General features: G+C 42.0%; 2 protein-coding genes across 5 annotated transcripts in view; both read left to right on the plus strand.

Annotated features, from left to right (window-relative positions):
• The window catches only part of myl12.1 (myosin, light chain 12, genome duplicate 1), a 23,933-nt gene extending 16,607 nt beyond the window's left edge, over positions 1-7,326 (plus strand). For 3 of the 4 annotated variants that reach the window (XM_007900946.2, XM_042345628.1, XM_042345635.1), the window contains exons 2-4: positions 3,818-4,016; positions 5,296-5,457; positions 6,212-7,326. In XM_007900946.2, coding sequence (XP_007899137.1) covers positions 3,818-4,016; positions 5,296-5,457; positions 6,212-6,384 — 534 coding nt within the window. In that variant the 3' untranslated portion in view covers positions 6,385-7,326. 4 annotated transcript variants of the gene reach the window in all.
• A 31,841-nt stretch (positions 7,327-39,167) lies between these two features.
• tgif1 (TGFB-induced factor homeobox 1) lies at positions 39,168-60,178 on the plus strand. Its single transcript, XM_042332345.1, has 3 exons — positions 39,168-39,277; positions 43,296-43,513; positions 56,449-60,178. The coding sequence occupies exons 1-3, from the start codon at positions 39,262-39,264 to the stop codon at positions 57,004-57,006; spliced, it is 792 nt and encodes a 263-aa protein (XP_042188279.1). The 5' UTR covers positions 39,168-39,261; the 3' UTR covers positions 57,007-60,178.
• The last annotated feature ends 520 nt before the right edge of the window (positions 60,179-60,698 follow it).

Here is a 60,698-nt window from a genome sequence, read left to right on the forward strand (position 1 = left end):
ATAATAATAATAATAAATGACAGTCGATGTCAAATTCTTTGCAAAATGAATGCCATGTTCAAAATAAATGTGTACCACGTTAACATTAGCAAATTAAGGAAGTCATATTTTAAAAGGTAGCCATCTTAACTGCAGAAAGCATAAAAACACTAATAATCTTAACTCCTTAGGATGGTTTCTGGTGATCCAATCTTTCATTTTCTCAGTTTTCATTACTTAAGTAATAGTTTTACTTTTTAGGATTCACAAACTTATTTCCAAGAGATCTGTCCTTTTAAGGCAGCCTTTAAAAATAATCACATTTCAGTTGCTGGGATAAAGCACAATGCGAATACTCCCTGTTGCTCAGTAGGTAAATATCTCACATGTTTGAGTCAGTTTAGGAAGGGCAAAATAGTTCTGCACACAGAGCGGGCTAGGTAGGAATGAAGAAAAGATGCTATCTGCTTTTTCAGATGAAAGAAGAGACCAGAACTACAAATGGTGCCTGAAGAACACAAACATTCACTAGCGGATGTCTTTATGCCTATATGTCACACAAGACTAAGTGCTTGTTCATGCTTTGGGTATGAACTTTGCTAGGTACATTGTGAAATGTTTAAGCAGATGAGTACTTCATGTTTTTCTATGTTGCATTCACAAAACGGGAACTAACTGATCTGTATTTTATAGGTTGTGCCTGTGGTTTGTTTCTCTGTTCAAATTACAAGGCTTAGTGGAAATTCAGGTTACCAGCCTTAACTTGCTTAAATGAATCCTGCCAACGTTGCAGCATGTGTGGAATTTTAAGAGGGACAATTTTACTTGCCTGAACATCTACAACCTTATGTTAAGAATATATGTAAACCGTAGCTTGGCGAGAATATGAGTTATTCAGTATGGAGAACCTTCTGCAGGAGAGAACTCAGATCGCAGATCAGTTGAAGCTTCTGGAGCACGGAGCTAGGAACGTGGGTGAGAAGAGTATTGGAAAAATATTTTTTGAGATGAAGGCATTGGAGAAGGGTTTTGGTAGTTGTGGGATGGGGTGGGGCATAAGCAGGTAATGTTGTGTCGCTGAATAGAATAACAAGTTTGTGCACCATATGGGTAAACCTAAGTGAGCAGTCAGGTAGGTTGATAGCATTATAGTCAGAGCTACGCAAGTACTTTTACAAATTTGGTTGTAGTTCCTTTTTCTTCCTTATAATAATAAATAATCCTCGCATTTGATATAGTGCCTTATAGTGACTCCATTCTCGCCCGACTCCATTGGCTCCCTATCCTTCAGAGGATCCAGTTCAAGATCCTGGTCCTCACCTACAAAGCCCTCCATGGCCTCACTCCACCCTACCTCTGCGACCTCCTAATCCCCTACCAACCGCCCGATCCCTCCGCTCAGCCGGCTCTGGCCTTCTCCACGTCCCCCGACCCACCCACCCCACCATTTGCCGGAGAGCCTTCAGCCACTCTGCCCCCAACCTCTAGGATTCCATCCTCCAATCACTCCGCCTCGCCTCCTCCTTAGCCTCCTTCAAGTCCTGCCTCAAGACCCTCCTCTTCGACCATGCCATCGGCCACTCCCCCTCCCCTCCTTACCCCCCCAACCCCAGCTTCGGTCTGAAATGCTGTTCTCTGTCCAGCGCCTTGGGACATCCTCCCGACGTGAAAGGCGCTATACAAATGTAATCTTGTTGTTGTTATCACGTCTTCAAGACGTCTCAAAGCGCTTCACAGAACATACTGTAAAGTGAATTGACTGTATATTTTCTGGGCGAAACACGGCAGCCAATTGCGCACAGCAGTGTCCCACAAACAGTTGTGGAGGGAGTTCCAGAGATTAGAGGTATAGTGGCTAAAGGCTCAGCAACCAATGGTGGTGCAGAGGTGGTTGAACATGTGTAGTAAACCTAATTTATTTATTATTATTAAATGATAGATAAATGATAATAAATGATAAATAATAGTTCATCCTTCTCAAATAAATGAATCGATTTTGACCTAGTTTTGTTTCCAAAGCAATAACTGTTCAGCCTTTATTTTCTCCTGAAGACTATGATTGTAGAGTCCATGATGGTTATTCTACACTTTTGAGGTTACACAGGATTGCCAGGAACCTGGAGGGCATGAAGTTTGGAAATAGAATGCCTTATTAAAAACCGTGGTTCAAACAGAGCCAAATAACCTTTAAAAAGGGAATTAAAACAGTGTTTGAAAAGGAGAAATGTAAAAGTGGATGGGGAAAAGACATGGGAGTGGAATTAAATAGATGGCTGGTATGATGGCCTTCCTTGCTGAAACATTATAAGTTTTGTTCTAAAGGCCTAGTTCTTGAGCAGGTTTACTGGATTGGATTGTGATCTCAATTAGGAACACTTGCTGAATTTATTGCCTCTGAGCTCAGCATTACTGAAGCCAATTGTAGAACTTTATTGCTGCAACAAATTAAATGTACAGACATTTTGACATGGGCTCTTCCTTGTGGTGGATTTTTATGCCGTGCGGGGTTTGCCAACTAAGCCATTGCAGGTATTTGTCCTCGGGTATTTTCAAACATCGACAGCAATATTATTCCAGTAAATTTTTGGGGGGAGCACACATGAAAGATTCCTTGGCAGAAATGCTATGCTAACGAGTGATGGGATGAGAGTCTGCACTGCAGTACTCCTTGTGCTGAGCGCCTGACTTCTGCCATGCTTGAACAACTGCCAAGGAAGGCACTTCTGCACAAGGTTAAAAATAATAACAGTATAGGTAGGGCAGTGTTAACAGTGACATCTGGACGCTGAGATAGCATTGCTTTGTGATAACAAGTCTTTGCTTCCTCTCAGTGCACAGAAAGATATAAATGCATGCTAAGTGATCTGATGGAATTGCAGGCTCAGTGATCTGAAGCAAAGGGATTGCTAAGGATACAGATGAAACTGAGGTGGATGAAAATATCCACTAGCCATAAGTACTTTACCTATTTCTGGCTTAGGTAACTCTGAATGGGTAACTGTGGAAATATTACAGGAATAAAACTTAAAATGGTTATTTATAATGCTGGAATACCTGCTTTGGATCCTAGACTACATTTTAAAATCGATATTCCAAAATGTAAAATCTGGTCCTTTTGTCAAACGTATTTGACCAGAATAAAATCTTTATATAGCAGAGGTGCATCTTTGTGCAGCGGCTGTTTGGAGGGCTGCCCCCAGTGGCCACAGTTCTCTCCTCCATTTCATTCCAGGTCTTAAACCTATGACAATTTCAATCTTGGTGCTTTTAAAATTTTAATTTTATTATGTGTGAATGGCAAAATGCGAGTTTGAAAACTGTTTTTTTGACATCCGTGCATGGAATATACATTGATAGAAGGGAGCAAAGGAGTTGAGGCATACCTTCCTCTTAATATAGAGTCACTACAATGTATAGTAAATCCTTCATTTTACAGTAAATCCTGTGAAGCATTTCAGATGTCGACCTGGCATGAATAGTGCTATTATCAAGGATGTATAGTATTGTTAAATTTGCTGCAGAACGTTTTGGAAAACCCTTTAAGTTTATCAAATGTTATGATAATACATTGCGAGGAGATGCTGGCCTTCCTCGAGTCCAAAATCGAGGGAATCCGCTCAACTGCCTCTGCCCTCTCTACTGCCACCCACTCCTCACCTCATGCTCTGGCCCCTACCTATTCCTCCCTCCACACCTTCTCCCACTTCCTTTGTCTTTGTTGTGTGTTGCTTTTGACCTGTGGTATGTTTGTGCAGTTTTTCCATGTTAAATCTTCAGATTCAGGTTTGACCCTGGACAAGATCTTGCATTTACTTTTACCGTGCTCTTTCTTTCCTAGACACCACAGACAGCCACCATGTCAACCCGAAAGAAGATGATTAAGACCAAGAAGCGTGCTATGCGAGCAACCTCCAATGTATTTGCTATGTTTGATCAGTCGCAGATTCAGGAATTTAAGGAGGCCTTTAACATGATTGATCAAAACCGTGATGGTTTTATTGACAAAGAAGACTTGCACGACATGTTGGCTTCACTTGGTAATGTGGCATTTTAAGTTGAAATTTGGCTTTAATTTCTATGATTCTTAGAAGACGCCTGTGCTATGTTGCCTAAAATGTTAGGTGTGACTCGAATTGAATTGTTTCATATCACATCACATATGTTACAACTCCAACCCCAGGGTTGAGTAAGAGTTTACGCATAAAATGGCTGCCCCTCCTTTCCTTTTCCAGATTCAGTGTTGTACAAAATATCTTGTGGTGAAACTTTACAAAGAGTTAGACTGATACAGCCTAGAAACATTCAGCCCAACTAATCCGTGCTGGTGTTTTTACTCCACATGAGCCCCTGTCAATCCTATTCCCCTTTTCCTTTCTCCCTTAGATATGCATCATCTATTAATGCTATTTGGTTTGACCATAGCTTCCAGCAGCGTTCAACATTCCTACCACCCTTGGTGTGAAGAAGTTCCTCCTAAACTCCCTTTTAGATGTATTATTAGTTATCATTTGGAATCTTTGTGGTGTGCATTTGCTCCCAGTATTGTTAATTATGCACTTGACAGCCAAAACCCTTAGCTTTATCATGAAACTCAGCTCGAGCTAACCCTGGAGTTATCGTGGTAATTTTGCCCTCTTTACTTTTGAAACAAATTGTCAAACAATCCAGCACAATTTTACTTTAGATAATTGCTTCCTGAGTTTCATGTGGGGAAGTTTCTATAGTAACCAGCACTAAACCATAAGGTTTGGGACTGGAACTTGTATCTGATGCTAATAGCTATTTTCAGTCGGGGAGCAGTTCGGAGTGCTACAGTTTCATCCAGGACTCTCATGTCTGTTTTGGTCGAACTTGTGCATGTTGAGTCCGAATGGGATCAGCTGTGATGACCTTCACTGTAGTTTAGCCAGCTGATACCACATAGCCTAGAAAACTAGAAAAGAATCATGCTGTAGGGCATCCAGTACCTGTAACTATAATCTCTGATAGAGTCTGCTCAGGAGTGGAGGTAATTGTTCCAAAAAGCTGAACACTGCAGGGTGTTTTACTGAAGTCCATGGCTGGCACAAGTCTGCAGGTAGTGATGGTGAATCACCTTTAGCGACTTATATAGAGGTAGAGTGGAGAAAAAAAGCTTTCAGGCATCTTACTGAATCTTCAGCTGCTCGCTGCCACTTTTTTTGCCAAACTACACATCCCTTAAAAGCAAAAGCAAATCAATAGGTTGTAACACAGGTTGGGACTTTGGGGGTGGGAGTTCTGCTGTAAATTGTACATTAAGCAAGAAATTGATTGGATGTTTTAACTCTTATCTAGGAAAGAACCCAACTGATGACTATTTAGAGTCAATGATGAATGAAGCCCCAGGCCCCATCAACTTCACAATGTTCTTGACAATGTTTGGTGAAAAATTGAATGGTACAGACCCAGAGGATGTAATCAGAAATGCATTTGCTTGCTTTGATGAAGAAGGAACAGGTAAGGAGAAAAAATGCTTCAAGCACTAGGTGGGGACAGGTTGGGGATGATGGAGATGACTCTTCCTCTTGATACAGGGATCCATTAGAAGGGATGTAGCCTAAAAACCAGAGCCAAAGAAGATGGATCTGAGAGTAAACCATTTGTCACACAGAGGCTTGTTATGATGTAGAATGCTGTGTCTCAGAAAGCTGTAGAGGTGAAAATGGGATTGTTTGAAAGAAAGATGGATAGTTACTTGGGTAGTAGAGTTATAAAGCAGTATGCCACAAGGGCTGGGGCATTGGGATTAAAAGATCTACCAGAAAGTGGAGTCCTGTAGCTCAGTGGTTAGAGTATTTGCCTAGCAAGCGGGAGACCTGGGTTTGATTCCCAGCAAGGCGAAACCTTGGGCAAGTTTCCTTACTCCACATGCCTGATAATAATCCCTCAAGAAACCCCCACCCCCAAAAATAAATTGGTCACTTCAATCCAAGACTGTTTGCTGTACACAATTGGCTGCCGCATTTCACCAAAAAAATAGTGAATTTCACTTTACAGTATATTCTGTGAAGCTCTTTAAGACACCTAGAAGATGTGAAAAGCGCTATATCAAATGCAAGGATTAATATATATTACCAAGATCAAGTAAACTGGTGAAAGAGGCTCATTGAGCTGAATGGCCTCCTGTTCCAATTTTTTAATTAATATAGGATGTTGGTTTTGTTTAGTTTCTCTAAAAGCATTTGTTTTATTTGTTGATTCTCAATACCAGGCTATATCCAGGAAGACTACCTAAGAGAGCTGCTGACGACAATGGGAGACCGGTTTACCGAGGAGGAAGTGGATGAACTTTTCCGGGAAGCGCCAATTAATCAGCAGAATAATTTCGACTATAATGAGTTTACTCGTATACTCAAACATGGTGCAAGGGACAAAGATGATTAATGGAATGCCAGCTATACAAAAAAAATCCCTTTTGTTCACTCTTATTTTAAAATTTCTACCGAATAGAACATCTTTGCATGCCTCGGCTCTAAAATAACCATTGTTTTTCATTATTTATTTTTTTCTGTCATGTTGGCACATTTTGCACACATTTGAACTGTATGAAAAAGCAGTGTATAGTGTCTGGCAAGGAATGAAATAAGTATGGAAATGGATTGCTTGATAAAACGCCTTCAATTCCTTTTATAAGTAAAACAAACTTGTTTTTAAGTTAAAAGGATTGCTAGTATTATCTTACTGATGCAACTACTAATGTGGGGGGTGGGGGGAAGAGAGCACAGATTCCAGACTCCAATAATCTACTCTGAATCGGCATATCTGGTTTGGGTCCCATTTTTAAAAAAATACAAATGAAAAATTTTTAATATGCAAATTAACTTCAATTAGTGAAGGTGTGTGCTATAAAAGAAATTTTTGTGCAATGACATTTGATGATGACACTGTTAACACACAATTTGAGTCCCAAGACAAGCTAATATTTGAATTTGCTTGTCTTCATCGTTAGTTCTCTGAACTGCTCTATCCGTTTTTTTGAGTATTGGGAGTGACAGGTGATCAGAATGTGCTTTGGCAGTGTTTCTGGATGAAATTAAAGAGAGCATTTAGAATATGGATTTGAGAAGAGTAGCCAAGTTTCTTGAAGGTTCTTCAAGGATTTCAAAAACAGCTCAAAAGAACGTTCATGTTTTTAATGTTCAGATTTGATCCTGTGAGACTTGAGTTCTGTGTTTTTTTTAAAATTCTGTCTAAACTGAGCACCAAAGTGTCCCAAGTAACTTTCTGCAGACTGGTATGCAGACTTTTTCTGGCTTATTTTTGATCATGTTTCATTGTGAACACCCTTCTTATTAAAAGCTTGACTTGAAGTCGAGAATAAAAGAATGAGTCCTGGACTCAAACTCAGTTTTATTTCTTCTGCTGTGTATTTTAGACCTGACTTTGGTGGCAGCATTGCAATCATAGAAATATACAGCACAGGACGAGATCATTCAGCCCATCGTGTCTGTGCTGGCTCTTAAAACAGCTATCCAAATCAATTTCACTCCCCGTAGCCCTGCAAACTTGTCCTCCCCAAATAATTATCTACTCTCTTAAAAGTTGTTATGGAATCGGCGTCCACTACCCTTTCAGGCAATGCATTCGAGATCCAAGCAACACACTTATATAATAAAAAAGGAGGCGATTGGAACCTACTACCACCATCTCAATATTGTACTCTAAAGTTGACAGCCCTTGAAACGGCAGATAAATGTTCTGGTGAGATTCACCACCACTTTTATGTCAGGAAGCTGACATAAAAAGGTTTTGTCACAGTTTCCTTGCATGGATGGACATGAATTGAAAGTCTGCGGCCAGAAAAGTCAGGTGTGAGATTTGGAATCACTAACTAGGCTGTGTTTCATGTTCCATTGCTAAATAAAGGGAGAGAAAACAAGATCCCAGTACCAACGGCCTCAGTGTAGTTCAGAGCTAGTTCTATTTGAATTCCAGAAATAACCATTCATCAAAGTTGTACTGAGCCTACAAAATTGAAAGCTTTTGATTTCAAGCTCTTGGTATGATCTGCGAAGGAGGAAGGATAGCAGTTGCTCACAATAAGCATGTAGGTTGAGAGTGGTAGAGATTGAGGATTATTGCTGTGGACTATTTCCTTCCATTGCCACTGAAACACCTGATAATAACGACACACTAAAGGGGAAAGAGGAAGGCCATTTGGTCCATTGTGTCTTTCTTGACTCCACTAAGAAAATCCTTTCCCATTTCCTTGTCTTTTCCCCATACCCTGTAGCTAACGCTGAAGAGATTTGTCTAGTTCCCTCTTGAAGGCGAATCTGGATTTTGCCTCAACCACTGTTCTGCAGGGCATTCTGTATCCTAACAGTTGGTGGTTTTGAAAAAAAGTACACAAGTCTGGTATTGAAATATAAATACTTAAAAGGAAGGACCGGCAAGCTTGTTGAGAAAATGATAAAATAAATAAGTGGTATGGCAATAAAATTATCCCTGATGTGACCCGGTGCCAAAATACAAATGCAGAATATTACGGAAGGCAAGTCCTGGAATTGAAAGCACTCCCTCGTATTTAGACCTCTTATCATTAACAAACTGAAATCCAGCTGCAGAAATCGGTGGTCTTCAGAAATATTCTGTCAGAGAACATCAATACATTAGAATTCATTAGAATATACAGTACAAAAACAGGCTATTTGGCCTAACTGGTCTATGCCGGTGTTTATGTCCACATGAGCCTCATCCTGCCCTTCCTCAACTAAGCCTTCAAGCATAAACTTCTAAAAGGTTATCAAGTACCTATCTAAGCCAACATAACCTCATGAAGATTAAATATTTTATAGTTTTTGCATTGTGTGTGTTGCTTGATATTTAACCCTTGTAATCCAACCTAAAAGGAGCATACTGGATTTACGGATGTAAATTTTTATAAAATCTATTCTCGTTGATCAGCATTGTTCACAATTGAACATACTGTTTATCAAAAAGCAAATATAAAGAGCGTGACAATGTTGGAAGGTATTAACATCCTCCTTCACAGAATACTAGAGAAGATATAGCAAATTAGAGGTGGGAGGAGGAGGGAGAAATAATTTGTCTTGTGATAATTATATGTAACAAACAATTTTGCCACAGTGCAAATTTTAGTTCATTACATTTAATTGCCTAGCAAGTATATCACTTATACTACCCTACTCCTATAGGATATAGATGTACAATTAATGAACCTCAAGTGAGACCAAAGTAAGAATTCTTCAACCTCTTCTCTCTCTCCTCTCTTCCTCCCCCCCCCAACCCCTTCCCTCGAACAAACACAATAAAAAACTTCTGTTATTAACTCCTTCACAACAGAGTATCTGGTTACGAATTGGAGGTCATGGGTACTTGTGCTTAATATAGAGCCTGTACAAGCGCAAAGTTTCTGTTGCTGGAAGAGGGGACTTGTGGAGTGAAGAAAGCTAAAGCCTTTAACGATGTTGGAATGGATGAATATGGTGTTTTCACAAGATTGGTTTGGATAAAGAAGACTGGTTCAGCCCTACAGAATACCCACCCTACTGTTCTTCCATCTCAGCATTAACATGCTTTTTAATTTTTTATTTGATCAACTTTGGGAATCATAATTATGCAGAACTTTCCCAAAGAAATAGAAATTAGTATATCTATGGCATTGTTTTATATATATATATAATCAGAATGTCTGGCTTCTAAAGTGAATAAAATTGGGACAAAGAAAATCTGTTCCATAATCTTAACACAGTAATTGAAATGAACCAGTGTTTCTAATGGGAATGTGGGGTTTACTCTGGCAATTGTCTTTCCTATTTCCTGAAGATACTGACTCACCCATATCAAGGATTATTATAACTAACACCTCTCCAAAATTCATCTATATCAAATGCAAGGATTATTATTATTATTATTATCTATGAATGAACAAAGACTGATGGCTGGTTATTTGACTATGAGGAGCATCAAAGCTATTTCTGTCCTTGTTCTCACTGAATGTCCACATTATACACTGAAGTGCCACTGGATGTCTTATCCCTGCTATCTCAAAGGAATGAATTATAATCCAATTTGTGTCCTAACTCAGAAATAGTTTTTCACTCAAAATCCCTTTAGTGGGGAAAGAAAGCAAAATACTGCAGAAGCTTGAAATCTAAAAATGAAAACAGAATACGCTGGGAATACTCAGGTCAGGCAGCATTTATGGAGCGAGGAAAGTGAGTTAACTTTTCAAGTCGATGATCTTTTGTCAGAACATGTAGTGGAAACATCTTTGTCTTGACTGAAAGACTATTCTGTCTCCAAATGTTAGTACGATTGGGTATCATAGTCAGACTTGTGATACTTTGAACTATGACAGATAATTTAAGATTTTAGTGTGTCATGCTATGGAGTGGCTCTGCATTCCTGGAGGCAGCTAATGCAGCAGATTTCTTTTTGTATGCTATGAGGTGGAATCCACAGCACTCAAGAGGCCTCTATATGTGTGCACAAACTCATCTGGTTAAAGTTATGGCATTTCTTGTTTTCCAAGCTTGCTTCGTTTTTTAGCCATGTCTGGCAGCTGGGAGGGGAAAACCACTTCAGGACACATGCCTTTGTTGGGACCATAAACGCTACCTCATTTACATCACAAAATTGCCTTGGAGGATCACTGCAATCAAAACATGGCATTTGTACATATTTTCTTGCCCAAGATTCCACCTTGGTGTAGTATATATTACTGGGGGTTATCATGTAGTGTCCACTAGAGGGAGCTTTTCATCATGATTGGTTTCCTTTTCTGTTTATTTAATAGATAGATGGATGCAATGTTGTGACAGTTGATGCAAGGTTGCCTATACCACAGTTATTACTGCTATTTGTACGTAGAAATGTATATTAAACATTACACTGGCCTCAGATTCAATATCCTATATGGGATGGTACATGAGAGCAATGGGCTGCTCTACGAGAAAGAAAAGATGCATCTCCTACAGACTGATTATAAAGGATCTGTTTCAGGGTGTCAGCCTGGCTCAGTTAATAGTGGTCTTGCCTTGTTAGTCAGAGCGTGGGTTCCAGCCTCACAACAGACCTTTAAACTCATATAGGCTGACACTTCAGTGGAGTGCTGGGGATGCACTGCATTGTGGGTGAGCTATTCTTTGGATGAAATATTACCCAAAGTCTTGTCTGCCTGTTCAGATGGATGTTAAAGATTCCATAGCTTCTACTTGGAAAAACTAAGGTAGTTTCTCCCACTGTCCTGCCAAGAATTCTGCAGATAAAAGTGGTCATTCACTACATGGCTGTTTATGGGACATTGCTGTGCATAAATTGACTGACACATGTACTGACAAATACACAGCCACTACACTTGACAGTAAATCCTGTGAAGCGCTTTGAGATATCCTCCTGACGTGAAAGGCGCTATCTCAAATGCAAGGATTAATTTTGTATCTGAGAGCAGATCTTTTTCTTACTCTCGCCTCTTTAGCTGGGAGTAGTGTAGGCCAGGATATCAAACTCATTCAGAGCCAGATGAGCATAAAACATTGCATGTTGGTTACATTGAAATTTCTACTGCTTATGGCACCAATTCTACGGTTTACTGCAGCACTGCAAGACTAGGCCCAAATGTTACATTTGCAATAGACTATTGTTGACTAATTACTATCATAGAGCTTATGGGGGACTGAGGAGGGATTATACCACTGAAAGATGGTGAAAAATATCTTCTTGGAAGGACGTGTGCATCATGACCAGCAGTTAAAGATCTGGGATCAAATGTTGACGGCGACCAGCTTGCTTCAGTCCAAGGTATTAACTCCCTTGTCATGCCTAAATTCAACGTTTTTCAGTTAAACGCAAGCTTACACAATGAATACGCTCGCATTTTATTATAATAATAATCCTTGCATTTTGATATAGCGCTTTTCACGTCTTCTAGACGTCTCAAAGTGCTTTACAGAATATGCTGTAAAGTGAATTGACCGTATATTTGTGGGCAAAACACGGCAGCCAATTGCGCACAGCAGTGTCCCACAAACAGTCGTTAATTGAAGTGACTAATTTATTATTATTTTTTTTCTTGAGAAATTATTATCAGGCATGTGGAGTAACGAAACTTGCCCAAGGTTTCGCTCTGCTGGGAATTAAACCCAGGTCTCTCGCTTGCGAGGCAAGTCTCTAACCACTGAGCTGCAGGACTCCTGAATAGTCTTTTGGTGAAGAGCAAGTCTTTAACAGGAGCAAAGGGACCAAATAAAAGTTTTAAGAGATGCCTCACTTTTTGGAATTGTGTTTATGCTAAAGTATTCCATTCATAGGATTAAGTTGTGTTATAAAAATAAACAGCGCAGTAAATTTAGCCCATGTAATCCTCAAGTTTCAATAGCTGCAAAGTCATAACTGTGGCACCAGGTGGCTCTGTAGTGACTACACATGGTCCTGTGGTAGTCTTCTAAATGATAAACAAATAGCAGATGTGTGCACTTTTACTTGTTCTATAATTGAAACTTTGTTTTCTACCCACATAAAATTGATTTATTTTCAATATTCAACAAAGCTCAGGAGCTTTTCATTTGCTTTATAAGGAAAGGAAATTTTAATTTCCTTGATAGTGTATTCTGTGAAGCACTTTGAGACGTTTCGAAGACATGATAAGGTTCTATATCAAATGCAAGGATTATTCATACTATTATTATAATTTTAGAAGCAGATTTCCCCAATGGACTAGTGAGTAAAGACCTCCAAAGTGCAGCTCTACGCCATACAAGGTAACCCAATTTGTATAAAGCAGTGTCCCACAAACAACCATAAAGCCATTTATCTGGGGGATTGTTGTCCAGGACACAAGGAGAAACTCCCTACTCTTTGTAAATCGTGCCATGGGATCTTTATGGTTCACATTAACTGGCAGACAGTACCTAAGTTTAATAGCTCATCTAAAGGACAGTACCTCCGACAACACAGATCTCCCTCATTACTGCACTGGGGGACCTGAAGCCTTGATGAGGGAATTGAATAAACAACCTTTTGACCCAGTGGCAAGAGTTTGACCAACTAAGCTAAACTGACACCTGATCTTTATATCTGAGCTTGGATAGTGAGTGCTGACAGAACATGCAACTTCAGACAGATTCACAACTGGGTTCAATCTGCACTGTTCTTCCCACACCAACTGACCACATACATTCACTTTCCAGCAGAGATTATTAGATAATGATCAGAACTGGGAACCTTTGATGATTTTCCCTTCCTTCATCCAAATCAATGAAGCTAATTCTATGGCTTACCAGAATTCATATCAGGGACCAAACATCTGTATAATAATAATAATCCTTGAATTTGATATAGCGCTTTTCATGTCTTCTAGATGTTGCAAAGAATATACTAGAAAGTGAATTGACTGTATTTGTTTGCCCACAAAAAATTATTATTATACAAATATTTGGTCCCTGATATGAATTCTGGGAAGCCATAGCATTACTTTTATTGATTTGGTTGAAGGAACGGAAAATGGCTTTATAGTTGTTTGTGGGACACTGCTTTATACAAATTGGATTACCTTGTTTGTCTACAAATAATAATAATAATCCTTGCATTTGATATAGCGCCTTATTTTGCCCACAAAATATATAGTCAATTCACTTTAAAGTATATTCTGTGAAGTGCTTTGAGACATCTCAATGACGTGATAAGGTGCTATATCAAATGCAAGTATTATAATTTATCATGTATTCGAGACCTCTCAAAGCGCTTCACAGATTATACTGTAAAGTGAATTGACTGTATATTTTGACTGTGTGCGTTCGAAACATGGCAGCAGCCAATTGCAGTGTCCCACAAACAGTTGTGGATTGAGTGACCAATGTATTATTATTTATTTTTTGAAGGAATTATTATCCCTGGAAAAGCGATCTGACAATTGACTAACAACCGGGTTCCTACTTACTGCCATGTAAACATTCAAATGTATGATCACTTCACTTGATGGCAATTATTTGTAAATTGTTTGGGACATTTTGACATTGTGGGCACAAGATTGAATGCAAAGACTAATATTAGTATTGACCAGATTTGAATATTTTATTTTCTGGTCTGCAGAGCTAACTCTTGCATCTGATGGTTTATTCACCCATTATTAAGCTCACCTTTGGTCTAGTGAAGGTCTAAGTTCCAAAAGTAAAGGTCTTTTACCTTTAAGATAGAATTAATTCCAGGTCCAATAATTTTCTCCTCTTGATTGTGATCTAGTAATCTGCTAGAAAGTGCTTTTGTGTGTATTAATACTGGAATTGGATGTGATGCCCACATTCCATCCCCACAAAAACACACACACACACAATGAACACAAAATACAGTCACTACACTTTACAGCAGTAGTTGCCAAACTCTTTGGTTGGCTAACAAAATAAATCTTTCTTGATTGAATATTTATTGATTTGTCGCATAAATCTGCTATTTTGTTATTTCCATGATTATTTTGTTGGCCAATCAAAAATGTTGACCACCAGTGCTTTACAATTTATCATGTGAAGTGCTTTAAGATATCCTCCCAATGTGAAAGGTGCTATATATCAATTGCAAAGTTTATTGCTGTTATTGTTCATTTTACACTCACACATGTAGAATGTCTACTTAGATGTAGTAAAAGGGCTGTCAGTGTTTGTGGTACCAATCCCCACTGTGAATTTGTGTCATTACTACTCATTCATATTTCTAGACAGCAATCATGAGCAGAAAATTGCAAACCTGGAATTAATTCTGGCATAAGGGTAAACAGACCTTCACCTTTAGTTCTTAGACCTTCAATAGATGAGAAGTGAGCCTAATAATAGCCATGCCAGCATTTACCTGCCTAAGATTCAGATAATACAGATCTCTAATGAGTGAAGAAACCACCAGGGAAGGAACTGATGGAGAGGGAAAGAGGTTTTCAATTCTGCTCTAAATTATGGAAAAAATCTGAGTGAATCTTTCAACCAATTTGTTAATAGTGATCATACTCTGACAGTTTGTGATTGAACACTGTTGCAGAACTATTTACTGGGTTATTAAACAGCAGGAATCAGCAAAACACAATCGTCAAGATGATAAAGTATTCATTATGATTCCATCTGCCACTGTTTGGCTTGGAAAGTATAAGCACCAATGACTGCAATGAAAATGATAACAGGTTTTGAATCTTTCTGACACCACAGCAAATTACACTTCACAGGAGTCCAGGTCATGGGGCCTGGTGGGCGAGAGTACACGAGCGGCAGAGTTTTGGATGATCTGCAGCTTGTGAAGGGAAGAGTTGGGAAGGCCGATGAGGAAGGAGTTTCCGTAATCTAGCCTTGATGTGACAAATGCATGGATAAGGGTTACCATTGCAGATGGAGCAAGAGCCAGCCTTCATTAAAGACTCTGAGAGAAGCTCAGATTGTGTCAACCTTGCTCAGTTGATTCTCGCCTCTGAGTCAGAAGGTTGTGGGTTCAAGCTCCACATCAAGACTTTGAACTCACATAGTCCAGGCTGGCACTTCAGTGCAGTGCTGAGGATGTCTGCATTGTTGGAGGAGCTGTCCTTCGAATGAGATGTTAAACTATGTCCCGTCTGCCTGTTCAGGTGGATGCTAAAAGATTCCATGGCAAGGGGAAAAGGGGAGTCCAGCCAATAATCTCACAAATAAAATGAGTTGTTCACTTCATGGATGTTTGTGGACATTGCTGTATTCAAATTGACTGCTGCCCCCTCTCTCCTGTTTTTCAAGTCCTGCCTGAAAACCTTTCTTTTCAACTGTTCTTACGGTCACCTACAGCCCCCAACCCACCCCCGACTCGGAGTCAGACTCCACCACTGTTAAGGGCTCTGAGACTCTACCCTGTGTGGCAGCTCTATATAAGTGCATATTATTGTTGTTTCGTTTGTCTAGAAAGTAAACAGTAACTACCTGTGAAGCACTTTGAGACATCCTCCTGAGCTAAAAGGCTCTACATTAAAAGTAAGGATTTTACTATTAAGTTCCCGGATATGCACCAATTATAAATTTTCCTGCATTTTCAGCTATGGCTTTAACAGTGTCTGAAGGAATGCTCATTATGTTTGTAGATTCTAATGGGCAAACCTGAAGCGTCTGATAAACAAAGATGAGAAGAGCTGAGTTGAAGCTGGGTCACTTACGTAAGCAAAGTTCCATTTTTATTTTGTTTGAACAGTTTAAACTGTTGCAGTAATCTTTCTCCCTCAGCTTATTACAGTGTAAACAGCAAACAGAAAAGCTTTCAAAGGAAAAAAGAAAGGACTTGTATTTTTGTAGAACCTTATATCGCTAAGTGCTTCACAACAAGCGTAGTGACTGTTTTGCACATGGAGCAACTATTTTAATTGCAGAAACAATACACAAATAGTCATGAGGTGAATACCTCTATTCATCTAGTCAGCTTTTGACGAGACAACAGTCCTCAAAAATAACCTAGGATACTCTTTCCTGATTGTTACTCAGTGAACTTTTGCAAGGGTAGCCATGTTCAGACGTGAGGTGAGGACAGCACCAGACTCAGTTGTGATGGCCTTTGCAAGTCAATGGTTTGCCATGCCTCACCAATGAGTAATTGTCACTTGAACAAGATGCCAAGAAGTGTCTCGTACACATGGAACTGGATTCAGGTGAAAGGAAAATGGAGTTAGAACATCCTTGGGAGAGGAGAGGAGAAAAATTAGCAAAATATTTTTGTGGGAAGTACAACAACAACAAGATTCCATTTATAGAGCTCCTTTCACGTTGGGAGGATGTCCCAAGGCGCTGGACAGTTGGGTCAGGACCCAAGCAGGGGGGTAGATGGTCAGGGTGAGGGGAGGGAAGCGAAGGAGCGAGGAGGGGTAGAGAGTCGAGAGGAGAGCTGAAGGCACGGTCAAAGAGAAAGGTCTTGAGACCGGCCTTGAAGGAGGAAAAGGAGGAAGTACAGTGAGCATTAATATAATTAACAGTTTGCTCCCTCCAAACTGTATATCACAGGATTATGGACTGGAGACTTGAAGCTTGACCTCTGGAATAGTGTTTCCATACATTTTATACAACATGTAACAAATCTCTTAAGGGTTCAGAGATATTATAGGGTAAACGCAGACAGAAAATCTTTCAGAAGGAAAAAAGGCCATTACAATTCTACAAAAATGGACATTTTTTTTCTTTCTTTTCTAGTGGTACATTTTAGCGGAAAGAAATGATAAAACGATTCTTCTTGGCAAGCTGGTGCAGGCAGACTGCAGCTAAACCTAAATGAGAAATGGCCTCTGAATGTGCCTGATCTTTGCCAGTGAACATTCTCATTAGTTTAACCCTGGCTCCGACTGCCACCTCTCAGCCGCACTTCATTAAAACAGATTCTCCTCATCAATTGCAAATAGTTCCCCTGTGAGACACAGGTGGCAGCTCACTGTGTCTGGTTTGATTGACTGGGAGTGTAACTTTGAAATCATCAGAGTGACCTGAGCAAATCTATACAATGACTGGGATGTTATCAAAGCATTATCTTCGATCATTAAGGGAATGGTTTGCCTTCATTGAATATTGTTTGTGAAAAAAAACACCTCCCCAGCCTCAATGAGTAAAACTGAGGTCATGTCTTGTTCAGGTTAAAGATCTTGTTAACGATCTCATGATGCTATTTGAAAAGAGAAGGGAGTTTCTCTTGGTATCCTGGCCAACAGCCCTCCAAATCAAATGATCATTCACTTTGTGGGGTGTTTATGGGATTTTGTTATGTGAAAATTGGCTGTCACATTTGCTTACAAACACACAGTGACAACACTAGACAACAATTACCTTTGAAGCTCTTAAAATGTTTTAATGTTACAGGTATTGTCTTAAAAAATCAAGAATTGTCATTATTGCAAGCACCACATAGTGTGAAATTGAACCTTACAGATCAGGGAAACCTAGGTTCGAGTCCTAGTCTACGTTGAAGTAGTTGATAGTCGAAACAACAGAGCACAATGAGGATTCATCACCCTGGGTTACAGAGATGTAAAATCAGCCAGGATTCATACTCCTGCACCCCCACCCACTTTGGAATCCCACTGGAAAGCGTGTGTACTTTGGACAAGACCAGGATCTTGTTTGATACATCTTGCTGCGTGCTTACGATCACCTCCTCCCTCCCCCCGGCTTGTCGTTAGGCTCTGCCACTGTCAAGCATTCTGGGACGCTACCCCCCATGAAGGGTGCTATATAAATGCAAGTTGTTGTTTTGTAGAAGATGGCTGGATTTGCAGACTGATTGCTGATCTAGCAACCATTCAGAATACTAACCACAGAGATATTCATATGGGAGAAATGTGAAGAGCGTGATTTATGACATAGATTGTAAATCTATTTAATGACATGGAACGGTATTTTAAAGAGTGATGTAAATGATAATAATAACCCTTGCCTTCGACATAGTGTCTTTCATGCCAGGAGGACGCCTCAAAGTGCTTCAAAGGATTTAAAAAGTGTTTTTTTGCAACCAACTTGCACACAGCAATGTCCCACAAATAGTCATAAAGTGAATGATCTGTTTTATATGAGGGATTGTGGGCCAGAACACCAGATAAACTTGCTTTTCTTTTTGATTAGTGCCATGGAACTTTCATGTTCACCTGAACGAACATCTCATGAGATCTTAACATCTCATCTGAAGTATGGCACCTCCAACAATGCAACATTCCCCGAGCAATTGGAGTATCAGCATATGTTCAAAGTTCCAACGCGGGGCTTGAACCCACAACCTTCTGACTCAGACGGCTACCAATGTGCCAATATTACACAATGCAGATGAGAGAGGATAATATCTCTGTTGTGTACTGTGTTAATGTTCATTAAAAGTTAGCACTTCAACAGGTGAAAGCAACACAATCCAATAGAATTTATACGTATATAACGCCTTTTATGTCAGGAGTCATCAGGAGGATGTCTGAAAGCAAAAATCCTGTTAAAAGATTAATGTTTGGCTTAGATCAAACATTCTACAAATCAAATTTGTGCCTGAGAATACACAAAATAGGCTCATTCTTGTTGACAGAAATCCTGCAGTCTGTTAGCACTAGCATTGAAATGAGGATGCCGGCTCAGGAATAGATCCAAATTCAGTTAGATTAGAATTGGTTATAGCGAATGCACCAAGGGGTCAGTCAGGACACGAGTCTCTTTTGCAAGACACCTACAGACTGCGCTTAAAGGGAAGGAGAGAGAAGATGTTTGTTTGTTTTCGTATCAAAGAAATATGTAATTTTTTAAAAAACTCTTACAGTTGCTCCTTCGCTGATTGCCAGTGGGTAAAATCAGTGGGAAAAGATATCACAAATTCAGCACCTAGCCTGACAGACACTAAGGCTGGTAACAAAACCAGAAGTCATTGGGAACACTCAGCAGGTCAGGCAGCATCTATGGAGAAAGGAAAGTGAGTCAACGTTTTGGGTCCACGGCCCTTCGTCAGAACCAGAATAAGGCTGATCTTACTCTTTGTTGCATTAGCTGATCTCAGTTGGACCAATATTTGGGACACTACAATTGGCAACATTTCACAAAGCGTCTGTGAAGTGTGACTATGTATTTATAATAGGCAATTAATGGGCTTTCAACCATTCTACTCCAATCTCTGGAACTCTATATCAGAGTGCCTCCACCTTTCCCCTCCCTCCCAACCCCACCTTGAGACCTATTTATTGACTGTGCCAAACTCTCCTCAGATTCCCCCTCCCCAGCTGAGCTCTCCGACAGCTGTATGAAGCACTTTGAGATGTCCTCCCGAATATGAAAAGCACTGTATATATGTAAATTTGTTTACATTCCCCATCACACCAGTTCTAACCAGGTTTCACTGGCTCCTTATTGTGAACAGATCAATTTCAATATCCTCACGTTTGTCTTCAAATCCCTTCATCCCTACCTCTCCGACATGCTTACCCCCCAACCCCCAACCCGCTGCCTCTGCTCGACTGGCTCCGGCCTTTTGTATGTCGCCCCTGCCCTCCATTCCACCATTGGTAGCCGTGCTTTCAGCCACTAGGCCACAAAACTCTGGAACATTTCTTCCTCTATCCCTCCACCTTGTCCTTTCCTTCCCCATCTTCAGGTCGTGCATGAAGACCTTCCAATTCAACCGTGCCTACGGTCACCTCCCCCTCCTCCCAGCTTGGCGTTGCAGTCCGCCACTGTCAAGCTCTCTGGGATGCTGCCCTGCATGAAGTGTGCTATATAAATGCAAATTGTTCATAGAATCATAGAATTGTACAGCACAAAAAGAGGCCATTCGGCCCATCGAAATTGTGCCGGCTCTTTGAATACAGCAATTAATGTCAATCCCACTCCCCAGCCCTTTCCCCATAACCGTGCAAAACCGTCCTCCTCAAATATCCGTCCACTGCGTTTTCAAAAGTAGTTATAGAATCGGCCTCGACCACCCTTTCAGGCAATGCATTCCAGATTTGAACAACAACAACAAGAAGATTGCATTTATAGAGCGCCTTTCACGTCGGGAGGACATCCCAAGGCGCTGGACAGTTGGGTCGGGACCCAAGCAGGGGGGAAATGGTCAGGGTGAGGGGAGGGAAGGGAGGAAGGGAGCGAGGAAGGGGTAAAGAATTGAGAGGGGAGGTGAAGGCACGGTTGAAGAGAAAGGACTTGAGACCGGCCTTGAAGGAGGAAAGGGAGGAGGCGGCGAAGGCTCTGGGGGGGATGGAGTTCCAGAGCCTAGGGGCTGAGAGGCTGAAGGCCCAGCCACCGATGGAAGGGTGGTTAGAGCGGGGGTATGGAGCAGACGGAGCCAGAGGAACAGAGGGTATGGGGAGGTAAGTAGGGGCATAGTAGGTCGGAGAGGTAGGAGGGAGCAAGGCCGGGAATGGCCTTGTAGGTGACGATGAGGATCTTGAATTCGATCCTCTGGGGGATGGGGAGCCAGTGGAGGCGAGCGAGGGTGGGAGTGATGTGGTCACAAAGCCTGGTGTGGGACAGTACACGAGCTGCAGAATTCTGAATGACCTGCAGCTTGTGGAGGAAGACCGACGAGAAGAGAGTGCCCGTAGTCCAGTCTTGAGGTGATAAAGGCGTGTACCAGTGTTGCAGCAGCGTGAGGGGCGATGTTCCAGGTGCAGATGTGGGGAAGAAAGGACAGTTCAGGGTCGAACAGAACACCGAGGTTCCTGACTGGCTTTGAGAGGTGGAGAGTGCGGCCTTGGATGCTGATGCTGTCAGCGCCTGAGGTGCGGAGGCACTGACGCGAGCCAATCAGGAGGGCCTCAGTTTTGCGCACGTTGAGCTGAAGAAAGTTGTCTCTCGTCCAGGACTCAATGTCAGACAGGCAGGCTGTCAGGACATCGGTGGTCATGGAGTTGAGGGTAGAGGAGGAAAGGTAGAGTTGGGTATCATCCGCATACATGTGGAAGTTAACCCCATGTCTGCGGATGATGTCACCAAGAGGGAGCATATAGAGGGTGAAGAGGAGGGGACCGAGGACAAAGCCCTGAGGGACACCGCACGAGACAGTGCGGGGGCTGGAGGAGAAGCCGTTAGTGGAAGTAAAATGAAGAAGGTGGGAGAGGTAGGACCTAAACCATTCAAGGACAGGGCCTTGAAGGTTGAGGTGGGAGGACAAGCGGTAGAGGAGGATAGAGTGGTCGACCGTGTTGAATGCGGCCGATAGGTGAAGGAGGACGAGGAGGCAGAGGGAGCCCTGGTCGCAGATGGTCAAGATGTCATTTGTGACCTTGACCAGGGCGGTTTTTGTGCTGTGGGCAGCACGGAAACCCGACTGGAGGGGTTCAAATAGAACAACTCGCTGCGTGAAAAAATTTCTTCTCACCTCCCCTCTGCTTCTTTTAGACCTCGAGTCACCGACACACCCACCAGTGGAAACAGTTTTTCCCTTTCTAACCTATCAAATCCCCTCATGATTTTGAAGACCTCTATTAGGTCTCCTCGTAACCTTCTCTGCTCCAGTGAGAATAATCCTAGCCTCTCTAGTCTTTCCTCATAATCAACTTTTTTTCATCCTCTAAAGAACAGCATCCACACACGATGTGAAAAGTGTTAGAAACCTTGGGCCGTGTTCAGCAGATACCCAGTAGTGTGATCACAATTTGTTTTCCCAATGTTGTTGTGCACTTGGCAGCAAGTGGCAAACTGAAATCACTATGAGAGAGCACTTTCCGCCTTGTGAATACCCTGGTTTCAATCCCAAGATAATTGCTAAAATGGAAATCTTTTCATTACCTTGAGATTAAGTATTCCTCTTGTTAGCAATTGCATTAGATACCACCATGCCTGCACCATCTTCTCTACCATAAATAATAATCCCTCCAAAACAAAACAATAATGAATTAGACATTTTCAATCCACGACTGTTTCATAAATCCACAAATATACGGTCAATTCACTTTACAGCCTATTCTGTGAAGCGCTTTGAGACTTCGAGAAGACATGTAAAGCGCTATATAAAATGCAAGGATTATATTATATATCATATTATATATATTATATATTATATTATAAATAAAAGGAAAATGGAAAACTGTGAATGCTGGCAATCTGAAATAAATTTCTAGTAATACTGTGATAATGTTTGTATTTGATAAAGCACCTATAAGTCACAATATCTCAATAAAAATTCACAACATAAGTAATTACTCTCACGTGTACTAGGCTACTAATATTAGTAGGGAGGGTCAATGGATAGAAATAGGTTCTGATAAAGTCAAATCCGAAACATCAGCCTGTATCTTTGTGTTGTGCTCTTTGAGTTGATATAGACTTTCATCAAAGACTGTAGGCAAATACTATAATATAAAACAAAGAACAGTGTAAATTAAAATAATGATCCTTATATTTGACAAGGCGCCTTTTACATCAGACAAATGTCTCAAAGAGCGTCTCAAAGTACTGTGAAGTGGAGTAACTGTATGTTTTGTGGATGAACACACTATTGTTCTACTCACAGAACACTGGCTCATTTTTTAAAATTAAGGTACAAGAAGTGAGTTCATAAACCCCTGTCAATCACCTGAATTAAAGGTAGACAAATCTAGCTCTCGTTCCAAGGATAATTACACATTAAATCCAATAAGGCTTCAGTACCACTAAGTGCACTTAGTTTCCACTGTGTAAACACTATAAACTCCATGAAATCCATCGCCTCTCTATCACCCTGTAGCCTCTGACCTTCCAAAACCTGTAGGTCTATATCGCTGTCATATTATGGAGCTGTTTTATGTACCAATGGTTCTGTAAATATTATGTTGAATCATGGAATTTGCTCCATTTATTATAGGGTAGATTCTGCAACACTGGAAGGGACAAGCATTCAAATAGGAACGGATGCAAATGTGTCTATCATTTGAGAATTATTTCAAACTTGTTTTGTGATCTTATTTCCTGGCTGCCATGTCTTATGTGATGCCTTTGGTAATTTTTTCCTTTTTTCTGGATTGTTTTTTCTGCTTAGTTCCTCTGAAGGTGCTGAGTCTTGGTGGGGTATACCTTATAGGGTACAGGTGCCTTAAAGAGCAGGAATTCTGGCCAAGAATCCATCTGTCAGAAGGGGCATCACAACTAAGCCTGATCCTGTTTTGTAGAGGGATTCCTCTGATGATTCTATTCACCACCCGGTGTAGCACAAAGCCATATAGACCAGGACAGCAGGTTTGAATCCCAGTCTGTGATACTATCCTGCATGAAGGCTACTATATAAATGCAAGTTGTTGTTATGGAGAGGGGGAAGTCAGCCAGGGTTCCTGATCTTGATTGCGAACCAGTGACCCTAGCTGGAAATTATATTTGTATTAATGTGGTATGAGGACAGGATTAGGGTTGGCTGAAATATCTACCCCCATTGACTGACCCTTGCCATCTAGGGTCACATATTATGGTCACTCAGAGGGAGATTTGAACCCACTCTTCAAAGTCTCATAAATTCAAACCTCTTTCACTGTGTTTTTGGTCAACATCTTTAAATCTCTTATTCCCTGCCTAGTTTCCACCACAACATTTGTCAAGCTCTTCAATATCACATTTACTACTTGTGTATCTCTCAGAGGTCATTTTACAGCGCACAATAGATAATTTTCCCAACTGCAGATCTGATGACACCCTTTTGCCCCTTTTCTCCCCACAAAGGATGTGTGATTTGATAGAGCAAAGACAGAGCTTGAGAGTGAACATCCCAATGACATCCCGAGCCTTCGCAAACATCATGACATTATTGCTAATGATGTCAGAATGTTGTGCTACACCATATGTTTATCTGTGATCTTCACTTGGTTAGCAAAACAGTACGTTCCCAAAATAGACAGGAGCAAAATCACCTGCTTTTTTCTGTTTTGGGCCAATCTCTCAGCCCTCCACTCCCTGTATTTGAGCAGTGAATATAATCCAAAAATATCAACTGATGGTTCGCGCATGTGTGAATATTTCAATTTCATTGTGAGATTTTTCTTTCCATGTCAAGAATATTTGAATATTTATCGCAGTTGCCTTCTCAAGTTTCAGAGGCTGAATAAAAGCCTGCATACCTACCAGTATTCAGAACTACAGAGACACCAAGGAGCACAATATAAAGCCTGGTTCAGTTGGTAGCTCTCTCGCCTCTGAGTCAGAAGGTTTTGGGTTCAAGACCCAGGTGGGGGTTTGGAACACACATCGTGTATGATGTAATGTGGGCATGCTGCATTGGCAGAGGTGCCGTCCTTAGGATGAGATGTTAAACCAAAGTCCCATCTGCCATTATTCTGTTAGTGACTTTAAAGATCCTATTTTACTATTTGAATAAAGAAGGGAGTTTCTCCTGATGTCCTGGCCAACAACTCCCCAAATAAAATTGGCCACTTCATGGCTGTTTGTGGGACATTTCTGTGTACAAATTAGGTGCCATGTTCAACCACAAAATATATACAATAATACATTACAGTTTATATATGCTTTGAGATGTTTGACGAAGAAATAAGGTACTATATCAAATGCAAGGATTATTATTATTGCAAGTTTTTTTGCATTAGACATATTCTATAATTGAAGGTTCTTCTCGAGCTCCAAACTTACTGAGTGTTCATTGGTTCAAATTCTGTTAGTGTGGAGTCCTGTAGCTCAGTGGTTAGAGCACGTGCCTGGCAAGCGAGAGACCTGGGTTGGATTCCCGGCAACAACAATAAAAAGATTACATTTGTATAGTGGCTTTCACGTCGGGAGGATGTCCCAAGGCGCTGGACAGTGTACAGCATTTCAGATCCGAGCTGGGGTCAGGGGGGAGAAAGGAGGGTAGGGGAAGGGGGGTGGCCGATGGCATGGTCAAAGAGGAGGGTCTTGAGGCAGGACTTGAAGGAGGCTCCCTCCCTTCCCTCCCCTCACCCTGACCATTTCCCCCCTCCTCGCTCCCTCCCTTCCCTCCCCTCACCCTGACCATTTCCCCCCTGCTCGGGTCATGACCCAACTGTGCAGCGCCTTGGGACGTCCTCCTGACGTGAAAGGCGCTTTATAAATGGAATCTTGTTGTTGTTGTTGTTGTTGTTGTAAGGAGGGGTGAGGCGGAGTGATTGGGGGATGGAATTCCAGAGGTTGGGGGCAGAGTGGCTGAAGGATCACCCGCCAATAGTGGGGCGAGTGGGGCAGGGGACGTAGAACAGGCCGGAGCCGGCTGAGCGGAGGGAGCGGGCAGGTTGGTAGAGGGTTAGGAGGTTGCAGAGGTAGGGTGGGGCGAGGCCATGGAGAGCTTCGTAGGTGAGGACCAGGATCTTGAATTGGATCCTCTGAAGGGTGAAACCTTAGGCAACTTTCCTTACTCCACACACCTGATAATAATCCCTCAAGAAAAAAAACAATAAACTGGTCATTTCAATCTATGATTGTTTGTGGGACACTGCTGTGCGCAATTGGCTGTCGCGTTTCGCCCACAAATATACAGTCAATTCATTTTACAGTGTATTCTATGAAGCGCTTTGAGACGTAGAAGACATGAAAAGCGCTATATCAAATTCAAGGATTATTATTATTAGTTCAAACTAATGTGTCTGCGCTGTGTTTGCTGGTTTCAGCCAGGTCTGGTTGGATGGTTACATTGGCTCAGGCCTTCCAAGGGTTATGGAGTTGAAAAAACATCCACAGTTTTTGTTTCTGGTCCCTCTTCAGCACCCTCTCCTGGTAGTGTGAGTGTGTGACAACCAGGTAATGTCAGGCGAGGTTGTGACACCCTCCACAGCCAAGTGACTCATCGTTCATTGCAAAGGCTCACAGGTGGGTACAGGGGGTACCAGCATCTGTGTAACCGCAAACCAGCAAGAGGAAGCCTGAGCAGGAACAGAGGGGCATGTGGCATTGGGGTGAAAAATAGGAAAATAAGTGGACACAATATTAATTAACAACAACAATCCCACCTTTGTTTTGCATCATTAATACCTCTTTAACCCATCATCCCCTGTCCTCTATCGAATTTTCTCCCGTGTCTTCCTTGCCCTGATTTGTATTGGTTACTGGCTTCATAAGAGAAAATGTTTTAAAAATGGGGGAAAAAATAATGTGCTCACTTATCTCCATTGGAAGTGGCTATTTCGCTACTTCGGTATAAACAGTAGAGTACTGTATCAGTAAACTAGTAATTGTTTTTATTCTTCACAGCCAGAATTTCACTCAACAATTTCACTCAACTTTACTTTTGTTTAGAGCAGGACAGCAGCAGGTGTTAATGTGTTGCCAATATCTAGCCTTTGCCTGTGAATAGCCACTAATCACACCATTCACACCCCTAAACAATTTGGAAACTGGAGCTAATCCACAGAAGGTTCAGCAGACTCCAGTGACAGATCTGGTGTCTCAGCCAGTATCGTCGAATATTTTGAGACATCTTTCCGACATGAAAGGAACTGTATAAATATAAATTGTATTGTATCTCATGTAGTGATTGTTTTTGTAGGCAAATGTAGCATTCATTTTAGCAGATCCCACAAACAACCATAAAGTGAATGATCAATTTTATCTGGAGGAATTTTAGCCAGGATACCAGGAGAAACTCCTTTTTTTGAATAGGAACATCCACCAGAACAGTCAGATACAATACCACATAATACAATTTACTTTTACATTTATAGCCTTTCACATCAGAAAAAAGTTCCAAAACGCCTGACCCTGCTGACTGGATACCCAAGCTAGGGGTGGGAGGCGAGGGGATGGGGAGGACATTGATGACATGGTCAAAGGGTATGTTTTGATATGTTGGAATGGCCAACATTTAAAGTTGAACTTAGACGGTAGTATTTACAGAACTAGTCATGAAATGCTGGGATCCATAATCCATGGATTTGTCTGTGACTGCTTGATGAGAGGCTGGTTTCCTGCTATATGTTTTATGTACAAGAGTTGATTGTGTCTGTTTGAATGCCAATTGAACCATTTTATGACAACTTCCAACTCTTCTACTGCGTGCATACCAAGTTTCAGTGACAGTTCTGAAAACATTAATTATCTCAACTTTTGTTTCACTCACGACTGCTACAGACATGTTTGGGAACAACCATTTGAACAAAGTCTGCGGGGAATTTTGAAGTGAAGGCAGTCATCAACTAGAATTACCAGGATGAAATATTCCATAATATGATAATTATTTTTACAGAGCCAGTGCAGAACCCCAGTGTCCTGTTCAACTCTCAACTGTCCTTCGAACTCTACATCCATTCTCTGACTTGTTCAGCTTCCCCTACCTCCACATCATTTCACCTCCACCATTAGCTCTCTCGTTGGGCTGCCGAAACCCTTACCTATGCATTCATCATGTCCCCAATTCTCTGCTCACAAGACCTTAACTCTTCGCTCCATAAGCTACAGACCATCCAGTACTCTGCACCTCATCTCCTCTCCTGACTAGGCTCTGCCCCCATCCTCATCCAGCTCCACTGGGTCCCCATCCTCCAGGAATTGAGTTCAAGATCCTCATCCTTACTTTTAAATCCCTCCACGGTCTTGCCCCACCCTATCTCTGCAACTTTCTTAAACCTTAGTAACTTGATTATAAAATCTGTCTTACGAATAAATGTTTTGCTACACTGTATCACAAACAATTATTATCTGTGACCTTGTGGTTAGACACCATCAAAGAGCAAAGCATTGTATCTCAACCGACAAAACTGTGACTGTAATAAGCAATTGATCTTGTGACTCTTTTTGCTTTACTGTGTTAGTACTCATGGTTTTTATGGCCAATTTTGCAAGTTAAAGGAGAAAGACTAATACAATATTTGGTCATGATTTCTTCTCCTGTCTCAGCTTAATTTGATCCGCTTTGTCGGCAGAGGAAGACTGAGTGCTACACTGGAGGAGCCTACACCTCTGTGCTGTTTAAAAAAGGAGACTGGATTTGCATGTAAATCTGAATCAATGTAACAATGCAGCAAATAAAATAAGTGAATCAAGTAGTTGTGGAGTCCTGTAACTCAGTGGTTAAAGCACTCGCCTCACAAGCGAGAGACTTGGATTCGATTCCCGACAGGGCGAAATACTGGGCAAGTTTCCTTACTCCACACCCCCTGTTTACCTAGCAGCAAGTAGGAACCTGGTTGTTAGTCGATTGATGGGATCGCTTTTCTGGAGTAATAATTCCTTCAAAAAAAGTTAATAATAAATTGGTCACTTGAATCCAACGCTGTTTGTGGAATACTGCTGCGTGCAATTGGCTGCCATGTTTCGTCCACAAAATATACAATTAATTCAATTTACAATATATTCTGTGAAGCGCTTTGAGACGTTTCGATGATATGATAAGCGCTATATCAAATGCAAGGATTATTATTATTATTATTGCTTCTTTATGCCCAGATAAAAGTTGTCATTCACTTCAAGGCTGTTAATGAGACATTGCTGTGTGCAAATTGGCTGCCACATTTGCCTACAAAATGCGCCAAGAATCTGGTAGAACATTGAAATTCCACCTAGTCTTAGCCCATTTGTTCTTAAAATTTAGGACAGCGAAGAATTGAAGAAAATTCTTAAATCTTGTTTTGTTGGGAAACCAGTTTCTTCATATAAACTGTGGAAATCCAGGTTCTAAATTAAACTGAATTTCCACAATTCGACATAATCTTAAATTTAAGGCCAAATAGTCTGACAGGCTGACAAAGTTACAAGCCTCAGTTCTGCATAGAGAGAACAGTTGCAGATCATCCAGTAACTGTTCCCAATGACTCATCAGGGAAGCTGAGGTCTAATGATTTATACAGGTGCCCATTTACCTTGCTAGACTTCTGCTGATGGCATTCCTCCCCCAAAGCTAGGGAAGGTATGAGCAGGTCAGCATGAGTTTGGGAGCAGAGCACCAGCTTTGACTCTCTACTGGGGAACAAGGTAAGAAATTGGGACCAGACTGCAGGCCCTCCCTGTACGTGTTTGTGTGTGGTGGTTGGTGGCGGGGAATCATGTTATGTGATCATCTTTACCTGAGAAAGTTACATATTATCAGGATCAAGCCTTTTCCCCAGCCAGGAAATGATGAAAGAAAATAGGATCAGATGCATCACTTACCATCCGAGGGGCAGGCATTGCATGTTGTAGAGAATGCAATTTCAAAATGAGACAAAACAAAGTAAAGTAAATGAGAGAATTAATAAGCTTTGCATTTGATATAATGCATGTAGAGAAGACATCTCAACCTCACATGATTTTATTGTAAAGTGCAGTGACTGCGTGTGTTTTCGTAGGTGAATACATCAACCAATTTGCACACAGTGATGTTCCTCAAACATACAAGATGTAAATAATCCATTTTATCTGGAGGATTATCTTAAAATAAATCTATGGGAAAAAAGTTATGTTCCGTAAGTCATCTAAATTCATATTTGTGTTGGTAGTTGTGATCAACTTTAACATGCCTGAACTATGCAGCATGAGTGATATCATTGCATAGTTTACATAGTTAAAGCTTTGTCTAACTGATAGCGTCCATCCTCCTACACATGGGAAAGTGTGTGGAAATACCGCTGCTGGGTGGAAGCAGACTGGTTGAGGGAGGCAGGAGAGAGAAATGTTTTTCAAACACTCTGTTTGCAGCACAGCAGTTTCCATGACAGGACTTCCAAAATTCAACCCAATACAGGTCACAATCCGCCAGTTACATTGTTCATGAGAATTAGCTGGCAGCCTGGCTCAGTTGGTCACACTCTTGCCTCTGAGTCAGAAGGTTGTGGTTTCCAGATGGGATGTTAAACTGATGTCCCATCTGCCTGTTCAGGTGGACATTAAAGATCCCATGGCACTCTTCCAAACAAGAAAGGAGTTCCTCCCAATATCCTGTCCAGCAATCCCCCAGATAAAAGTCACTTACTTCATAGTTGTTTGTGAGATATTGTTGTGCACAAATTGGCTGCTTTGATCACCTTTTCATATTTCACTATCAAGCTGTTTCTAAAATAAGTCCAGCATCCTGTGCTCTACCACCCTTCATTGTAACCTGTTCCTGGTATCTTCTATTACCCTCTATGTAAAGAAATACTTGCTGGTATCTGTTCTAAAATTGCCCTTCTCCATCTTCCTTCCTTTCCTAGGGCTGCTCATGTCTCCTACGCTTACTCCCATATACTCTCCACTTATATTATTTCCTACTCCTCTATTTCACCTTTCATGCACTGACTTTCCACAACTACTCACGTCTGACCCTCATTCATATCTTAACACTATCCTTTTCAACTTAGTGCAGAGCATGGATGCCAAGCCAGAAATGTTACCCTACTTGAGATTTAACCCCTGCTGAGATGAAAGATGCTATATGAATGTAAATTTGCATTGTTTCTTATCCTCCTGTTTACCAATACTCTCTCGTGATACACCCTGCAGGGTTACTGATAAGAAAGTAGACTTTGCATTTTATAATGCCTTATCATGTCATAATGTCTCAAAGGAAGTTATTGTCAAGAGCGGTGACAATTTTGTTGATAAAGGCGGCAGTCACTTTGTGCACAGCTTTGAAGTGAATGACCAATTAATCTGGAGGGTTACACCAGACAAAAAACTTTTCTTTTGAACTTTGCCATGGGCTCTTTAATGTCCACTCAAAGAACTGTCAGACAGGATCTCAATCCAATGTCTTATTGTAAACACCTCTGACAATGTAGCACTCCCACAGTATTATAAATAACAATAATCCTTGCATTTGATATAGCACCTTATCACGTCTTCGGGACGTTGCCAAGCATTTCACAGAATATACTGTAAAGTGAATTGACTGTATATTTTGTAGGTGAAGCAGTATCAACCAAGACTATGAGTTCATGCCCGAGGTGGGACTTGAACCTGGACACCCACGTCCTAACAAGTAGGGTAGTGCTAGCTAAACAAGCAGAGTGAAGATTGACAGATTGTGTTTGCAGTGGCAAGCTATGTAGTTTTAGCTGCTTTAACTCCAGCAGTGCCCCAAAGTACACTCTGGGATCCCAAAACTTTGGCTCCTGCCAAAATGCTCCTAATAATGTCTTGAATTAGCTAAGCAGGGAGTGTCCCTCCCAGGTGAGAATACACGCTTCATTCCAAACAAATGGGAAATTTCTATATGTAGGTGGTAGGCATATGGTGAGCAGTATGGTTTGGATATTCTTAAACATGGTGATAGAGTTCCACATGTGTCAGATAAAAACTTACAGCAGTAGCCTCATTATTTCGAAGGTTTGAATTTTGGACCCAGCAAATCCAAAGTTCAGATTTATCCAAACACATATCCACTTTGATCTATTGTTGACACAACCGAAGCTCAGTGCTGCTGTGGTGTCATTTTACAGCTGCATTGTCTCATGGCCAACGGCAATGGAGAAGGGAGGAGCCTGCAGGGGATTTTATGCTTACAGGGCTCTGCACCAACTTTCTGAGGCTACGACTAACAGGGAATTTTTCTCAATGTTATCTTCTACTTGTATACAAAAAATGTAATGGATGTTTGGCACGGTCATCGTGTCCCATTGCATGCTTTCCAACGAAAAAAGAAGTGACATACATATAAATTAAGGCTAAACATTCTGCATGTTCAGATACATGAATCAATCACCTAAGTGTTCATATCGATATCAACTGAGAAGACATTGTGTCTCCAGGTTGTGGGGGTGAGGGGAATGTCACTTTTTTCTCCCCATTTCTCCCCCCTCCCACTTTCTTTCAGTCACTGGTTCTTTGCTGGGTTACAGGTCAGGGTACAACCTCTGCTTATTCGCGATATGTGGGCTAAGGCAGTAAGAGACGTCGGTGCATTTGATGCAGGGGATCACAGCCAAAACCAAGCCTGTTCTTATGACACACAATATCCACATACAAAAAATTCCAGAAGCCTATTGATAAGAGCAGGAAGTTTGGCTGATTTTTCTATTTTTCTGATCATCTCGGGACAATGATATAGTCTCTTTTTCCCTGGTTCTTAAAAATAATTAAGGTTAGTCAGACTGGATAAAGTGACACACTTGAGACTCTGTGAGGATTTGCTTCTAATCTGGGCCAGTAAATTTTGCGCTGAGTTCATACCTAATGCTGATCCCCTCAAGATGTTACATTTTCTGTCTGTTTGCATGGTTTGATAATGATCTTTTGATGTTAATCTGACGTGTAGATAGTAGCCCTGGTATAATAACCAATACTACCACCAAGGAAACAGGGCCTGACATAAACAGAATGTGGAGAACCTATGACTATGCTTAAGAGTATCCAAACCAGACTGAACGTTTCATATACATAGAAATTCTTTAGTCTTGAATGAAATGAACATTCTCTTCCCATGAATGATGCACTCTGCTTAGCTAATCCTGGAGAGTACTAGTACCATGTTATACTTTTCAAAAGTTCAGCCAATTTTAGCCAAGTAACTACGAACATCCCAATGTTGCAAGGGTGTTGATTGAAAGTCGCAAAAATAAGTTATTTTTACAAAATAAAAACAATTCCTCCCTCTTTTTAAAAAAACTTGGAAAACAAGTGTAATGATTATATTTATTTATTTTTAAAAATATTGTATGCATAGACTAACAGCTGGCAACCAGTAAATAGAAAATTTGTTTAACGTATGACCAGGTCATTATAGTCCACACGCCTAGTTACATGTGAATTATGGCATGAGGTCACTCTTTCACGAATTCGGTTGCCAGATTCTTGGTGCCAAAAACGTAACTCACAAGAATAGAATTCATTTTGGAGTGAGTGTGCACTGCTTTACACATTTCCAGTTTCCCGATTTAACATTATGCAGAGAATTGTGCAAATATGGAATGCATAAACTGATTCCTTTAAAGCGAAATGTATTGTAAATGAAATACGGAAAAGGCAGCGATCAAAAATCTGCCCTAATCTAGAAAACTAGAGGAACATGTTAGATGAGCTGATTGGCCTCCCCCTGTTCCTATATTCCTAATCCACAACCACTGTAGCCCAGAGTATTGGCGAGCTACTTGCAGTACATGTAATATAAATGCATTGGCTTTTAATGCTATCGCCCAGATGTGAGTTTGAATCCAGACCCAACTAATTGAGACACAAATCTCATCATGGATCCTGGTTAAAATGATTTGGGATATACGTGACCCAATTCCAATAGTTTAAAACTGCTCTCAAGTTAATAATAATCCTTGCATTTGATATAGCGCCTCATCATATCTTCTAGATGTTTCAAAGCACTTTACAGAATATAATAGCTAATTGCACACAGCAATGTCCCACAACAGTCATGGATTGAAACAACCGATTTATTAATTTTTTTGAAGGAATTATTATCCCCGGAAAAGCGATCTGCATGGTGAATAACTGCAAGGGGAGTAAAGATAAAGAGACTGAAAATAACTTGCCTGAAAGAACGATTTATTTCACAATTGCCTCTCTCCCCCAAGACATTGATTCTTTGCTGTGACACAGTTACAACAGGTACAGGACTCCCATTTCTTCACAAAGCCTGGATTAGTCCAGTGAAATTTGCACAACTCAGGGTTCACCTCATTCCCATGGGGATCATATATCTTTAATTTAAATTAAGAGCAGCAGCACAAACTCATTCCTTTAAAGCAAAATGTATTGTATTGTAAATGAATAACACAACAACAAGATTGCATTTATAGAGCGCCTTTCACGTCGGGAGGACGTCCCAAAGCACTGGAAGAGAGTAATATTAATAATCGATAATGCTTGCATGATATAGTGCCTTTCATTCCAGTGGGATGTGTCTAAGTCTTCATGGGTGTACTATGTTTTGCAGATGAACCTGGTAGACTATTTGCACACAGCAATGTCCCACAAACAGCCATGAAGTGGATGACCAATTTTACTTGGAGGCATTGTTGTCCAGGACTCTACCCACTCTTTTCAAATAGTGCCATGAGATGTTTAATGTCCACCTGAACAAGCAAACAGGGTCTCTGATTTAACAACTCATTGGAAGGATGATACCTCATTCCATACAGCATATCTCCAGCATTTTATTGACATATCAGCCTATATAGTGAATTCAAAGTTCTGAAAGGTGGCTTGATCTCACAATCTTCTGACTCTGAGGTGAACTTGTGAACAATTGAGCTAGGTTGACTTTTAAAATCTGAAATAAAACAGAAATCCACTGGAGATGGTTTATCAGCATCTGAAATTAAAAAAAAGTGAATATTGCAACAGTCTTCCTAATCTATATGCTCCCTTTTGGGGATGTCATCCGCAGACATGGGGTACACTTCCCCATGTATGCGGATGACACCCAACTCTATTTTTCCATCTCACTTTGCGACTTCCAGTCCCCTGATGTTCTGTCAGCCTGCCTGTCAGACATCAAGAGCTGGATGATCGCAAATTTCCTTCAGCTAAATGTTGATAAGACGGAAGCCATACTCTTTGGTTCTCGTCAATGTCTAAAATCACATGGTTCTCACCTCCTCCACCTACCCGACCTCCGCCTAAACTCTCCGAACCCGTACGCAAACTGGGCGTCAGGTTCGACCCCCAATTTTCCTTTCTCCCCCACATCCGGTCGCTCACCAGCACTGCTTTCTTCCACCTCCGACGCATTGCCCATCTCCGCCAATACCTCACTCCAAAAGCCTCTGAATCCCTGGTCTATGCCTTAGTCGCCTCTCGGCTGGACTATTTCAAATGCCCTCCTCACCGATCTCTCCTCCAATACCATTCATAAAATCCAGGTCATCCAAGACTCTGCCGCCTGCATTCTTACTCGCACCAAACTCCGCTCTCCGATTACCCCAGTCCTTGCCAGACTGCACTGGCTGCCTGTCCCAGAGAGGATCGACTTCAAGATCCTCACTCTTGTCTTCAAATCCCTCCACTCCTCTGCACACCCCTACCTCTCTGACCTCTCTCCTCACAACAATGCCCGTTGCCTTTGTTCCTCCGGGTCTGGCCTCCTCCTTGTCCCCCGAATTTTTCACTCCACCATCGGCGGCCGTGCCCTCAGCCACTATTCTCCAAGGCTCTGGAACTCCCTTCCTCACTCCCTTCGCCTCGCCCCCTCTCTTCCTATTTTTAAGTCTCGGCTAAAGACCTTTCTTTTTGACCGCGCCTTTGGTCACCTTCCTCCCCCTCCCCCTGGCTCGGCCCCGGGATCCGTTGCTGTGAAACTCTCTGAGATACCGTTCAGCACAGAGGGTGTTATATAAATCCAAGTTGTTGTTGTCATTGTTGTTGTCTTACAATTATACAGCACCTTTCATATCTGGAGGATATTTTGAAGCATTTTACAGAGCTAACTGGGAGTCCAAGCTGGTGGTGGGAGCTGGGGAAGGTGGGGTGGGGGAGGGAAAGGTGACCAAAAGTGCCATTAAAAAGGTCTCAAGGTTTAATAGTTGGTAGGGTGGGGGGGCGGGGTGAGATGCGGAGGGAATCTGGGAAGGTGTTGCAGGGATCGGGACAGAATATTTATTTATTTAAACATATTTTATTTTGAATATTTAATTATTTATTTTTGTCTTCCTCCAATTTTGTCCCCTCCTCTCTTGAAAACAGTGAGTTATGCTGGTGTGCACTTCCATAGACACAACAACCTCAGATAACTGATTTGTGGTCTTTTTTTTCATGCATGAGGCCACTTAGTAACAGCAGCCTATTCAATTGTGGAGAGCAAAATAGCCAACTTCTCTAAACAATCTTCACGCACATGCGCTTTCCACCATCATTCACTGTAACATGGGCAGGATGAGAAACCCTAGCTGAATATAGTAAAATGATGATAAACCTTGCATTTGATATAGAGCATTTGATATATACAGGATGAGATTTCTCATCCTGCCCATGTTACAGTGAATGTATATAAGATATAGTAAAATCTGGCTTCAACAACCACTCAGAGCCCGGGGCCAAAATGACCTTTATAAAGGTACAGCTTCTGAGTAAGGGTTTGTTAGTGTGTGTTCCTGGGTGGTTGTTAACAGGGGGTAGTTGCTGAATGGAGCTGGATGTTTGAGCAGATTTGACTGTACCGTGTTTTGAGTTCACAAAATTAGAGCCTGAGTTATTATGGGTTTGTGAAAAAAACACACAATCCCTTTTCTGGGTCATCAGGTAGCCATCGAGGTCAGTTCCTCCATCAAGTGATGTGATTGGCACTTCCTGTGCACACAGAAGAAAACTGTCTCCTGAAAAACCAAAGCATTTATTCTGAGACTTGTAAACATTTTTTTATAAAATGTAAACGTGTTCTACTTTGAATTAATCACAGCACTATATTGTATTGTAAATGAAAGTGCAAAAAGGGTAATAATAATCAATAATACTTACATGATATAGTGCCTCTCATTCCACTATGGGATAAGGGGAAAAGGCAGATAAGTGGGCCAGAAAACATTGTTCTTAAAAGAGCCAGCGCACACATGAAGGGGTGAAAGGTCTTCTGTGCCATAAATTGGTTCTCATACTTTCAAAGTCTAAGGCTTGCCCCAGGACTGTTAAATGTGTCCAATAATTTTAAGGTTCTACTTGTTTTTCTCATGTGAATTGACTGCTGAGGAGTTTTCAAACATACATAAACATTTAACAGTTTGTCAGTAAGATTGATGTGACAGTGCAGTGTTAACAGCCCCCATTCAGTTTGACAGGTGAGGCTGAAGGTGTGTCAATGGGTCAGAAGAGGCTAATTTTCACAAGACAACAGGCTCAAGCCTCTGTGAGCTGCTCCTTCTTGGTACAATACACCAACTTCCCCTCAACTCCCCAAAACCTCGTGTCCACTGCAACACAGCAGAGGGCTGTTTTTTTTTAAAAAAAGAGCTATTAGTCACAAATTGTTTATGCAAAGTGCTTCTATTTCTGTTCTCATCGGGGTGGTTTACAAGGTCAGCCAGAAACAAACTCAGAATTATTGCATTTTGCAAACTAACCTCTTAGTTTACTAAACTGACAAAAAGTCAAGTCACTTGAAACAGTTTCCCCCTCTCATTTGAAGTGTTTGTTGCTGTTGTTGTTGTTGTCCTTAACAAATATGATGGTTGTTTTTTTTGCAATTTCTTGAGAAAGTAAGTTGGTTCGAACTTTTGACGACGTAAAGAGATGTCCCATTAATGAACCTCCCACCGCTCAGCAAATACTTTAAAAAGAAGCAAAGTTGTTGATAGGATTGACCGCTTCCTTAATAAAACCCTCACGACGGCAAAGTCACGATGGTTGAGCGTAATGGGATAGAAACAAACAACAACAACAACACTACCGTGCATTGGATCAATTATTACTGACAGTGTGTACTGTGAAATAACTGATCCAGATCAGTGCACCATCCCCACCTCTCTCTCTCTCTATATATATTACATCTGCTGGTGCAATCCTGACACAAGTTTCCCAAACTTTTAGCTTTTAACTTTTAACTGTTTAGTACGTTTTATTAAAAAAAGGCAACAAAAAGCTCCCACATATATATATCCCCCTTTTGTGGGTTCTGATGCCTTTTCCCGGAAGTTTCAAAAAGTTCCCAAAGTATTTGATGAACTTGTTTCAGATGAGTTGCTGGAGCTCAGAGAACAAGAACAAGATCCAGTCAGACACACACACACACACACATAGTCAGTCAGACAGACAGACAGACATGTGCAAACCAAAGGAACAGCCTATTGAGTGCGGAAGTGAAACAAAAGAGTTGCAATCAACTTTTTTAAAAAAAACTATTATGAGAGTGAGAGAGAGGAAAACAAACACCGATATTTCTATTGAAAACTATCAGATCTGTGCTATCTATGGCAGAGGAGCTATGACTTCGAAAAGTTTAATGTTGGACTCAACTTTTGATTTATTTATAGAAATGTACACACACAAACACACACAGACACAGAGATCTGCCTTCCTTATTTCTATGGGATTGGTGGTGGGTGGGGGAGGGGGGGGGGAGGTTGGAAGATCTGCCAACAGTCATCAAAACGTCTCGCCACACCAGTTTCACCGGATATTAACCAGCACACAACACACAAAAAAAAAGCACAATGCACAACCAGTTGAATTGCTAATAACTTTAATTTACTCCTAACGAGCTCCAGCAACGTCCACAATAACATTCCCTGTTGCAGGCGTGTGAAATGTGCTGGGAGTATAAATACCTTACTTGGTCCCGACGAATAAGTTTGCATTAGTTTTTTTTTGAATGGATCTGATGTCAGAGAGAAAGAGAGAGAGAGAGAGAGAGAAAGAGGATTTTTTTTTCTCTCTCTTTCTCTCTGTTGCGTTGTTGTCGTGGTATTGAGGGCGGATCCAGGACCGAGGCAGCAGCTGTCAGAGGGGAGAGAGCTGTCAGAAGTGAGGGAGGGGGTGAGCCGAGCAGATCCGAGAGCAGCCGAGAGTGAGTGAGTGAGTGAGTGAGTGAGAGGGAGGGAGTGAGTGAGTGAGTGAGAGGGAGGAGGGCAGGTAGCACTGATGTGTTTACCTTTTGTTTAAATCGTCCCAGTGAGCAACACGTTGGAGAGAGAGAGAGAGAGAGAGAGAACAGAGGCATCTCTCACACACACTCACACACACACACACTCACTCACTCAACCACCACCACAAGTTAAAGCTGTTTTCACTCTCCAGCTCCAACCTCTCGCTTTGCTTCCTCTCCCCCACCCAGACCTCCCCATCCCCCCCCACTCCACCTCCCCCCCTCCCCCCCCACCCCCACCAGCCCCTTCCCCCCCCCCCTCTCTCAATTGGAATACACTTCAAAAAAAAAGATTTTGTTTGGTGCTGCTGTTGCTGTCGTTGCCTTTGCTTTCTCTCTCTCTCCCCCCCCCCCTCCCCACCCCTCAAACCCCTTACCCTCTTCACCACCATCAACCCCCCTCCCCATTTCGTGGACCTCCTCCTTCCCGAACTGACTGCCTGGAGACGTGCATTTTGGAGCAGGATGAAGGCTAAGAAAGGTAGGTGTGACCTGCGAGTGGTGTTGTTTTATTCTCATGCTGTTGGCACGTTGTCGGAATCATGTTTTGCACCAACTTCTCGAAACTCCTGCGCTTTCTGTCGGAAACGGTTCATAGTTTTTTTTTCCTCCCAAAAAAAATCTTTTATTTGAAATTACATTTTAATATCCATATATGTATATATGTATGTGTTGATTTTTTTTTCTTCTTCTTACCCTCCCTCTCCCCCCTCTCTCCCCACACACACACACACACACACACACACGCGCACTTTTTTTTTAAGCTCTTTATACCAAGTTTTGTTTTAAGAGGGAGAAAAGGGGTGAGTTCGAGTTCCAGCAAAATCGAGTGGTTTTATGTGAATGGAGTGAAATAAAACGTTTGGGGAGGGTCGGGGTGTGTGTGTGTGTGTGTGTGGAGTGGGGGGTTAATGGCTTTGTTTAAAGCAGCTTCTGGCTTTCACCTCGTGGAGAAGTTTCTCTTCTCTTCATCCTCCTCTCCTCCCCCTCCTCCTTCCTCCTCCCCCTCCTCCTCCCCACCATCCCACCGCTGGAATTCTGTCCCTGCATTGAAGTGTCTCAATCTCTCTCTCTTTTCTCTCAAAAAGCTTCACAAATTGTCGGCAACAAAAGTGTTGAGACGACTTGAGTTGGGGGGAAAAAAAAGTTTGGGACTGACCCCAACAACCCCCCACCCCCCAACACCCCCCCCCCCCCACCCCACCCCCAACACCCCCCCCCCCCCCCACCGGTCTGTTTTCTTGTTGAAGTTGGTGTTGAAGTGAAGTGATTGAGTTGACTGCAGTGGATCCTTCTCTGGCGCTGTGTTGTGTAGTGTGTGTGTGTGGGGTGTGAGTTGGGGAGTAACTTTAAAACCTCACGCACCGCACCGACTGCTATTTATTCCTTACTTTTGGGGGGACTTTTTTTTTAACCCCCCCCACCCCCACCCACCCAAAAAAAACCACAAAAGGAAAGCTGTTCGGAACCCCCCACAAAGCAAACTCGGGAGAGCAAAAAAAAAAGCCCCTTATAAGGTTTGCGTGGGCGGAATGCGAGGAATGATTTACAGAGGGGGACGGTCATCTCGTGGGTTTTGTGGAACCGCCACTTGCAATAAAACATTAAAGGCTCAGCCGTGCGGAACGTCCTGTAAATGTTTCCAGGTTCAGTTGCTGTGTTAAGGTGCAGTGGCTTCGTTTGCAAAGAGCCCCAAGAGTCGGGCAGGGATGTGAACCACAGGACCTGCCATTTTGTCGGGCCCTGTGCGATCCTGTGGGATCACTTTTTAGTCTCTTTCACACAGGAAACTGGATGCTGCTTTTTTTTCTCTCTCTCTCTCTCTCTTTCTCTCCAGGCATTGGGTGTGTGGGAATGCAACGCGCACAAGAGAGAGAAAAAAAAACTCCCTCCTTTTTTTTTGACAAGAGGATGTTTATGACAGCTCTCCCATGTGCGCGCCGCTGTCCCTTGCTGACTGCGAAACTATTCCTTTTCTCTTCCTTCACCCCTCTTCTCGGGTTTACTTGGATATCGAGCGCGTCTCGGTCTCGGTTCCGGGGGTAACGTGCACATGTTTACGTTCGGGCTCGTGGAAATTACAGTCTTGATGTCATTCCCAACTCTTTCACTGGAACCAACTGCTCTCGTTCTATAATTCTCTGTTCCCTCCCCGTCGTTTTTCTAATTTTGTCAGATTGTTGGCCAATTCCCTTTTAAATGTTAGATTTGCATAATTTAACAGGTAGTTGTGTCAAAACATTCTATGTTGCAGTCACTTTCCACTTGAAAATGTTTCTTCCAACTACCCCTAAAATACCAGTGACAATTCTGACCCTGTACCACCACCACCAACAACAACCAGTGGAGTCGGGCGAGGATGGGGCCCACTAGTCGCGCTATTATTAAACCTTTAATTAATTTATAGATTTCCTCATAAGTTTTGTGTTCTAGTGAAACCTGCCTAAAACTTCCAAGCCACCTTCACCTCTTTGCTATAAACCTTTTTTGTGGCCTTGATGTCCTTTCTGTATAAGGACAGCCGGAGCTGTATACTTTCAATTGTGGCCTTTGGGATGTTGTGTGAATTTAGAATCACTTCCATTTGTATTCAGTGCGCCTATAAGTAAAACATGCATATAGGGGCACCAAATACAAATACCCTTTTACTGCCTCTTCTATCTGTACTATCTATCTCCATTGTAAAGTATATTTCCTTCCTTTGTTCTTTTATCACTTAACGTTAAATAGCACCTGTCACTTATTTGTCCTCTCTTGTAAATTCCCTGCAGTTTCTCCATTCTTCCCCACTATTTAAGAAATCTCTAATTTTGAATCATCAGCACCCTTTGACAGTAATCCCTGCATTTGATATAGTGCCTTATCATATCGCTTAGATGTCTCAAATCGCTTCACAGGATTTTACTGGGAAGTATAGTGACTGTATATTTGGAGGCAAACCAGCAACTTAATTTGCTACAGCAAAATCCTACAAATAGCCATGAAGCAAATGAACCAATTATATTTTGGGGGGGTTATTGGCCAGGGCACTGGGAGAAACTCCCTCCTACATAAATAGATTTTCTGCATTGTTTTCATGTTTTTTCAGAAAGTGTTTTATAAAATGAAGTTTGATACTCGAAGACTATCCATTTTCGGATAGATGAAAGGATGACTTAAGTTTATACAATTTTGATTTCTTCAAAAAAAAGACAAGTCAGTCAAATGTGGATTCCTCTTTACAAATGCATGTCGGCTCTGTCGGATAATCCTTGCGTTTCTATGGAGTTGAATCACGTTTTATAAAGTTACTGTCACCCCCTCTCCCTATAATGACACATTTTGTTCTCATTATCTGTAATGTTAAAAAAAAGTACCCCAGTTCCTTTGGAAGTCTTTTAAACCATTGTTTGTTGCCCTTGATCCCAGGGTGGGGAGAGATGAGAGTTTAGGCCTTTGTTTTTATTAAATGTTACTGTTTTTTGTTCAATGAACTGAAAGTAAAGAGCACGTGTTTAGTGTGGGAATAATATTTGATTCAACAACCCATAACAAATGCAGCAAAAAACGACTGCATCTTTTATTTCGCCATAATCTCTTTGCAAATGATGTGCTAACTTTTTGTTTGGGAAACTGAATGCCTGGGAGTCGTAAGGGGGTGGGGGGAGAGAGAGAGAGAAGGGGGAAAAACACTAGGTTCATTTAGGGCGATTTGTGTTCTTTTGTTCTGGGTCAAACAGATAATGGCTGCTGGGAATGGTGGAGGAGAGCAGGTATCACTTTACAAATGGACTGGCAGGAAGGCAGTCTAATCGGGTTGACAAATTCAAACTTAGCCAACCAGAGATTGCCTTTTTTTTTCCCCCCCACACAGCGCCAGGGTTGATATTTAACGGATTTGCCCTGAAAGCAGCCCAGCCCGCTGGGGCTTGTCGATCAGTAAATAACATCACAGAGAGTTTATGTACTGAGGAGATGAGAGGGAGAGGGGGAGCTGGCGCTTTGTAAACTATCTTAATTAAAACCTTGTGGATTTTTTTTGTGTGTAGAGGAAACTTACTTATTTTAAAATACTTTCTTCAAATTGGGTGGCCTGTGCTGATTTAATAACTTCAGGAATGATCTTCGAGTTATGTTTATAGACCTCAGGGAAGAGGCACCAAAATGCATGGCTTGTCAATCCCAGGTCTCCTCCTTACACATCGTAAGAGGTCAGATCAGAGGGAAGTACATGAGCAAAAATGATCACTGTGAGACGATTACATTTTCCTCCCCGTGTGTGTGGGAGAGAAAATACTCTTGATTCCCCTCTACAGAGCATGGCTTTGTAGAATGCAGCATTAAGTTCTCACTCACAAAGTGACCCAGGGTGTTTGCAGCCCAGACCAGGAGCCGGCTGACAGCTTGGGAGGGAATGGGTTAAGGGTGTACGTGTTGGTTGGTGCAGGGGTTGGAGGCTGCTCCCTGGCTGAGCTCTCTATCCGGAGCTGTTGTTTCAAGTTGTGTCGTTTGATTCACAGCCATGGGACCAGCGTGCAGCAGCGACAGTGAGGAGGACGACAGCCTGGAGATCCCCCTCGATCTCTCTCATTCCGGGAAGCGTCGCCGCCGGGGGAACTTGCCCAAGGAGTCGGTGCGGATTCTGAGGGACTGGCTGTACGAGCATCGTTATAAGGCATATCCGTCCGAACAGGAGAAAACACAACTGTCCTGGCAGGCGCAAATGTCTGTGTTGCAGGTGAGTGAGTCTTAAAGGAAACACTGCGATGTTAAGCTGACAAATTCAGTTGCAGAACCCACATTGATCAATGTTGACAAGACTCGACTTGATGCCTTTTAAAGACTTGCTTGCACGATGCTCGTGATCTGGAGAACAATTGGCCCAGGAAACACTAGATGTCATTCATCCAGTACTCCTGTCCTTCCACTCTACAGTGATTGATCACACCTGGAGCTAGAGCAGTCCGAGGGATTTCAGAGTTGCAGCAGTGCCAGAATGTGTGTCTTGCGTGTGTTTGTCCCAGTTCTTCTGAATAGGACTCTGTAGGGGTGCAGTTATAATAATAATTTTTGCATTAGATAAAGCATCTTTTACGTCCGGAGGGCATCTTAAAATGCTTCACAGGAGTTCGCTGCAAACTGTAGTGACTGGACTCAGTAGGTTCTGGGTTGCCCTCCAGTGCACCACCCGGGTGGATTGCGGCCCACATCTGTTGTCGCCCGATGTCCCGACAGTTAAAACGTAGGTCACTATTTACTTACTAACTGAGGCTGGAAACACTGGACTTCTCTGCCTTAACCCAGGTGCACAAAGACATTGCTCTCACTGGAGTTCCCTCCACTCCTATTGTAGCTGAGATGAGCCACAGTTAGCGGTGAACTATGAGGGCAACTTTCAAGGCTGAATGACCTGTTTCTGTGCTGTATGCATCATTTTTATATTTGAGACCTTACCCTTCCCATTACAGCTTTGATGTGAAAGGATAGAACAGGTAGAATGGAGATGGGTTAAAAAGTCATAATAATTAATAATAATCCTTACATTTGATACAGTGCCTTTCACATCAGGATGACAGATCAAAGCATCTCAAAGTGTAGTGACTTTGTATTTTGCAGGCAGACATGAGCACTTTCTCATTGTGTACTTTCCAGCTGTCAGACTCGCGTGTGGTGCCCACTTCCCCATTCCATTCACTGTTTCTCATTGATAGTTCTTGAATTGCGCACATTGTCCATTTGCTTCTTTACTTGGTCAGCCGAATGTCTGACACGTGAGGAAACCCATCTTGCTTAAAAATATCCAAACCAAGCTGAAGAGTTCCATGCGTCCCACCTACATGTGGAAATACTGAAGATATTTATTGAAATGGAACGTGCATTTCTTCCTGGAGGAACACATTCTACTTACGTCATTCTGGAGAGTATTAGATTCAGGTTGGCAAGAGCCACAGCTTGGGGACCTCAGAGTGCCCATTTACTTCTGAAGAACTGAGCCTGCAGCTAAATAATGGTAGGGGATGCTGAGACCCATGTCTCATTATTTGGCTTCAGGTTTGGGTTTGCATTGGCTGCAGAAGTGAAAAGGCCCAGGTGCATCACATGCTACAGACTCTCACATAGTCTGATGAAATGGTGGTGTAACTCTGTAAATGTTGGCCATTTTGAAGCAGAGTGTTACCTCCATGTGTCCCAACAAATTTCTGTCAGCTTAGGACAGTGCTAGCACTCTCGCCTCTTGAGTCAGAAGATTGCGATTTGAACTCGTATAGTCCAGGCTGACACTCCAATACAGTGGTGGAGGATGTTGTTGTTGAAGGTGCTGTCCTTTGGATGAGACATTAAATTTCTGCCTATTCAGATGGATATTAAAGATCCCATAGCATTATTTGAAAAGAGAAGAGATTCTCCCAGTGTCCGGGCAACAATTTCGCAAATAAAATTGGTTAATCACTTCATGGATTTTTTTTTGAACATTGCTGTATGCAAATTAGCTGCTCGGTATGTCTACAAAATGGATAGTTAAAGCCATTCCTGTGAAGTAAGTTGAGACACCCTGACGACATGATAAGGCACTATATCAAATGTTGTTATCCACTGGGAAATTCACCACTGGGTGTGGTGACGTAGTGTGGTAGCACATAGAGAACCCTTTGTTTACTCATTTGAGATTGCAGTCAGTGCATGATCCAGGTATAACTTAGTGAAAAGATGGCTCTTGTAAGATTAATCCTATTGTCTTCTTATATTCATTAATTGATAACACTTACATATTGTCCCGAGTGTGACTGCTTAACCTTTTGTTTATAGCACAATGGTGCAACAATAGAAAACAACCATTCCACTTGAGACCCTTTTGTATGGTACTTAGCAATGATTTGACTTGGTTTTCATATTGATTTCAACACTTAAAAAGTGCAACGTAAAAGTCCCGATGTTCCTGCTGACCTGGAATGAGGTGTGAGGACCACTGGAGAAGGTGGATTGGGTTGTGAATTGCTGCTGTGTTAATTGCAGATACCCTCTACTTCTGCTAATATGATGTCCCAAAAGATTTGAAAGCAGGCACTGGCACCATAACATCAGGACCCAGATCTGTGCATGCAGAAGTGTGATTCCTACAAATGCACATTGAATAGTGAAAGGAGGCAGTAAATCCAGTTTACCCACTGGCATTACTCCACTACTGGATGCAATGTCTCCTTATTAATGTCGTATGAGAGGGAGGTGTTTCGTCTTTACATTTGCTCTAGGCAAACACAGTCAGACTATTGCAGTAAAGCTCCATGTGGTCTAACTGGCAATGTTTGTAAAGCACTAAATTGTTGAGACGTCCTCCCAACGTGAAAGGTGCTATATAAATGCAATTTGTTGTTTGTTGTTGATGGGATGGTTTGATCTTTAGTTTTTTTTCTTCAATAGTTATGATGTGAAATAACAAAGTGACAGAATGATGGGTGCTACTATAATAATAATAACCTTTGCATTTGATGTAGTGCCGTGTGGGCGTGGGGGGAGTCTCAATGTGCTTCACACGATTTGTGACAAATAATTCTCCAGATATAAATTGGTCATTCACTTCACGGGTGTTTGTGGGACATTGCTGTGTTTGCTTGCAAATGTAGTCGCTACATTTCACAGAAACTTCTGTGAAGCACTTAGAGATGTCTCAACAACATAAGGTGCTATATCAAATGCAAGGATTATTATCTATATTAATACAAAATAACTTGCATTTATATAGCATCCTTTATGAGGAATATTATCTGCGGGTTAACAGTAAAGTATAGGGACAAGTGAGCAGGACCTTGGTTTAACATATCATCCAAAGGACATTAACTCCAGCGACACAGCACCGGCCCCACCCTCCACCAGCTCTGCATTGAGATCGTCAGTCTAGAGGTTAAACACATCCAATATGTTTAATATTTGGCAGTGTTTAATATTTGGCAAATCTAATACTGAAAGATCAGATTCTTTATTAGAATAGAAGCAGCTTCACACCAGTAAGATGCCATGTTCTGGGATGGGGGAGGGTACTGATTAACCTTGGCAGTATATCTCCAAGTTGGCAACTGAGTTGTGCAAGTTTCATCATTAAAATATTTGCCAAACAACAATAATATGGAATGGAAGCATTATCTTAGCATTTGCAACTGTACATATCCGTTCCATGACCCGCTCTCCCTTCCCCACATCCATAATATTGCCTGACTCGCCACTACCTCACCTCTCAGGCTGCCGAAACCCTCATACATTACATCCAGGCTCGACTATGCCAATGCCCTGCTTGTCAGGCTTCCCAACTCTTACCTCCACAAGCTGCATATCATCCAGAACTCAGCAGCTTGTGTCCTCTCCCGCACCAGGCTCCGTGACCCCATCACACCCACCCTCGCCCGGCTCCACTGACTTCCCAAGCCTCAGTGGTTTGAGTTGAAAATCTTCATCCTCACCTTCAAAGCCCTCCGTGGCCTTGCTTCCTCCTACCTCTCCGACCACCATCGGCGGACGGACTTCAGCCTCTCTGCCCTCACCTTCTGGAACTCCATTCCACGTTCCCCTCGCCTCCTTCAAGGCACGCCTCAAGACCCTCCTCTTCTGCCATGCCTTTAGCCACCGTTCCCCGCCCTCCACTTCCCTGATCCTACCCCCCGCTCCTAATCCCTTCCTGTTCAACACCTTGAGACGTCGTCCTGATGTGAAAGGTGCTTTACAAATGTAATTTTGTATTGTACATTGTTAATATCAATGACCTGTTGAGTGAACACATTACTCGGAGTAGCACTAGGCTATACAGACCAAAAGATTTGAATCTAGGTCTGTGTGGAGCATCAGTTAGGAAGTTACAATCAGCCTCAGTTTTTAGACAGCCAAAAGGTTTCTGCTTTTGATTACAGTCCATTGATCTCAGCTATAAAATGCTTGTGTGGATGTTGGTTTAGAACAGGATTGTTGCCCTATCTTAATGAAAAGCTTGTTGGTAATTAATAAATACAAATAATCCTTGCAGTTCATAGTGCCTTGTGTTTTTGAAATGTTGCAAAGTGCTCACAGGATTTTTACTGTGAAGTGTAGTGACCGTGTATTTGTAGATGATGTTATTGTGTATTTGTTGCCTGAGCTTGAAAAGGTTAACTTTTTGCATTGTACTGAACAGATTTGTGAGAGAGAAGGGGCGGACAGTGGCCAAAAATTCAGTAAGATACGTATTTATGGGGATTCTCTTGATTTTTAGAAAGAAGGATCATGTGTGTATTTATAGCACCGCATCAGTTTGAGCTATCGCAAAGCATTTCACAATAATTACGGTCAATGCAGTAATTGTTTCTGTAGGTGAACAAGACAGACATTTAGCAAGGTCTCACAAGAAAGCATGAAGTAATTGACCAATTTATCTGGAAGACCAATTAAATTTATTAATATAAATGGGAAGGGGAAGAACAACAACAAGATTTCATTTATAGTGCGCATTTTATGTCGGGGGTACGTCCCAAGGCACTGGACAGTTGGATCGGTACCCGAGCAGGGGGGAAATGGTCAGGGTGAGGGAAGGGAAGGAGCGAGGAGGGGGTAGAGAGTCGAGAGGGGAGCTGTAGGCATGGTTGAAGAGAAAGGTCTTCAGACCGGCCTTGAAGGAAGAAAGGGAGGAGGCGGCGAAGGCACTGGGGGATGGAGTTCCAGAGCCTGGGGGCTGAGAGGCTGAAGGCCCGGCCACCGATGGTAGGGCAGTTGGGGCGGGGGATGAAGAGCAGACCGGAGCCAGAGGGACGGAGGGTACGGGCAGGTAAGTAGGGGCATAGTAGGTCAGAGAGGTAGGAGGGAGCAAGGCCATGAATGGCCTTGTAGGTGAGGATGAGGATCTTGAATTCGATCCTCTGGGGGATGGGGAGCCAGTGGAGGCGAGCGAGGGTGGGAGTGATGTGGTCCCGAAGCCTGGTGCGGGACAGTACACGAGCTGCAGAGTTCTGAATGACCTGCAGCTTGTGGAGGGAGGTGCCGGGAAGGCCGGCGAGGAGAGAGTTCCCATAGTCCAGCCTTGAGGTGATAAAGGCGTGGACCAGAGTTTCAGCAGCGTGAGGGGTGAGGTAGTGCCACTGTCTGGCGATGTTCCGGGGGTGGTGGAAGGTGGTGCCAGTTGTGGCGTGGATGTGGGGAAGAAAGGACAGCTCAGGGTCCAAGAACCAAGCTCCACACTCCACATGTGGAGTTCTGTAGCTCAGTGGTTAGAGCACTCGCTTTGCAAGCGAGAGACCTGAGTTCAATTCCAGGCAGGTCAGGGCGAAACCTTGGGCAAGTTTCCTTACTCCACACGCCTAATAATAATAATCCCTCCAAAATAAAAAAACAATAATAAATTGGTCATCTTCAATCTACGACTGTTTGTGGAACATTGCTGTGCGCAATTGGCTGCCGCGTTCGCCCACAAATATAGTCAATTCACTTTACAGTCTATTCTCTGAAGCGCTTTGGGACGTCTAGAAGACGTGAAAAGTGCTGTATCAAATGCAAGGATTATTATTATTATCCAAATCTTCACTGTTACAAAATAATGTACAAATCTCTATAGGATGCTGCCTGCACTATGGATGTTGGAGTAATATGTCAAGCACTGGTAAAATGAAAGTTTGTTGACAAAGTTCAGTAGAATTGAACACGTCTTCTAATAAGCACCTGCCACAGTTGGTTAAATCTGTGGCTATACCTACAGGCATTTCTAGTTAGATGTGTGTGTGTGTGTAATTGGTTGAGGTCAGGATTGGGCTTGGCTCTTTAAATCCCAACCCGCAGTTTGAAGTCTCCCGAGGCTCGCACATGACCAATGACTATGGGAGGAGTGGCTGGTACCCATGGAACAGTGCCCCAGCACAGAGTGATGGCTTCCAGGAAAAGAGGGCATGAGAGAAACAAATATAGTTTAAAAAAAAGACTAATTGACTTGATTAAACATTATAATTACTGTCAGGATGCCCACAAAGTCATGTTACCAGAATGGTTTCTTTTCTACAGTGCGCTAACAACTGAAACTTGTGGAAGAATGAATGCTGCTAATTGTATCTATATGTAATTAATTGTATTCAGTGTTTAAATGTATTTAGACATTCGGAGGATTGGTGTGACCACCATTATTTTCATGGCAGATAATGATCCGTTGCCATGTTCATTGCAACATCTTTTGTAACGGATGGAGGGATATTTTGTAACGTGGTAAGAGGACTTTGTGGACATCCTGTACATGACATAGATTTACAATAATCCTTGCATTTGATATAATACCTTTCACATCAGAAGGACATCTCAAAGCGCCTCACAGGATTTACTGTACTACTGTGTAGTACGTTTTAGGTCGGCGTTGCCAATTAATGACTCGCGGGCTGGAAGTGGCGTAAATCAAGAAAATTGATCAGTCGAGCAAGAAAATTGGCTACCATGGTGGTAGGTGACTGTGGCAGGCCAAGTTGATTACAGCAGTCTCCCAAAACATCCATGAAGTTAGCAACTCATTTTATCTGTGTGATTGTTGGCTAGGAAACCATGAGAAACTTCCTTTTTGAATAGTGCCATGGGATCTTTAATATTCCTCTGAACAGGCAAATGAGTCTTCCTTTTAAACGTCTCATCTGAAGTGGGGCATCTCCAACAAAACCACACACCCACAGCACTGCACTGGAGAGTCAGCCTGGAGTTGAAACTCCCAACACCAGGCTTGAACCCACAACCTTCTGAATGCGAGGCAAGAGTGCCTCCACACTGGAGGAGCCAGATTGATACAAGCGTATTTGTAAAAGGTTTTTAACTTTTTATCTGAACACCTCAACATAAAGGGAAGTCCTCGATGTAACAAAACAAGCTTAATTTATTTTCTGTAGAAGCTTGCTAGCAATTTTACAAAGCAATAAGCCGCATGTGCATTGTTGTCCAGGAAACTGGAGAGTATGTGAACATACCACTGAACATGTCCACATTGAGAAAGATCGGGGTAGGGCAGGGAATTGAAGCCAGTAGGAGGAAGGTACAGTGGTTCTTGTACTGACTTGAATGGAAAGATCCCTTCTCTGTTATTACTGCAGCTTATTTCTTAAATTGGCACCTCTAGTCTAAAATCTTTTTCCCCTGACTAAAGAGTTTTTAGTACAACTGTTTGCTGTTACTGTCTCTTCAGAATTGTATTTCCTTTAACCATGCGTCATGCAGTCTGAGAGCTTGTCTGCCCTGGATTCTAATGCAGTCATTCCAACACATGTCAGCGATGGTGACTTTGTGGAAATGCTGCCAAGTTGCTGTGTTTAATTTAAATTTAAACATTGCTTTGTTGAAATGGGATCCAAAGGTGTTTTTGTGTATTTTCCTATTATTTGTGACACAGATGTATGTACCCTCCCACTCAGCTCCCCTAGTGGGAGAGTACATATATTTGTGTCAACAAATAACCCAACATCAGCAGATCGATTTCAAAATCCTCATCCACTCATGCAAACCCCTCCACGGCCTCACCCCACCCTATCTCTGTGACCTCCTACAGCATTACTGGCCTACTCCATGTCCGCCGCACCACCAGTGGGTGAGCCAGAAGTCATTCTACCCTGCTCTATGGAGCTCTATCCCGGAGCCCCTCCAACTTGCTCGTTGAAAACCCACCTCAAGACTTTCGTCTTGTTGTGTTTTTGGTGGGTGTCAGTAGGTTTTAATATTTGACAAGATATTGTACAGCTGGTGATAAGGAAAGAAACATAAGTAGTAACTCGAACATAAAATCCAGGCATCTGATCCAGCCTCTGTGGAGTCTGTTCTTCAGTGTGAATGCCACAAAGGAAAGGCATGAGGAAAGGCCATTCAACCCATAATCCCCAATGCCCACACAGAGCATGTGAAAGCTGTTCCATTTCCTGGGGGCAATGCATTACATAGTCTGCAAGAACCCACAAAGGCAATGAAACAAAATTGCTTTGATGGGCTTCTGTTCGACATATTCACTCGGGACAGTTTCCACAGCACCCAGATCCTCAGGCAATACTAAAGAACTGCAGCAGAAGGCCGAAGTGCTATGTACTGTAAATATTATTTTCTTCCCTCAATTCAACCAACTTCTTGAATCGATGTACTGTACAGATTACTGTGTTTTAGGTGTCAGCATGACTCAGTTGGTAGCATCCTTGCCTCAGTCAGAAGTTTGTGGTTTAAATGCTACAAGATGTTCTCCAGATTTTTTTATTTTACAAACCTCTATGAAATGGTCTTTTCTTCCATAAAGATACACTGCGGGAATGCTTGGGTGTGTATAGTTAGCATCTGGTTAATATTGGGACAATTTGTAGTAGTAATAATAATCCTTGCATTTGATATAGCACTTTCTGTGCTTGGTCTAAACTAATAATCTATTCCTAAGTGCCTGATCAGTTAAACATCAAGTGAAGTGTGGAATTCTCGCATCTGAAAACTTAATTTCTAAATAGTTTTGTTCTGTATCAGAATTGATAACTAGTTGCTTACTGCTCCTGATGTGCATCAGTTATAAACACACTTTGTTTGGGTACACACAGTTTATGGTGGGTGGTGACTGGCTTCCTTTGTGAGGGTTGTGACTTGTTTCCCTCGTGGACGGGGGTAATGGGTTGCTGTTTGTATCGTAGTAATAATGATGATAATGATGAGCTGCATAGGATTTTTAACATCCACTTGAGGACAGGCAGTTTAATGGCTCACAATGTTTAATAATAACCCACAATGGAACTTTTCTATTCCAGGTATGGGATCATTTCCATATATAGGTGGTATAGATATATGGAACTCTGTCTAGTTTGGTTACTCTTAAGCATGTATCAGACACCTGTCTTAAAGAAAAATCTGAACAATAACACTTTTGGCAATGCAGCCCTTGTATTACATTGGAATGTAAGCTTAAATGTGCCGTGATGTGGAATTTGAACCCACACCTTTTTTTAAAAAAAAGTTGACACCTGATTCAGCCTCACAGGTATCTCTGACATATGTGGTGCAATAGGAAGGAGATGGTGGATGAAGCAATTGGATAAAAGTACTAGAGAGGTTAAAAAGATTCTGGGTTATTAGATGTTGCAATTCATGTGTTGAGGGAATCTTTTAGGATGTTGCCTGAGTAGATGAGATGGATCAATGGTCCACTTGTGTATGAAACATATATATCTTATATGTATGTCCTGAAGCTCATGGTGTGGATTTCACCCTGTGTTACGGTGTAGAGCAAAACTCCGCAATATAATATGTACTTATTTCAAAGTAATGCATTTTCCTGCATATCTTCCCCACTGCCTGTACAGGTCTAACCAGACAGTGCTGGGACTTTACAGAGCAGAGTGCTCAGCCTGCCTGTAACTGGGAGAAAGTGGTGTCTAAAAGCAGGACCTCTTTATCCTATGCTGTGATGGGACTCATCTTGGGCCACGGCAGTCATAACGCTGAATCATTTATATATTGCAGTGCATGATGTCCATGCCTGTTAATCTGCGTGTTTGGTATGTTTCGCCACAAAATATACAGTCAATTCACTTTACAGTATATTCTGTGAAGCGTTTTGAGACTTCTCGAAGACGTGATAAGACACTATATCAAACGCAAGAATTATTATTATTATTATTTTGTGTCTGAATTGGAGACAGAGTAAAAGTATTCCCTGAGATGGGTTTTGGTAGCAGTGTCGTTGATTCCGTTGGCCTCTGCTGCATGCTGGAGCTCAGATTGCAGTTTGTTTGGGAAATTCCATTCCAACTTCAAACATGTCTAACAAGAGTAATTGTGTTAGATACTTTTGTGTGCCTCATCCTTGAGTTGAGCCAGCTCCACCAGTTAATTCTATTGTAACTGTTTTTCAAACCAAATTGGATGAGTGAGTGTGGTGGGGGAGGCAGGGCGGTGTATTGTTTCCAAATCCCAGGTGCATTCAGATGTATTTTGGTACTGAGATGAAGCAGCAACAAATGCTCACAGTGGGAAGGAGTGACCTTTTTTTACATAAAAAAATTAACGATGCTGAATATGCAGATCATTTCCTTTGTGTTTGGATACTTGTACGTGACTATTTACAATACATTGCCCTGTTTGCGGGTGCTTTTATTCTGTGATGGTTTGCAATGCTGAAGTGAAGGTGCTGACATAGTCTTTTGCTGCCTCCCAAATGGGTGGGTGCTTGCATTACAATGCAGAATGGGGGGTATTTTAGAAGTTCTGCTTTTCCAATCACTGGCTCAGTGATTCAACAAACTTGCTCCATGTATAATATTAGCTCACTTCAGTGAGAGAGTAGTAAACTTATGACCAGGCTCCCTGAGAGACAGTGGAAACAGAAAATATTGTTTATTTCAAGAACAAATTAGATAGATTTCTGCTGGAAAATAATATCACAGAATACTGTATATAGTTTGGGACAGGGCATGTCAAGCGACTGCCAGGATGGTGAAAGGCAAACGAGATGGACCTTGGTCTTGTTTTGCCTAGTAAATTCTTATGTTATGTTCTTAAGTCTTGGATATAAGCCATAATGTTTTTACCCGCTTTGTCACACTTGCCTTATTTTGATAGTAATAATTGGAAAAGTAACCTTTTTAAAGTGTTTGTGCTGGTGAGGCCCGTCATTACCACACTTGTGCACTGATGATGCCATGCGTTGCTCACAGCTGTGGAATGTGGTTGTACGACCCTTTGCTTCAGAGCGAACGCTTTTTCATTCTGTAGACTGTGGTGGCTCACTGCAGGGGGAGCGGGAGATCTGACTATATAAAAAAGGGTCTCGGTTAATTTGCTTGCTTTTCATATGGCTTGTTGTAGAACTGGGCTTACCTCTGCGAGCAGTCTCGCAATGTAAAGTTAGCACTTGCACCAGTGTTCTGCTGAGTTTGAAGCTGTTATACTTATTCATCATTTGAAGATTGTTTTTTCTTTCTTCCGTCTCCCTCTCCCCTCCTCCACACACATGTGTGCCACTGACGTTTGTGGTAGGTTTGTGTTTATATTAAGGCACAAAGGCTTCTTTATGTTTAATCCCTTTGCTGAGGTTTAGCGTTGGGAGAAGTCACTCCTCACAACTGGAGTTCTCTCTTATTTCATAGACTTACATTTTTTTACTCAGAAGTGTTATATATTTTAATGACTATCCCCAACACAATGTTTTTAAAAATTTAGTTTGTTTAGAAACTTTACTGAAAATGCACAAGTGTGTTGAATCACTGAGTCATAGAGATAAGGAAGTTCCAAATTTCATTTCTCTTCACAAAGGGTGGCTCAGGGCTGGTTTAATTGGCCACTGCTGCTCTGGCTGAGATTAGTTTATACCAAACAACACTGATCAGGAATTGAACCAGACATTTCCTGGTCTTTGTTTCAGTTTACTCAATCCACCAGTTTTACTCAATCCGCCAAGGACTCTGACCATAAAGCTGTATCAGTTTGCAGAGTACTTATTAAACATGGTATATATGTGTTCATTGTAGCTTATTATAGGGTGTGTACTTTATTTGTATTTTCAGCCTTTGAAGTGTTATACAATACGTCAATACGTTGTTACTTCTTAAACCTACATTGGTGTATAGTGAAAATCTGTTTTTGTGCCTTTCTTTACCACTATAGTAGGCAGTCCTGAGTTCTGAACCGCTGTTAACTGATATGAGCAATCTTTATTGCGCTTACACTTTTCTGTTCAGGACAATGTCTTCATGTGTTAGGTCAGTATTAAATATTTGGTGCTGCAGAGAACTGGTGCTGTAGAGTGAATCTCCACCTGGAAGAACTGTCTAGGGCAGTAATAGTTCACCGTAGTAGTTTCACGTAACAGTCTGTGATGGTTCTGGGCACGAGTGGCAAGTTAATCTGTGCTATCAAAAAGCAAGATTTACTGACTTCCCCCATTCATAAACTCTTTTTCCCAAATCTTTATAAGGAAAGAGAATGTCTTACATATTGATTGATAGTATGCAGTAGAGAGTGGGAGTACTTGATCTTTATAAGGAAAGAGAATGTCTTACATATTGATTGATAGTATGCAGTAGAGAGTGGGAGTACTTGATGTGCAGTACCTGGCGGCGAAGGGTACTTAGGGTGATGTTCAAGGACCATGTTTTATAAGCTTGCAGCATAAATGCTTAAATCAAGCTGGTTTATTTGCTCTAATGTCCTGTGTGGTATGGACTGGTAATGTATACAAATACACAGTGTTTTGCAGGAATTGTAGTTAACTGTGAGTTTAGTGTCTGTGTATTTATAAGGAAGTGGCTGCTGGAATGACTAACCTAGTTGCTTTGTATTACTGGACTCTGTCTCACTTTTTTTTAGAGGGGGGCGAGGAATCCATCCAGCTTTGGTATATGTTTTCTTAGTATTTCAGCGTGTCCAGAATTTGGCATGACACTGGATTCCCTCTCAACTTTGAAGCTGGCATTCTGTAGCTCTTGAAGCATACCATCTTCAAAATTACGACTGTAGTTAGGAATTTGCCAAATTCTTGACACTTGGAAATATTACGTGAATAGAGTAAATGTGGACCCAGGTGCAATTTCTATCTCTTAATGTGATGGTGTGTTGATCCACTATTGTTGTAAGGTCAATGTTCACAACATTTTGAATAATTTACTCCAGCGGATGCATCCACTTTGAAACTGAAAGGGGATTTATTCCACTGATTTTCCGTGTTTTTTTTCTGTATTCTAGGTCTGTAATTGGTTCATCAATGCACGGCGAAGACTGCTACCAGATATGCTGAGAAAAGATGGCAAGGACCCCAACAATTTCACCATCTCTCGACGAGGGAGCAAGAATACGGAGCAAACCTCTATTGCTGCCAAAGCCTACATCTCTGACCTAGATGAAAGATCAATTGGATCCACTAGCTCTTGTCCAGACACTGCAGAGGGCTCTCCATGTAGCACTTCATCTGCAGGTGGAATTCTCCCAAGGCCTTCGGTCATATGCCACACTACTGTCTCCGCACTAGGTGATGTGCCTTTACACTACTGCCCTCCCGCTGACGGCGTAGAGGGCATCACTACTCTACATCCTTTGTCCACGTCAAGATTGCTGGATGGCAGTGCTAGGTGCCACAGAGGTGTCCAGGTGGGGTCCAATGCAAGCCATCAAAGTGGACTGTTCAACACTCCTCCACCCACTCCTCCAGACCTCAACCAGGATTTCAGTGGCTTTCAGCTGCTGGTTGATGTCGCGCTTAAGCGTGCTGCGGAGATGGAATCCCAGACCAAGGCTGCAGCCTAGATGCTGGACTGCGAGTGCCTAAACAGTCCTACAGGGAAGAGGAAAGGAAACGCTAAGCAAGAACTTGTTTTTTTTCCTTCTGTTGGAGAACAGATGCCTCGCGCAGCCTGATGCCTTTTTTTAAAAAAAAAAGAATTTGCACAAGGGAATCCCAAAACATGGCTCCCTATCTCGGGAGTTGTCTTAATAGACTGCTGGCATAGAGACCGATGAAGTCGCGACTACTGTAGATACAGAGGTTCTTTATGTTTTGTAGTTGCTGAATAATGTGAGAAGTTTCCCATGATTATGTGATTCATTACTTTCAGTCTGTGCAATATTTAGATAAACCAGTCTTTTTCTCATTCCTGCACGGAGAATGCATGGCTCGTGCATTTTTCCGAACAACTTTTTTTTAATGTATAATTATGTATTGTCACTGAATGGGGCTTGTTTCTATAGTTTAGAGTTTGTTCCTTAACCTTAAAGTCACTACAAATGTGACGTCAGGGGCCAAGGACCTATAGGGTATATACAGCATTAATGTATTGTTTTTGCAGCAAGTGCTCCCTGATCAGGCCTTCTCCTGGCTTTAAAACAACACTCCCAGATGGTCTGTTGCAACGGGACACCCGCAGTGGCACTCTCACACACTGTGAAGCCTATTGCTGTAGTCTTGGTACCACCCATTATCAAGTGTCTGTCTGTCTGTTTTGGAGACTGGTCACGGCACCTGTGTAAAGTGGTGGCCAGCATGGTGCATGACACTGAACCAACCACTGCAGGTGCTACGACACTTCAGTTACTTGGTCGATAACCTAGCCACCGGTGTTAGTGCCTTACAAGTGTGGCCTTGACGGGCTGTTCATAATCAAAATGCAGCCCGCTGGTTTGAATGTACCTTCTCTCATTGTTGCCAGCTTTGATTTTGTCTGTCTTATTTCATGTGGGACCAGTGGACCAGATGTCCCACTCACTCCCAGGCAGGGGTTAGTTCCACCAGCAGTGGAATCCCACACACTCCCTGGATCAACTCTTTTGTTCCTGCTTTGGAAGCTGGTGGTGTGAGATCCGAGAGGGTTCAGATTGGAGCCCTGATATCAATGGTGAGGACACTCAGTTGACTGCTCTTTGCAGTCAGTCAATGATTGGCAAAGGCTGTGCCAATATGATCTCTTGAAGTTTGTAATTTAGAATGAAACTGGGACTGTCAAGTGAAGGACATTTTTTTTTGGGGGGGGAGGGGGGTTAGGGTCCATGACTACTGTTACATAAATGTTAAAAGAAATTTAGTTGGCACACATTTACAAAGGACTGATATTACTGATAGGCAGAGGACAGAGAAGGTGTAGACTGATGCTCTCCCTAGTTTCTGCCTCTTGCTCTTAAAATGCACCTTATTCCAAAGACCAAGTCCTGTTGCATTCCATTTCATTCAATTTCTCAGTCCTCGTCTTGGAGCAGAATCCATCCAATAGGGTCCTGGTGTATGTGGTGGGGGGGTGGGAGGGAGGGTTTGTATTTTATAATATTGCTGGTAGCCCTTATTCTTTGGAGAGAGGCAAAACTAGATCTGTCGTTCTTCAAAAAAAAACTCCAGAAGTAGGAGTAAGTTTCAGATCTTATACTTTTTTATATAGAAAAGGGAGAAGGAAGTGTAATTAAATAATACAGTTGCCATAGCTTAAGGCCCCACTTGTGTGACAGCTGAATACTTGTGGCTGATTTCACTTTAGAAGTCAGTTGAACAGCAGCATGGCTGACGAGTGGAAAGGAAATGAGAAACTTTTAAAAACGAACTGGCTTGAGTACTCGTGTATCATTTATTTATACACTCGTGTGTATTATTTACTTTAACCAAACGCAAACTGGAGGGTACACCAGTCATAAAAGGGATTTTTACACTTGTCTTGTTGCAGTACATGGCTGAGTGTGAGATTCTCTTTGCTCCTCTGATAGCTACTGTAAATGTGCTGACGCCATTCTGCCTATTCTGCAGTGTGCAGATGCCCAGATTGTGGCTTGTGTTGTTGGCACGCTCCGCACTCAGAATTATGTCTGTGGTGCCATCCAGTGCCCAGCTCCGACATGAAAAGTGACAGCAGCTGTCTGGCATTGCCAACCCAGCTTCAAGATGCCTGAGGGCTTTACAAAGAGAACATATGGTTAGGATTCCCAAGGAGCTGGGTGGCTTTCACACTGGTATTGTTCTGTTGAGCTCAGTTTTATGCTGCCAACATGTAACAGATTGGCTTCTGTGCCACTTCTTTATGCTGGTATAAAGTTGGTTGTATAAACAACACTCTAGTGCAAATACTGGCCAGTCACCCACTCCCCGAAGACAGGATTTCAATGGATCACACAGCTTGGGTTTTCTCTGGGTCCTACTGCCTGCTATTGTGAGGCTGGATCTTGTGCTTAGATGTAGCTAATGATCGAAATGTTTTCTTTAAACTGATTTATTCTGCGTACCACTTTAAAAAGTCTCCTCGTTTGTACTTTTTTTTAAAAGAATTATGATTTTTTTGGAGAAGGGGGATGTGGTTCAACCGTATGTTTTGTTTGAATTAAGTTGTTAACCCAAAAATGCTGATGTCACTTTGGAGGAGCTATTCTCGGTGTTGCTGAGGCAGATGAGTTAACATACAAAGTTGAGTTGAGATAGCTGAGGCATACTGCACCATCAATTCATTAATACAAACCAATTCCATTAATTTTTGATGTGTGCAGCACGTTTAGCTGAAACTTTTTTCGCTCTCCCTCCTGGCTTGAAAAAAATCTAATCAAAATTCTTTTGCTATTTGACAAAAAACAATAATGAGTTCCTTCCTTTTTCTAAAATAAAAAGTTATAACCAGTCAACAAAGTGTTTGTTTTAAGATCACCTCAGTTATCTTGTTGGTGGTAAAAGTAAGTGAGTCAGTGAATGATTCTTCTGTATGACTGATCCACTAGACATGTGGCTTGTTGACCACTCAGGCTGTGTGTACATGGTACAGAGATGTGACTAACTGCAGTTTTCCCTTTATCATCTGTTACTGAGTGCTGCAGACAAGTGGGGGAAGGGACTCACTTTATTATTCAGTAGTGGGATGGGGGGGGAACCAAAATATTGAGCTTACAGTGCAGGACCATCTGATGCAGTTTCACAATGTATCCAGTTTTGATTAAAATAAACAACTATTCCTTCTAACTTTGTTTCAGTTTCTCCTTCCCTCTGCTGTGCCACTGTGTCTCATTTCCAGTAGTTCGGTTCAACTGAGGAATTTTGAGGGGTGTTTTAATGTTATTTCAATTCCGTTTAACTTTAGAAGCTCTCAGTGATGCAGAACGGGGGTGGTCGGAGGTTTGCAAAATGCTTCTAAGGAAAGGAACAAGATTTGCACTTTGCAACATGAACCATGGAATGTCATACACATCGTACCAATTCCTGAGACCGTCTACTTGAGAAATGTCTGATCAGAGCCAAGGTCTCAATAGTTGGTGTGATGTGTGTGGGATTTCTGCTGTAGACACGACATAATGATAATCCTTACACTTCATACAGCGCCTTATCAGGTTGTCAACGTCTCAAAGCGCTTCCTTTTTTTTCCCCTTGTGAAATGCAGTATCTATGTACTTGTAGGCAAATATCATGAGGAGTCAGTAAGACGGTTCCCGAAGAGAGCCTTTTATTCCTACTGTATGACTTTAGAGCCAGGAAAAACCATGGG

The sequence above is a fragment of the Callorhinchus milii genome, unplaced genomic scaffold (assembly GCF_018977255.1).
Source record: "Callorhinchus milii isolate IMCB2004 unplaced genomic scaffold, IMCB_Cmil_1.0 Scaffold2, whole genome shotgun sequence".
Classification (NCBI taxonomy): domain Eukaryota; kingdom Metazoa; phylum Chordata; class Chondrichthyes; order Chimaeriformes; family Callorhinchidae; genus Callorhinchus; species Callorhinchus milii.

What these genes read in the sequence shown, in the direction of transcription:
- tgif1 (XM_042332345.1), top strand. An exon ending in CGCAAATGTCTGTGTTGCAG is followed by an intron (nt 43,514 to 56,448) that starts GTGAGTGAGTCT and finishes TCTGTATTCTAG; the next exon opens with GTCTGTAATTGGTTCATCAA.